Genomic DNA, 72,089 nt, shown 5'->3' with positions numbered 1-72,089 from the left:
CAGCGGCCGACATGTGTATGCTGCAGTGAGTGATCCTCATGATGGCCAGGAGGAGAGCACTAATAATGAATATATGAGCTATAGTCATATAGTATGAATTACACCTTATTAACCCGGCCGGGAAGGGAGTTTATTTATATTGAACTGCTTGTGACTTATGGAGTTATAACAGCCTGAATGCAGGCATTATTTTGTGTAAATCTCAAAAGGTAATTGCAAAAGAAGTTGGATGTTCTCAAAGTGCTGTATCAAAGCACATTAATAGAAAGTTAAGTGGAAGGGAAAAGTGTGGAAGAAAAAGGTGCACAAGCAGCAGGGATGACCGTAGCCTGGAGAGGATTGTCAGGAAAAGGCCATTCAAATGTGTGGGGGAGCTTCACAAGGAGTGGACTGAGGCTGGAGTTACTGCATCAAGAGCCACCACACACAGACGGGTCCTGGACATGGGCTTCAAATGTCAAACGTCTTACCTGGGCTAAAGAAAAAAAGAACTGGTCTGTTGCTCAGTGGTCCAAAGTCCTCTTTTCTGATGAGAGCAAATTTTGCATCTCATTTGGAAACCAAGGTCCCAGAGTCTGGAGGAAGAATGGAGAGACACACAATCCAAGATGCTTGAAGTCCAGTATGAAGTTTACAGTCTGTGTTGGTTTGGGGAGCCATATCATCGGCTGGTGTTGGTCCACTGTGCTTTATTAAGTCCAGAGTCAACGCAGCCGTCTACCGGGACATTTTAGAGTACTTCATGCTTCCTTCAGCAGACAAGCTTTATGGAGATGCTGACTTCATTTTCTAGCAGGACTTGGCACCTGCCCACACTGCCAAAAGTACCAAAACCTGGTTCAATGACCATGGTATTACTGTGCTTGATTGGCCAGCAAACTCGCTTGACCTGAACCCCATAGAGAATTTATGGGGCATTGCCAAGAGAAAGATGAGAGACATGAGACCAAACAATGCAGAAGAGCTGAAGGCTGCTATTGAAGCATCTTGGTCTTCCATAACACCTCAGCAGTGCCACAGGCTGATAGCATCCATGCCATGCCGCATTGAGGCAGTAATTAATGCAAAAGGGGCCCAAACCAAGTACTGAGTACATATGCATGATTATACTTTTCAGAGGGCTGACATTTCTGTATTTAAAATCCTTTTTTTTTATTGATTTCATGTAATATTCTAATTTTCTGAGATTCTGAATTTGGGGTTTTCATAAGCTGTAAGCCATAATCATCAAAATTATATCAAATAAAGGCTTGAAATATCTTACTTTGCTTGTAATGAGTCTATATAATATATTAGTTTCACTTTTTAAGTTGAATTACTGAAATTAATGAACTTTTGCACGATATTCTAATTTTTCGAGTTTCACCTGTATATAAATATGGCCAATGAATAGCAAGTGCTCCAAACCTGAGAACTTGTGAAGAAAGAAATGTTACGTCTAGGTTGTAAAACCTTGAGGATGTGTTTTGCGAGGACCATCCTGCAGCAAAACATGTGTCTTGTAAGAACACACCATTCGCCCACGAGGAGGCCATGCCTCTAGTTGAGTGTGCTTTAACACCAATTGGGCAAATCTGACCCTGCGATTCAAAAGCGAGGGTAATTGCATCGGCAATCCAGTGAGAAAGTCTTTGCTTGGAGATGGACATTCCTTTTGAGCGTCCTCCATAGCATATAAAAAGCTGATCAGACAGTCTGAGCTGGCAAGTATGCTCAACATATGTATGCAGCACCTGCACAGGGCATAAAAAATGCAATGATTTTTCCTCATCTGAATTAAATGGAGGAGGGAAGAAGGCCTGAAGATGAACCACCTGCGCTTTGAAGGGTGTGGTCAGGACCTTGGATAAATAGGCTTTTCTGGGTTTATAAGTGACTCTTGAAAGACCGGAGCCAAACTCCAGACATTAAATGTCGACTGATAATGCATGTAGGTCACCGACCCGTTTTTTTCTGGGGCCAAAGGCTCGAAGCGGGGCCCTGCGAGAGCCTTTAGGACTAAAGTTAAGTCCCAAGTCAGGACTGTAGCCTGCCGAGGTGGGTTTAATCGTCTTGGGTTCAATATATGCACTTCCTGTAAATTGAGGGGCTCGTGGGGTGTGTTCCAGCACGAAATCCATTTCAAATTCTTTCTGCTCAACCTCGCGGCCCCGCCTTGCCCCCTCGTGTGAACCCTCGGGTATCACAGAAGAGGTGGGTGGGAGGGCACGAGAGGTTGAATCGTCCCTCAGAACGAGAACGATTCGTGAGCGAAGCGACTTGAGACTCATGTCCTTACAGTGAGAACAGTCTGTCTCCATGAGAGCTGACTCTGCGTGGCTGTGGCCCAGACAGAAAACGCAGCTCTCATGCTTTTCTGATGGCGGGATGTGTCTCGCACAAGGAACACTTATGGAATGACATTTTGAAAAAGATGCAAACATGTAAGTGGCTCTTCTAGATATATAAAAATAAATGTAGATTTATTTTTCTATAACTTATAATTGTAACACCCAAGTACAATGCTTTAAAAGGATACTCTACTCCTGCTGACGCGCTGCGGAGAATCAGGATGCTGAGGTCCGTTCACCAGTGAAGCGTCAAGTGGCGAGGCAGAGTAACGTTCGCCGGAGCACTGCAGGGGAGCGGAGAGTCTTCTCACTGCCATGAAGATTCCGTACACTGACTGGTGTATATTGACGGCAAAGGAAATTGTGTCTGTGCACCTGTTTTATAGCAGTCAGTTCACGCCGAAACAAGTGGTCAGTTTCGTGCCAAAACAGGCGGGGCTCAAACACCATAGCCAATATTAGAATATTGGCATTATTGTAGAGATGTTTCAAATAGGTTGTGTATGAAAGCACTCCCCATATGCATTAGTAAACACAAGTCGTAAGGGAACGGGGAATACCCAGTTGATTCAGTTGATTATCTGTGGTTGTTTATCTTTCCACGTTGTTTACTCTTTCTCAGCCAATGTTCGGAGCATTTGAAGGAGGGTCCGATTGAATCTCTCAGCCAGTTTCGCTTGAGGGTGATAAGGGGATGTTCTTGAATGGTGCACTCCAGCCAGTTGTCTGAGATTTCGGAAAAGCTCATTCTCGAACTTCCAACCCTGGTCATGATGCAGCTTCCCCGGGCAGAGGGATGTAGTCATTGAACAATCACTCAGCCGCAGTTCGTCCAGACTTGTTTCTTGAGGGGTAAGCTTGGGCAAATCTTGTAAAATTGTAAAGGACCACCAGTATGTACTCATACCCTCCCTGGCTTGGTTCCAAGTGGAGGTAGTCGATACAGATAAGTTCCATTGGCGAGTTGGATGTTATACTCCCCATGGGCGCTCGCTGCCTTTTTGATATATGGGCAGTATAATCTTTCCCTTATTTAGTGAATTACTCGTACTGGGCCAACATGTCCCATCCTGTCGTGTAGGTCCTCAAGGGCGGGTTGTCTGTACTTAGCAGGTAAGACAAGCTGTTTTCTCTCAGCTGTGTGTCTATATAGATGTCCATCTTCCAAAGATAGCTTGCTCCATTCCCCTGTTTTTCCTGGCTACTCCTGTCACTGATTTCCTTTTGTTATCATTCAGCTTCTCTTTGGCCTCTTTCATATCGATTATCTTGGAGATCACTGGATCCTCCCATTGGGGTTTGGGTAGTTCAGCCTTACTTATTGTCGGTAACAATGAAGAAGGAAATTGCGGGTCCACGTCTTTGTGAGACATGCTGAGTGATGCTATCCATGCCACATCGTTCTTCCTGGCTGCATTAGTTCCATCCCAGACTGCTCGTACCACCTCTGGTGACAGATCCTCAGCGCACTCTGTGACATACTTCTCTATGTCTTGTAACACCTCCTTTCTTTTAAAGATATTACTCTGAGGGGGTTCAACAGATTTTGGACATGTACTGATAAATAAATCTCTTCAGAAAACCAATTAATATTTAAACCTATTTTATTTTCCCCACCAGTGCTTAAAACATAAAGGAGTTTCAATTCCACCAAGCTATTTGAGTGTGATGCAATGATTGTAATCCTATAGTCCACAATGTGAGAAAAGATCACAGTCAACAGTGTTCAGTGAAATGTTGTCCTCAGTGCCATGTTGCTGGCCATGTGCAAGGCCATGTGCAAGGCCATGTGCAAGGCCATGTGCTGTAGCCTTGTTGCCAGCGTGGATTGCACTTGGATTCACTGTCTCTAGTATCGCATCATTGCTCACAAAAGAACATGTGTAAATTAAAAGTCCTTTCTAGAAAGAAAGTAAATAGCTAACATCAATGATCTTATGAAACAAAGACAACATCAAGTATATAAGTCAATCCATACTCACAGTTGAGCAGAAACTCAAAGAGTTCTCAACAAAGGACTTTAGAGGAGCAAGAAGGTAGTCAAAATTTGACACATGGCACATTTTTAAGTTTTGGGTATGGTAACTGTCAATCTGGGTAGGATCAGACAACATTGTCACCTTGTAATTTACTGGCCCTAGCCTTTTGACTACTTTAGCTGGCCCTCGCCATTTTGGGGCGATTTTAGCCATGAAACCATCATCTGCACGAGATAAAGGATGAGTACGCACCTAAACTAGATCACCCTCCTGGAAGTCCTGGGTTCTTCCCTTGAGGTTGTAATACTTTCTCTGTTTAGTTTGAGCTTTCTCAACATTTTCTCTTACAGCTTCATACAGTAGTTTCTGGCGATCAATGGTACTGTAGCTTGGTTGATCTGGATCTGGCGGATTCTGTAGAGCTCTTTGTAGTGGTCCTTTCAATTGATGTCCCAGGGTCACTTCAGCAGGTGAAAATCCTGTGCTTTCATGCCATGCTGTATTCAAAGCAAATCTAAGCTCGCAGATCCATTGATCCCAAGTACGGTGATTATTGTCAACATATGATGCAATCATAGTTTTTAGATTCTGGTTAATGCGTTCAGTCAGGTTTGATTGTGGATGATAAGCAGTTGCGAGTTTTTGGGTTACCTGCCACTGCTTGCACAACTGATCCAGGAGGTTTGAGGTGAATTGAGTGCCTCTATCAGAAACAATGAAGGCTGGTGTTCCCCACCTTGTAAATATCTCTTCAATGAGAATACGAACGATGATGTTAGATTTGGCAGATCTCATGGGGAAGACCTCTGCCCATTTAGAGAAGTAGTCTACTACCACTAGAAGATATTCATTTTGACGGGTACTCCATGGGAACGGTCCCATAACATCCATTCCGAGCATGTATCCGGGCTCAACAATGAGCACACTTTGGAGACCTCCTGCTGGCTTCAAGTTTGTAGACTTATGCTGTTGACATTTTTCACACTGTTTGCAGTGTTGCCATATGTCAGTATGCATGGAAGGCCAATAAGCAAATTCTAGAAGTCTCATTAGAGTTTTAAATTTGCCTAAATGTCCACTGAGGGGGCTGTCATGGGCATAAGTTAAAAACCCTTCCTTCAAACTAGCAGGTACCATAATCTGGAATCTTTGACCTCCTTTGGAGACTGGGACACTCCTGAATAAAATATCATTTCTCAAGACATAGTGAGTTCTCATAAGATCAGTGGTATTTTGGTTAATGGCTCTTACCATGATTTCTTGGCATTCTGAGTCTTTCTTCTGCTCAGCAGCAATCTGAGACAAGTCCATTGGCAGCTCACAAGTGATAGGATTAAGAACATATTTTGCTGGTGTGTGCATCAGGATGGCCGTTGGTTCAGCTGCATATCTCCTTGACAAAACATCAGGTACCACATTACATTGTCCTTTTCTATAACATAATATGAAGTGATAGCCTTGAAGTCTGATAGTCCATCTTTACAACCTAGACGAAGGTTTTGGGTGCTGGAAAAGCCAAACCAAGGAAGCATGGTCAGTGATTACTTCAAATGCTCTGCCCTCAAGAAAATGATGCCACTTTTCCACAGCCCAAATTACTGCTAGGCATTCTTTCTCTGATGCCGAATATGATCTCTCAGCACCTCTCAGCAATCTAGATGCATAAGCAATCACTTTCTCTTGTCCATCACATTCCTGTGTCAGCACTGCTCCCAAACCAATGTTGCTTGCGTCTGTTTGCACTTTAAAAGAAGAATCAAAATTGGGTGTGTTTCACACAGGGGCTTTAGTCAGGTCATCTTTGAGGAGTTCAAACGATCTCTGGCACTCGTCTGTCCACATCCATTTAGCTCCTTTTTCCTTAGTGCATGTAAGGGTGCTGCTTTAGTGGAGAAATCTGAAAAGAAACGGTGATACCAAGCCGCAAGACCTAGGAACCGTTGTAATTCTTTTAGGGAAGTTGGTGTAGGGAATGATTTGATCGCATCTACCTTGCCAGAATTCCCTTTGACTCCGTCAGCAGTGATTGTGTGACCCAAGTAGTCCAAGGATGAACAGATGAATTTGCACTTCCTGAGATTGAGAGTGAGACCGGCAGTGTGCAGACTGTTGAATACTTGTTTAAAATGTTGCAGATGTGTTTGAATGTCTGGTGAGTAAACAATGATGTCATCTATGTATACCATACAACACCTGTTTTTGTGCTATCTGAAAACTTGTTCCATTAAACGTTGGAAAGAGGCAGCTGCATTTTTAAGGCCAAAGGGAAGACACAAAAATTCATATAACCCTGGAGCGGTTGTAAATGCAGTCTCCTCCACACTTGCAGCATTCATCTCTACTTGCCAGTAGCCACTCTTCAAGTCCAAAGTACTAAATACCTTGGCTCCTTGCAAAGAATCCAGTATATCTGTAATTTGGGGCATTGGATATGCATCAAGGTGAGTTTTAGAATTAAGATCACGATAGTCAATGCATAACCGAGATCCACCATCCTTCTTATCTACTACCACAACAGGTGAGGCCCATGGTGACGTAGAAGGTCTAATGATTTTCTGTTGCAGAAGTTCCTTGATTTGTTCTTCAATAAAATCATTCTTGACTCTTGAGACTCGGTAAGGTCTCTTTCTCAGGGGAAGTTCATCAATTGTTTTTATTTCATGTTTGATGCAGTTTGTACGTCCTAGCTTGTGAGTGCAAACTGATAACCAATCACACATGAGAGATTTCAACTGATTCTTTACCTTGAGGGAGGCATGAGAATTTTCCACTCCTTGATCAATGAGCTTCAAGTCTTCCTTTTTTGAGATCAATTCAACATCATCTTGTGCAGCATAAAACTGGATGGCAGCGTTCTCATGAAGTTCATTAAAACAAATGGGGTGACTGGCGTTGGAATCAGGCAAGTAAACACATGAAGAATTAAAATCAATGGTTACTTTTGCTTCCCTTAGGAAATCCAGTCCCAGGATGACAGGAACAGCCAAGTCTTCATCATTGATCATGTAGAATGTTACAGCAAGTTTCACTCCATATATTTCACATTCCCAGAGAAACTTTCCCTGAGTTATCTTACTCTGTCCATTAGCAAGCATAAAAGATTGAGTACTTTTGGTCAGATGCTCATCATTTCTTCTCAATCTCTGCCAAACTTTCTGCTGCATCAAAGAGAAGGTGCTTCCAGTGTCAATAACAGCATTAAAGTAAGAGTGATTTAAAATTATTGGAGTTTGCAGCACATTATTATATTGAGAGTTGAGAGTTGGATCAACGAGCATGAGGTGATTTTGTTGCCCTCTTCCCCCAGAAGATTTCTTCCTCTGTTCCTCTTCTTTTCCTTGATTCCATCTCTTTTTACTCTCAACCCAATCCTTCTCTATCTGAGTACCTAGTCGGACCAGATCATCATCAACTGTCTTCACTGTTCCCCTAAACAACGAAGCCAATCGAGGGTTGCAGTTTCTTAAAGTCGCTGTCATTAGAGAATTATTCTTCAGGCACAGTGCTCTGTAATTGAAAACAAAATCTCTAATATTCTCATTAACCCCTTGATGATAGTTTGCTAATTTTTGGGCAGCAACTTCTTTATGATCTTCATTTAAAAAGGAAAAAAAAATATTTTCTTTGAAAGACGACCAGTCTCTTATTTTTTGTTTCTCCGCTCTCCACCAGCTCTTAGCAGTACCTTTCAGAATCACAGATAATGATGCTCACAGCTCCTCAGAATACAGAGGTCGGAGCTCATTATATTCTTCAAATCGATCAATAAACTCAATTGGGTCTTCTGAATCAAGATTACTGAAGGAAGGCAGTTCAAGTTTAACTGGAGGATTAGGAGATGAGGAAAAATATGTTACTTGCTTTGAGCTGTTTTGTGTAACTGGGTCAATCTTGGATGGGGATTGAGACATCCTATGAGTAGTAGAAGTACTGGTGTGCATGGGAGTAGAAATAAGAGGTTTGAAGGTTTTAAATTGTTGCTCTAATTGTCGGTCTCGTCGCTTTAAGCAGTCCACAATACTTTGGCTCATATCGTCGATTTTTGAAAGGAACAGCTGCTTAACGCAATCCAACTCTCTTTGCAAACAATAGTTAATTTTGTCTTCACATGCTTGCAACTTTGCATTCATAGTTTCAGTGGTAACCAGTCCACTGACACGATGTTCGAGATCAGCAAGATGCTCCTCAATGCTACACATGCGCTGGGCAACTTCTTCATTGTCGAATTGCAGTCGGTCTTCATGAAAATCAAGTGGAGGAGGTAATGGCAAGTCATCGGGATTAGCTCTCAGATCAGTGCCTATATCTCTAGATTATCTCTCTTCCTCAGTCTAAATATAACTCACTTAAGGTATCAATGAGATTAACTACAGGGTCTCGGTAATGAACAAAAGCTTCATCTGAGAAATCTGTGACGGTTGTGCTCTCTGCCATTGCAGATGATGGTTTATATTATTTGTTTGTGAAGATTAATCAGTACAGTCCAAATGTTTATTTTTAATAAAAAGGACTCCATGAAGTTCAAATTCAAGTCCCTGTTCGGGTGCCAATCTGTAACACCTCCTTTCTTTTAAAGATATTACTCTGAGGGGGTTCAACAGATTTTGGACATGTACTGATAAATAAATCTCTTCAGAAAACAAATTAATATTTAAACCTATTTTATTTTCCCCACCTGTGCTTAATACATAAAGGAGTTTCAATTCCACCAAGCTATTTGAGTGTGATGCAATGATTGTAATCCTATAGTCCGCAATGAGAGAAAAGATCACAGTCAACGGTGTTCAGTGAAATGTTGTCCTCAGTGCCATGTTGCTGGCCATGTGCAAGGCCATGTGCTGTAGCCTTGTTGCCAGCATGGATTGCACTTGGATTCACTGTTTCTAGTATCCCATCATTGCTCACAAAAGAACATGTGTAAATTAAAATTCCTTTCTAGAAAGAAAGTAAATAGCTAACATCAATGATCTTATGAAACAAAGAAAACATCAAGTATATAAGTCAATCCATACTCACAGTTGAGCAGAAACTCAAAGAGTTCTCAACAAAGGACTTTAGAGGAGCAAGAAGGTAGCATGAGTTCAACCATTTGATTTCCCTCTACCAAATGAACTGACTTACTCTATGGTAGGTGAGTTTATATATCCGGTCACCTCCAGGCAATAGCGCCCTCAAGCAACTCCTGTTGTTACTATACTCAATTCCAAATACATAACACCAAGGCATCAACAACAGTAAATTGGCTAAAATGCAATAATAAATCAAGTAACGTTTATTTCCATTACAGTCTAGAGGAAAGCGTGACAGGGTATCAGCATCGATGTTTGCTTTCCCAGGTCAATGTTTGATGTTGAAACGGAAGTCGGACAATTCTCCCACCCAACGATGGCCTACAGCATTCAATTTGGCAGTGCTCATGACGTATGTCAGGGGATTGTTGTCCATATATATGGTAAAGTGTCGGGCGTAAAACAAGTAGTACCTGAACTTCTCACATACCGTCCACTTCAATGCCAGAAACTCCAGCTTGCCACTATGCAGTTGGTAGTATCTTTCGGCTGGAGAAAGGGTCCTGGAGCCATAACGATGACTCTCAAATTCCCATCCTGACGCTGGTAGAGTATGGCCCCAAGGCCTATTTCTGATGCATCAGTGTGAAGTACAATTGGTAGGTTGAAGTCAGTGTAAGCCAAGACAGGGGGTTTTACAAGTATGTCAATCAAACATTCGAGTGTTTTCTGGTGTTCACTTGTCCACTCCACTGGTGTTCGGGAGGGCATTTGTGGACCTTTGGTCCTTCTCTGACTGTATTGAGCTGTTTTTACCCCTGGCTATGTATGGCGCATTTCATAGATAGGTTTGGCCACACATGAAAAACCTTGTATGAAGGAACGATAGTAGCCCATGAATCTCATGGGGTTTTTAACTCTTGAGCACCAATACTGCTTTCAGATCACCGGGATCTATCCGTACTCCTTCAGCTGACACTAGGCGCCCCACGTATCGGACTTCGTGGCGGAAGAGTTCAAACTTCTCAGGCCTGAGCTTGACACGTTGTGTCTGAGAGTCTGAAGGACTTTACTGATCCCCTCTACATGTTCCTCAAAAGACTGGGCATAACACAGTACATCATCAAGCTAGGATGCACACCATTCGTCTCTGAGGGCGTGCAGCATTTCTTCCATGCTCCGCTGGAATGCTGCATGTGCATTCCACAGACTAGAATAGGGGGACTTGGACTTCAGAATCAATCCTTTCGCCAGAAGGTCTTGAATGTAGTCTTTAACTTCTTTAAACAAAGGCTTGGGCACTGAAGAGTAGGCACGTTGCACCGGCATGTCATCTTTGAGTTTGATTGACATCTGCAAACTTGGGATACAGCCAACATAATTTCCATCGTGAGCAAAGGATGAAGACTCTACATAAAGCATTTCCCTGATCACTGCCTGCTGCTCTTCACTGAGATGGCTGAGATCCACGGGTGGGTGCCACAATGATGAGTTTTCACCTGCTGCCGACGCAGCCACACCCTGGATCTTCACTCTGGACTTTATACCTTTCAATCCCTCAGCTTCCAACACTGTTTCAATCAGCTGGATGTAACCTAGGATTGTTTTATGAGGTATAGTAATGTCACATGTGGAGTGGTTGCCGATGGGAACAGCAACGTATAGACCTCCTGGGCGCTGGACTTCAGGGAGACCTTCACCTATATCAAGCTGTTCTAGCTGCACATCGTTCTCCTCTGGCTCAAACAGTGCCACTGAGTCAGACTGGTTCATGTTGGGTGGTAACCCGCACTTCACCCATGTGATTCTGCCTGCGGGGATGATAATGCCGTCCCGTTTTATTCTTATGTCATGTTCAGAGAGGTCCTTTTCTGGTACTGAACCGATGCTCTTTGCGATTTGGAACAGTTCGCCAGCAGATAGTTAAGTAAGCTCTTCCTAATATTCCACACTAGGCTCTTGCGTACCCGATCAGCCATGACGATCCCTTTTCCACACGGCCAGGGTGTGATAGGCCAATGAAATGGCATCCATGACCCAGTGGGAAAGCCTCTGTTTGGAGACAGCGTTCCCTTTCTGCTGTCTGCCAAAGCAGACAAAGAGCTGCTCAGAACGTCTAAAGCTCTGCATGCGGTCCAGATAGGTATGCAAAGCATTTACCGGACACAGCAACAAAAGGGCTGGGTCTGCCTCCTCCCGGGGCAGCGCTTGCAGGTTCACTACCTAATCTCTAAAGGGTGTGGTAGGAACCTTGGGCACGTAGCCCGGTCACGGTCTTAGGTTCACATATGTGTCTGCCGGTCCGAACTCCAGGCAAGTGTAGCTGACAGAGAACGGTTGCAGGTCCCAGACCCTCTTGATGGAGGCGAGCGCAATCAGTAGGGCAGTCTTAAGAGAGAGGGCCCTGAGTCCAACTGATTCTAGAACCTCGAAGGGAGGTCTCTGGAGGCCCGCAAGGACCACCGAGAGGTCCCAGGAGGGGAACAGGCTTGGCCGGGAGGGATTTAACCTCCGGGCACCTCTTAGGAACTTGATGATTAAGTTGTGCTTACCCAAAGTCTTGCCGTCTACTGCGTATAGCAGCGACATACACCTTTAGGGTGGAATGGGACAGCCTCCCCTCAAGCCTCTCTTTCAGAAATAAGAGCACTAACCTAACTGCGCAACTCTTCGGCCCAGGAAGAACACCAATTTGCGAACAAGCGCTACTTCAGGGCGTAAAGATGCCTGGTAGAAGAGGCTCTGGCTTCGTTGATCGTGTCTACGACGGTAGGTGGTAGACCAGCAAGATCTTCCGCGTCCCGTCCAGGGGCCAGACATGGAGGTTCCAAAGGTCTGGGTGCGGATGCCAGAGCATGCCCTGCCCCTGAGAAAGAAGGTCTTTCCTCAGGGGAATTTGCCAGGGATGGGATGTCGCGAGGGGTATGAGGTCCGAGAACCAGGCCCGGTTTGGCCAATAGGGAGCCACTAGTGTGACTTGTTCCTCGTCCTCCCTGACCTTGCACAGCACCTGTGCAAGAAGGCTCACTGGGGGAAATGCGTACTTGCGCAGGCCAGCTGTGTGCCAGTGCGTCTGCCCCAAGGGAAGCCTCTGTTCGGGCATACCAGAGCAGGCAGTGGGAGGTCTCTCGGGAGGCAAACAGGTCTACCTGGGCCTTGCTGAACCGTTCCCAAATCAGCTGGATCGACTGGGGGTGAAGCCTCCACTCACACAGCGCATCCACTATCACATTGAGGTTGCAGAGGATGTGAGTGGCACGCAGCAACCTGAGTCACCGCCTTTCTTGGGTACAATGAAGTAAGGGCTGTAGAATCCCTTCTTCATTTCGGTCGGAGGGACAGGCTCTATCGCATCTTTGAGTAAAAGAGTAGCGATTTCCATGTGCGGGGATTTGGCACGTTCGCTGTGTACTGCAGTAAAGCGGATGCCTGCGAAGCGGGGGCCTGGCAAACTGAATTGCGTAACCGAGTCGGATGGTCCAGGACATCCAGAAAGACGGGTTGGGAAGTGAAAGCCACGCATCCAGACTCCGTGCTAGGGGCACCAAAGGGACAAGTATTTTTTATGTACCTTGCGGGGCGGAGCAGCGGGGCGGAGCAGGTAGTACGGCGTCTGGAGGCAAGGGTGCGTCCCGAGACTCTGGTGCTGAGAAAAAATTCAAAGCACTTACTTTGCTCCACACACCCGGCAGGGGGTGGGTTAATGAATGAGGAGGAGGTCCTGTAGCGGAATCCTCTGGATTCATCAGAACCGACCGGCCAGGGAACAGTCGTGGGGCTGAGGGCGGAGGTTCCACGTCCAGCGTGCCGGGACTGTTGAACTGTGGCGGCAGAGTGTGCCGTGAGAATGGCATTTGTGGGCCAGGTGACCCAGAGACAAAGGAAATAGCTCTGTTATTGAGAATTTGGGTACTGCAGCCCCGTGTAGGGGGGACAGCAAATGAAATGAATTCAACAAAAGATTCTCTCCACCGTAAAGTGTATCGAGAGCGGATGAGCGAGTGGCTTTGTGACGGGTGGAGAGGGGTGCTCTCCACGATGACGTCAGCTCATCATGCACCTCCAGGAAAACCGGGACTGGGGGGGAGGGTGTTGGGGGTGAGGGTGTGAGTGGCACCCGGACCCCAGGAACCAGTCATCCAACCGCAATGGCTGTGGGGAGGATGGAGGGTTACAATCCAGCCCCGGGAAAGCATGTCGGTCATCTGCGCATCAGCCTCAGCGTGCTGACCCGAAGGCGGCAGCCCAGGGGAGTTGTCAGCGTCAGATGTCGCACTCTCCGATGCAGAGGCAAGCTCATCCACCTCGAGCTCCAATATACAAGACATTAACATTTACCTTTACCTTTACCTTTACATTTACCTTTACATTTACCTTTACATTTACCTTTACATTTACCTTTAAACATTTACATTCACATTTGACGACCGACAAAGACTGACCAAAAAACCAGGGTTTAAATACAGAGGGATAATGATGATCAAATTAACCACAGGTGAGAACAATGAAGTGCATAGGCAGTGATGAGGGCAGGGAATTATGGGAAGTGTAGTTTATAACAGGTGACAAGTGAAACACGGGGCAGACAACAGGGGATCGTGAAAATTTCAATGAGCAGTTCTGTTGTTCTATTTAATTTAGCACTTTGGTTCTTTCTCCTGTTGCAGGATTTTATTTAATATCTCCTTCCTTGCCTTATGCACCATGTTTTTAAAATGCTTCTGAACATCTTCGGGCAACGATTCGTTGGACCAACAAAACCAGTAACTCACCCTCTGTTATGGTTTTTATTATTTGCTCTAATTGTTACATTTGTTCACTAAAATTGTATCCTGTATTCCTCTAATACAGTATGGCTTGTAATCCTCTAGTATGCGGATGTGCTTTTTTTTTTTTTTTTTTTTTAGGGAAAACTGTTGTGTGCCCACTGTCTTTTGAAGTTTTCTTACAATGCAATGTGACTTCTACTGTCTTACTAAAAACAACTTTTATTATGCATCGAGTTGTATCTGGCATTTTTAGTTAGTAATACTAATTGTTGATGTAAATATTATGCCACTTAATAGCAATAGCAAGTAGCAAATCATATTTATGGTTGTAACGTAAACTAATGTCTATTTGCTATTTAGAAAAAAGGAACACCTTCCATATGTGCCACCCCAACTTTAATAGGAAATATGTCAACACTGGAAAGAAAACTACATTAATCAAGCCAGTCCAACACATCTCACCAGTGCTGATTATGAAAAAAAAACAACAACTACATACAGTAGGTGGCCACAGCTAGGTGTCCCACAAATGTCTCACAAATCTCACTCAGAAAGAGTAACTGTAACATAAAGTTAAACCTACTTATATTCAGTATGGAAATGCTTTCATGTTGAGTTAGTTGTGGAGTGATTTGTCTAAAATTGTTTAATAGATAAAAATGTATTTTGCTAAAATTAATGTGGTGATTAATGAAGATAACACAGAGAATAGCTCTGTGATTGCTGAGAGTGCATGCAGGGATCTCAAGGGAATGCGTCTAGAGCTCATGCTTTTAAAAGAAAAGAATTGCACCAGTGTGGAATTCAGTCTAGCGTTTAAACATTATCTCTCGGTAAGTCAGTGATTACAGAGCCCAGATGTGGCTTGAAAACATTCACATGCTCTGTGCTTCTCTGGGAGGCCAGACAATATCACTCCTTGACCAGATGCTTTGAGACAAAAGCCTTTCTATCATAAAGGCAAACTACACAGTTAACACCCTGCAACTTTGTAAATTTGTATGCTTCTCTTTAATGCAATGCAAAACACTTTTGATATGTGCTGCTAGATTTCACAATTTTCATCATTTAGTTGTAATGTAGGTATATGCATCCACAACTGAGTCCACTTCCTTACATCCTGTCTACACGTCCATTGACGTCCATTGACATCCATTGACGCGATGCAACACAATGGCTTGACTCTGTCTACACTGGGAGTTACATATCAGTATGGAGCTAAGTGGTTGAATGTGAAGGATTAAAAAAAAGGATTGGGGATAACAGCTGAGAAGGAAAGATGGAGGAGCACATTTTAATAAGAGGGCATTTATTTCTTTAAAAATAAAGCACACAGAGGTATCGTTCACAATAAGACTAGGAATGTATTTTTTTATTTAATAATTTTTTATTTATATAAGTAAATATGGTAAATTCTGATTTCATGGTGACTTTAATATTGGCGATATAAGATTTCATGGTGACTTTAATATTGGTAGCATAAGTATGATCTAGGTAGACAGAGAGGTTTTTCATCTTCATATATTTTAAGTATATATATATATATATATATATACATATTCAACAATTGGTTCCGGTCCTCGAATCTGATTGGATGAGATATGTTTCAAGACTGTGTAACCCTGTCAATTTGTCAATTTTGCCCCAATAAAGTCCTGAAATGACCTTTAATGCGAACACTTAAAACTAGAGTAAAGTGCAATATCTAGTTCGCCACTAGGTGGCAGTGCACAACGAACCGTTCTTCTTCTGCTGTTTTTTGGCATTCGCTTTGTCTAAAAAAACCTAGAAAAACGTGAGCCAGAGCAGAAGTAAATATTAAGACTGAAATTGATTTAGAAAATGAAATATATCCCCGAGGTTGAACTACATTGAATATTAGATGACACCTGTTGTAAAACAAAGTTATCTCGGTGAGTGAAAACTATCATTTTGTGTTGATTATCTTGAAGCTAAAATGGTGACATGACTAAAACGGTTTACATTTCAACGTTACAGTGGATTACAGTGGCTTAAAAAAAACAGTCTGGCTATGTACAATAGCAGTGGATGTTACTCCACAGGTACATTTTTGTTGTATATTCTAATTTTGGTACAATGAAAAATGCATTCTGAAAGGAAATAATTTTGTATTGAGTCAAATATGTCAATTTTGAGTTACTATGCTGTACTGTACTTCTGTTTGTCCAATTCCATTTTATTGATTTTTATTTTAAGTTGTATTATTGAACATATGGACTTTTAAATGATGGAAAGATGGAAAAAAGGACATTTAGTTGAACATTAGTTAATTTCTGCACATTTTTGTGTAGACTGTTTTTTTTTTTGGCTTCTTCTAGTCCCGGATCCCTGGTGTTCTTTCCACCGAAGCTGGATTCCTCTCTGTTCGCCCTGGTTCCTGGTTCCCTGGTCCACTGCCTCAACTAACAGCGCTGCAACGGTTCCATTGAGTTGTTGATATGTACGCTAAGTATTGAAGGGGTGGTTGGACAGTTAAAATATTTGAGTGCACTCAAGGGTAACTAATTTTTCTTTGAAAGATTTTCCCTTTTGTTTTTTGTTTCATGAGATCTCAAAAGTTGTGGCTGATTTGTTAACGTCAATGGTACTAATGCTGTGTGAACTGAGCTGAATATTGAATTTTTGAATAGGGAAATAAGAAAAATTATTTCAATAAGAACTACATTTAAACTTTGATCTATTGTTCTGTACTTCCTTTGGAGTGGAATCTATGAGTCTTTTGACCATATGATTAGTACATAACCAACCTCCTCATCGAATCTAGATTTAGATAACTCCGACAATAGGTTCTTAGCCTGCCTATAAACAGAACTACCACTGGAGTGTTACAACTGCAGATTGCTTAAACCATCAGCACTGGGACGCTTTACTGTTTGTATCATTCTGCTTGTGTTCATTGTATTCCAAACTAAAGTGTAAGAGAAGCGCAGATGTGTAAAAGTAGCTAGAAGTGTATCTTTTTATTTGACTCTGTGGCATTAAAGATTTTAGCAAGCAGGTGGTGACAAAAGACAATTTTTATGTGGTAATATCCAGTTGAGTTAACATTTGTTGAGTCAGTACTGTCAGTCAGTGAGCAGGTGTCTTTGAATCGATTCTCCCCAATCAGTGATGCACCCACTGAGAATCATGTTGAAAGAGCCCTTGTTGTTGGTGATTCTATTGTAAGGAACATGGAAATAGAGACTCCAGCCACTATTGTTAATTGCATTTTGGGTGCCAGAGCGTCTGACTTCAAATCAAATTTACAAGTGCCGGCTAATGCTAAACGTAGATTTTCTAAAATTGTTATCCTTGTCGGCACTAATGATGTCCGGCTTCGCCGGTCTTAAGATCATTAAATATAATGTTAAAGAGGTGTGTGAATTTGCAAAAACTATGTAATTTGTAACTATGTAACAAAAACAAGGAGTCCCCTCCCTGCTCATTGTGGTGACGAGGTTTATAGTAGATTAGTGTCACTGAATGGCTGGATCTCTGAGTGGTGTAGTCATTTGGCTCATAGTCTTAATAATGATAATATTTGACTAAATGCCAGGAGCCCAGGTCAGGAAGCAGACAAACCGGTTAAAAAAGTATTACAAAAAGTATTTTGAAGTATGTCTTCTGCAAACAATTAACTGGAATAAGAGTGAAGCCATATTAGTTTGGAGTGGGTGAGAATCCCCCCAGACTTGCTAGATGGAGTACATTGGAAAAGAGGGGCCTTTAAATACCTGGTAGTGTATTTGGGAGATGAAAATTCTGTACAGAAAACTGGGACAGGTGTTTTGAAAAGATCAAGGGTTGTTTGAGTAAATGGAAATGGTTTGTGTTACAAGGGGTTCATTCTTATTATTAACATCCTGGCAGTGTCATCTTTATGGCATAAGTTGGCTTTCATTGATCCTCTGCCAAATCTGGTGTCAAAGATCCAGGCAGAACTGACAGATTTTTTACAGAAATACTGAAACCAGCCTATCTGGCACCAAAAATCATCCATGCGATCATCCTCAGGATGACTTGAGAGTAACCCGGACCGAACTCCAGGCACAGTTCCCTGATAGAGAATGCCTGCAGGTCTCCTACCCTCTTGATGGAGGTGAGCACCGTCAGGAAGGCAGTCATCAAGGAGAGCATGTTTAACTCAGATGACTCTAGGTGCTCAAATGGAGCTCCCCGTAGGCCCCGAAGGACCACGGAGAGGTCCCACGAGGGAACAAGGTGCGGGTCTGGGGGGGGTTTAACCTCCTCGTGCCTCTCAGGAACCTGACGATTAAGTCTTTCTTCCCTAAATACTTACCATCTGCTGCATTGTGATGTGCCGATATAGCAGCAACATACACTTTCAAGGTGGAGGGTGACAGCCGCCCAATCCAGCCTTTCCTGCAGAAAGCAAAGCACTAATCTGAAGCATCTCTGGGGGTCTTCGCATCGGGAAGAACACCACTTAGCGACCAGACGCCACTTCAGGTCATACAGATGCCTCGTCGAGGGTGCCCTGGCCTGAGTGAACGTTTCTACCACTGCAGGTGGTAGGACACTTAGGTCTTCTGCGTCCCATCCGAGGGCCAGATGTGGCGATTCCAGAGGTCTGGTCGCGGGTGCCAGATGGTGCCCCATCCCTAAGAAAGAAGGTCCTTCCTCAGGGGAATTCGCTAGGCAGGGGACCAGTCACAAGGAGCATGAGGTTCAAGAACCAAGTCCGGGTGGGCCAATAAGGAGTCACTAGGATGACCTGCTCCTCGTCCTCCCTGACCTTGCACAACGTCTGTGCAAGTAGTCTCACTGGGGAAAACGCGTATTTGCGCAGCCCCAGGTGCCAGCTGTGTGCCAATCTGTGCCGAGGGGAGCCTCGGTCAGAGAATACCAGAGCGTGCAGTGGGAGGATTCCCGGGATGTGAACAGGTCTACCTGTGCTTGACCGAATTAACTCCAAATCAGCTGTACCACCTGAGGGTGGAGTCAGCGTGTCCGCTGTGCTGTTGAGTGAGATCGCAATGACTTGAGTCGCTGCTGACTCCAGAGGAGGATACGGCGGGTGAGTTGCGATTTTCGTCGAGAGTGTAAGCTACCTTGGCGGTTGATGTATGCAATCTTCGCTTTGTTTTCCATCCGGACCAACACATGCTTGCCCCGGATCAACGGCAATAGCCTCCGCTGGGAAGCACTACTGGCAGCAACTTGAGTCAGTTGATATGCCAACGCAGTCATGGGCCAGTGCTGATGTGGTCTCATATGCATCAACCCGAGCTGTGTGACAGCCGCTGAAGATGCCATATGCTCTACCAGAAAGAAACGGTGCCCAGCAGTCATGATTACGATGCCCGTGGACACAGAAAATAGGACCCAGAAAGTGAGGAAACTGCTCTTGAGAAAGTGGGTACCGCAGCCCGTTGGGCATGCGGCGAAATCAAAATAAAAGGGAAATAAGGATTCTCCACCCGGCCCTCAACCAGGGGAAGGAGTGGTCTTCTTACCATTTCCTGAAGTGCAGATTCTGGACATCCTGGGCAGCCCATTTCAGGAGCGCTTCAAAGCCTTTCTCAGGTTCTTGGTGGCCGGCTATGAGACTGGTGGTGAGTGGCCTTGAGTGGAACTCCAGGAACCAATCGTCGAGCCACGAGGGTTCAGGGGGAGCGGAGGGTTCCAATCCAGGCTCGCGGCTTCCCGGGCAAGCATGGCCACCAGCTCCACGTCAGCCTGCGACTGCCACCGCACCCTAGGGTAGGAATCCAGTCGAGTCAACCGCGTCAGACATGATCAACCCGCTCTGCGATGCTGCCATCGACAACTCATCCTCTTCGCGAACCCCAAATTAAACCGCAAACATGCCCTGGGACGGACCTGCGGTCTCTTCCAAGAACTCGACCGAAGCAGAGAGCTGCTGGGGTCGCTTTCCCTCTGATGAAGAAAAGCCATGACTGCAACGTAGCCATGGTTATACTCTCACAATGAGGGCATGAACCATCCACGAATGCCGTATCCATGTGGGTAACAACCAAGCACGTGAGACAGCGATTGTGGCCTTCAGAAGCAGAGAGATAGCGACCAGGAATAACACCCAAACAAAAAGGCATCTTGAAAATTTGTTGAGAAAATACACTCTTTTTTGCTTTTTAGAAAATTTACTCTTTCGCTGTTGAAGCGCCCAGGGGTGTTTCTCTGCACAACACCAGTGCGAGAGGGGGAGAACCACTGCAATGCACCATAGAAACCAACAGCTCTTAAAAGCGAGAGATGAATGGCTGGCAGAGTAATTCAGCTCAGTGAAATACAAATGCTCGGCTCCAAAGAAGAAGTCTGAATGAGTGTTTGCATTCCAGCTCCTTATATACCCGTATGTCCAGGGGAAAATTCCACTAAACAATTTTTATTGGCTTTTTCTCAAAGATCAGAGATGTCTGGGTATCCCAGGAGCGACCCCTAGTGTCACTACATCGACACAACATCGAGTGAGTAACAGAAGGGGAACTGGAGTTGAGCAGGTAGAATTCAATGAAGCTGTCAGCTGAGGAAATGCGAGAGGTCTATTTCTCAAATTAGAGAATTAGTTGTACTTATCCTCTTGTTTAGTTGTACATCTGATCTTCCACATTTCTTTCTGTCCTTGTTAGAACCAGTTGTCATTTGTCTTTGAAGACTGTAGTGTGTACACCTTTGTATGAAATCTTCAGTTTTTTGGCAATTTCAAGCATTGAAATCCTTCATTCCTCAATACAATGATTGACTGACGAGTTTCTATATTAAGCTGTTTCTTTTTGGCCATCTTTTACCTAATATTCACCTTAAGACATGCCAGTCTATTGCATACTGTGGTAACTCAAAAACAAATACAAAGACAATGTTAAGCTTCATTTAACGAACCAAATAGCTTTCAAATTCCAAATTCCAAATTGCCAGTCTATTGCACACTGTGGTAACTCAAAAACAAATACAAAGACAATGTTAAGCTTCATTTAATGAACCAAATAGCTTTCAACTGTATTTGATATAATGGCAAGTGATTTTGTAGTACCAAATTAGCAATTTAGGATGATTACTCAAGGATAAGGTGTTGGAGTGATGGCTGCTGGAAATGGGGCCTAGATTTCATAAACAATTACTTTTTTCAAATAGTGATGGTGCATTTTTTCATCAGTAATGTCCTGACTATACTTTGTGATCAGTTGAATGCCACTTTGGTGAATTAAAGTACTAATTTCCTTCTGAAAAATCAAAATCTGTACTTTTGAATATATATATATATATATATATATATAAATGCAGCATACCTGCTCCCTTGTAGATGTAGAGTGAATTGAAGTCAATTGTGCCATTTTGGACAGATGATTGTAAAAAAAAAGTGGTTAATTTGTCTTTATCCTACTGTATATTCTTGCAGATACAAACAATGTATTATTTTTTTTATGAAAGTCTCAAAACAAATAGGGCTTTCTCGAAAACACTGTTTTAATTATATGGGGTGCAAATAAAGTAACACTGATCTCCATACAATACAGTTTCCTCTGCAATGTCTGGGCTATTCAGAATAGATACATTTATCTGATGTGTCATTGAAGTGCAGAGAGAAAGACACATGTCCAACAACACAGATATGACTGACAAGTTAGTGTTATTTTGTACAATTAAATATGCAAAAAACATAAAGCTACAATACGATGACATCTTTTTTTGGACTCGTATGTAACATTATGAATGCACTAAAATAAATAAAGGAAGCTATATTAATCCAGAGCTTGCTAATAATGGCAAACACAACCAGTGTCCAGGTAATGCCTCTGGTGTGCTCTGACCAATGAATCGCTTCAAATGAGTGATACTTTGTTTCAACAGTCTCTCCTAAGATTCCTAAGATAAGAAAATGAAAGATGTGTGTATACAATTTTTATGACCAGCTTCATTAGTTAGCTCCCATCTGTAGCAAATTAATGCGATTACCTAAAAATTGTAATTCTGTCATAATTGACTTATCTTCACGTTGTTCTAAATTCATATGACTTTCTTTTTTATACAGAATACAAAAGGAAACGTTTGAATCAGTTTCACAGCCATATCAACAATACAATGGTAGTGGATTGTGCATCTTACTCCAAGTCGTCTGTGTGTTCACGTGGGAACTTTGTTTAGCACAAAAAACTGAAGCTCTTGAATGAACATACGTGCCAAGATTTTCTCGTCAAGATTTTCTCAAAATTACTAACATTACTAACATTTTACGTTGTTTTTGCGAAGATCGTGTGTCTTCAGAAGACTTGAAATATGATGCACAAGGTGCCTGGACTACTTTTATGATACTTTTGGGTCCTTTTTTAAGATTAAAACCATTGTACTATTGTACTTAAAAGATGGGCTGTGATATAATCTCCTTTTGAATCTACTTAAAATGTCATATGATTTTGGAACAACATGAGGGCAGGTTATGACAGAATTTGTATTATTGGGTTAACTATACCTTTACCAAACACTGCATTAAGAGAACCTAAAATCAGACTATAGTTCACACTATTTGTGGGTCTGAATGCAAAATAAGAGGCATAAGCATTGTTATACTTTTAAATCAAAGTACTTAGGATCTATGAAATTATTAAAGATCTTTAAAATCATGATTCCCTCTGAGAGCCTAGACAGATCCAAATTCCACCTACCTTAAATTGCCTTATGTAAAATGGGCAGAAAATTCCTAAACCCTTAATTTACTTTTGAGCACAGCACTGAGGATTAGGAGGCAGAGATAGAAGTTGAATTCAGAATGGATTGCAAATGTGGCTTGGACAGAGGATGACAATTTGGTTGGATTACTGTAAGGCTGTGGGAAGGATATGTATTTGAAAAGGGCTGTAAGCTGTCGGAATGTTGTTGTAGGTTCAAATGGGTTTTTAAGGTGTGCTTAGGTACATTGAAGTGCTGTGGTGAAGATGAGGACGGTCCCAAGCACAGAAACTGTGTGAAAGACCCATGAAGATCCGTTCCAACACCTGAGCAACAAATTTCCAGTCCTGAACCACCTGAGAAACAAACAGACCCAAATACATTTATTAAATACAGGAAGCAAGCATACTGAATTTGTCAAAACATTGCTTTTTACCTTAATGATAACAAATTAACTCAATTTGAATTGCCCCGATAAGGCAAATAAGGATATTTTTTACTGTTGTGATGCATCTTTCGGTCTCCTGCCATGAGCACTATATTTAAAGTCACCATGTCAAGTTTAAAGTAGACCAACTAAAAATTGTTCACCCAAAAAAGAACATTCTGTCATCATTTACAAAGCCTTATGTTGTTCCAAACCTGTAGGACTTTCTTCTTCTGTAGAACAGAAAAGGAGAATATTAAGGACTGACAGCCTTAGTCACCATTCACATTCATTGTGTCTTTCTTCCATATAATGAAATTAAATGGTGACTTAAACTGGAAATTTTGCCCAGCATCTATAATACCCAGCAAAATAATACAGATTTGGAACAACATGAGTGAGTAAATGATGACCAATGATTTCCTCTCTGTTCTGTTCCATTCCGCTGTGTTGCATCTAGCTGTTTTTGAACAAAAGCATACTTCCTATGTGAACGACCCTTTTCTCAGCCAGTTAATGCTGTGGAAAAATGTATGCCTGCACACCTCTCTGATGAAGTGTTCCTTCTTGATGTGTCTGGAAATGTAGTGCACTGAATTAGTGGCTTTCTCCAACAGGGCAATCCAGGCCTGGTTCTCATCTTCCTTTATTCCCCCTCTTCCTCCTCCAGCACTCTTCTTTTGCCCTCGTTTTAGTTCTGGGCTTTGCAGCTCAATGTAGGGGGGTTGATTACAATCTGTGTGCCCCCTCATACAGAGTAGTCTGGGTAACCTCTGGAGAAAAAGGCTCTTAACCCAAGGTGCCATGGGATGGTATGTGGCAGAGGAACAGTGATAGACATTGATGAAAAAAACAGTAACAATGATTGAGAATGTGACGAATATCATGATGAAAAGTAGATACTCTCCTATCAGAGGGATGACTTTAGAGGAAGACGGGATGATCTCTTCAATTACAAGAGGAAACACAGTGAGAGACAAAAGGACAGAGGTGGAAAGCGAAAGCTTTTTTCCTTCATCTGACGGAAGGTAGAAGACCAGCACGGTGAGAAACGATAGGCCGAGACATGGAATAATGAGAAAGAGTGTGTAAAAGAGTGGGAGATGTTTCAGTATGAAAGAATATGTGACAAAAGGATAGGAGTAGATGCCGTCATGACGACTGCCCCTCTGTCCAGTGGCGTTGAGTCTTTCCCATTCGCCATTGTCAAAGAAACCTTTACGGTCTACGTATGGGTCAACATGTGTCAGATCCACCATAGTGCCATCGTATGTCCAGGATCCAAACTTCATTGAGCATTTCTGCCTATAGAAGGGGAAAAAGGTGATATCCATGGTACAGGAGGATTTATAGCTGGCTGGAGGTGTCCACATGATGGTACCGTTAAATCTTACAATGCTTTGGTCATTAGAGAACCCTCAAATCGGTCATCAGCACTAAGAGAGCGAGTTTAAAATGGAGACACAGTATGTGTGTATTGTAATGCAGTTGCTATGGTGTTCTGAGTGGTTGCTATGGTGATGCTAGGTGGATGTTAGGGTGTTCTGGGTGGGTTAGTCAGCACCCAGTAATAAGATCTTACAGATTTGATGTCTGACAGAGCCATTAAGAAGAAAACTGATTCACAAATTTGAAAATAAGCATTACAGTTACTAAATATTTCCTTGGTCATGTCTAAAGCTTGAATTGATATTTGATGTGGATCTTAAGATGTGACGTTTACTTACTTCTCGTAGAGGACAATGTCTGGTAGCCAGATAGTTTCTGAGCGCACTCTAATAAATGTGATTCCACCATAATCTTCCGGGTTCCACCGAAGTTTACAGTCTGTCCACTCCTGCAACAAAACAATAAACCACCAATAAGGAAGTGGTAAATGTAGCTATTTTTGGTTGCACTTCAACATTAAACCAAATGACTTTGGGTTACCTGCCACAATTAGACATTAGTGGTCATTAGCTGATTCTTTTCATCCTGAAACGAGAAAATGCACAACCATGAAAAGCGCTAAATATCTCCACTACCCAGATTGTACACATCTGCGAGATGTCTGTTTTAGATCTTTTCATCTGGAAAGCATCACAATCGAATTAACATCTGCTAAATGTCTTAAAAAAAAATCTGATTTACAAACATTCTAAATCATAAACATCTCAAAGACTTCTGCTGAATGCCTCATTGACACCAGAGACATACTTAATGACATACTGTATGTACAGCAGATGAGAAAATGTAAAAAATAAAAGTCTTCTAGATATAAACACGCATCAAATATGGTGATGTATGTCTGGTGATGTATGTGTGCTATCAAAGTACTTGGATTTGAATATACTTTAAAATACGCTCGCACCATACAATGTAAAACAAAATAAAAAAGGAATACATTTTCATGAAGACAATATGCAACATTTATCTCAATTTAAAAAAAGGTATGTATTCATAATCTCTGTCTTCGTCTCTCACCATTGACCTACTTATGTATGCAGATCATTGATATAATTGTCCTGTTTATTTATGCAGCTCAAAAGAACAACAATACTATATGTCCTTTGTTTCAAATCAATTGAAATTCAGACCTTGAATAGGAACTGATATGCTGAGACACATCTGTTAAATCAGAGTGGTATAAAAATCACTTGCTCCCACAGTGTTCAGTGTTTCACTGGCAAGAAAATTCACAAAAATGTAAGACAAGCTGAATTGTATGCAATGCTAATTACAGGACCTGACCATAAGGTGGCTCTGTAGTACTACAACCTTTAGAGTCCCCAGCATTTCTATTATGTGAAAGGTCTTGTGTGAAAAAGGAGTAGATCTCAACTGGTGAGTCTTGACCCCAGAAATGGGTTGCTGGTCTGTTCTGATAGGGCAGTGCACAGCAGGAAAAAAATATTTGCTTAATGCAAATAAGAAAATGCAATTATGTGTATAATAATGCACAGTTAGGATTTTAAAAGGGAGGAGAAAACACTTCCCATATCTTTTGTTGTTGATGTCAAAGGTTGTGTTTCTACAATATTTTGGTGCAAACTCACCTGTCACAAAAATGTACAGTATGGCTAATAATAATACAATTTTGACCCAATGTTTGTTTAAATGTATTTCGCTGGAAAACCTCACCTCTTCTGTTAATTAATTTAAGAAAAGTGCCCATTTTCCTTCTCAGTCCATGGCTCAGGCTTTGTTTGGCCTATGCAGTTTTAATGGTAAATTAAATAAATATCGTATTTGTTTTACATATTTAACTTTTTACATGGTTTACTTCCATATGATAAAATTTTTAGTGCTGTGTTTGAACACCACTTTATGTAAAATCTGGTCAAATCTAACATAAAATCTTAAAGTAATAATTCAACCAAAAATTCATATTTTACTAATGCTCACGTTGTTTCAAACTAGTATGATTTTGTATAATTCACTAATCACAGAAGAATTAGCAGAATAAACAGGCTGATTGTGGCAGCGGGGGCGTGGTCAAGCGCCCGTCCGGGAGAGAGAAGCGGTAAGGGCGCTCACACCTGGGCCAAATTATGTCTAACACCTGTCTCTAATTGCAGTAGAGTGAGGAGAGCGGTTAAAATGCCAGCAGCCACAGAGGAGGAGAGAGTGACCGACAAGCAGACCCAGTGTTTTGCCATTTATACGTAGTGTCTGTAAAGTAGTGTGAAAAGAAAGTAATTAAAAGTTTACCGTATCCTGGAGACCTGTTTCCTGTTGTCCTTGCAGAGAGAGAGTTTTACACTGGTGCCGAAACCTGGGATCTTTGATTATTAGGAACACCTGTCTTCCAAGGATGGAACAGAATCGCCCCGTAGAGTCCTCCCAGCTGGCGGAAGTCCTCCAGTCCCTCGCTACACTCCATCAGAGCCACCAACAATCCCTGCTTGAGCTCCGGCAAGACCAGGATCGTCGCTTCTTTGAAATCATGCGGGCTCAAGCAGAGGACCGGCACGCCATCCGGAGCCTCCTCAGCCAGGAGGCCGCTCCAGCCGCAGCCGCGACCCCGGACACCAGCGCCACATTGCCCCCACCAGCGTTACAGAAGATGGGGCCGGCGGACTGACCCAGAGGCGTTCATAGACCTCTTCGAGAGAACGGCGGAAATTTGGGGTGGCCCCAAGACCAGTGGGCGGCCCGTTTAGTCCCTCTCCTGTCCGGGGAAGCACAGCTCGCGGCACAACAACTGCCGGCAACAAGCCTCCTGGCCTACCACGACCTGAGAAAAGCCATCCTGCAGCGGGTTGGTCGGAGCCCGGAGGAAAGTCGCCAGCTCTTCCGGGCCCTGAAGCTCGAAAAGTCCGACCGCCCGTTTGCGTTCAGCTCAGCGGCTCCGTGATGCCTGTCGGAGGTGGCTGCTCTCGAGGGACCGCGGCGTCGAGGAACTAATCGACCAGGTGGTACTGGAGCAGTTTGTTCAACGTCTGCCCCGGAAGACGGCCGAGTGGGTCCAGTGCCACCGCCCGGCGTCGCTGGAGGAAGCCGTCCAACTCGCTGGAGGACCACATGGCGGCGATTCCTAGGGCGGATGAGCCCTCTCTGTCTGTCTCCCCTTCCCCTGTGTCTTCCCCTGTTTTTTTTCCTCCCTCTTCCCTCTCACTCTGCTCTCTCCCCAGGGTCCGTTCCTGCCCCCGCAGGCGCTGAGCGTTCTGCGCCCAGCTCCCGGCCTTGGGAACACCCGCCAAGCCCTTCCCCATCCTTCAGCCGCTCTCCTCCTCAGGTGGGGGCACCCGCCAGCACGGGTGCGGCCGCAGCGCCTGGGCCGGTCTGCTGGAGGTGCGGAGACCCGGACCACTTCCGGGATCAGTGTCCGCTGATGGAAATAGGGGCAGTGGTACGGGTCTCTGATGTTCCACAGACTGCCCCGATCGGGCTGGAGCGTACCGGATTCGGTAAGAATCCAGGGGTACATACCAAGCTTTGTTGGATACCGGCTGTAACCAGACCACCATCCACCAACGCTTGGTTCAACCCGGGCTTTGGGCTCAGCTAAACTGGTGAGGGTAAGGTGTGTGCACGGGATATTCACAAATATCCCGTGGTGACTCTGGCGATCAAATTCAGGGGAGAAAAACATAGTATAGAGGCAGCGGTTAGTCCTCGCCTCACCCATCCGCTAATTTTGGGTACGGATTGGCCGAATTTTAGAAAATTATTGGAGGGAGTTTGTGCGGATGGGTCCTGCGTGAAAGTGAAGGGGTGTGTGATGTGCGATGCTTTGGCGGGGGAGGCGGAGCCGGGGCCGTCCTCTGCTGCTCCGAGTGACGTGGGAAGGGGCGAGGTGGACGCCCCTCCTCTCCGGGAATTCCCGGAGGGGGACTTTCCCTTGGAGCAGTCGCGGGATGATACCCTTAAGCACGCCTTTGACCAAGTGAGAGTAATCGATGGTCAACAACTCCGGCCGGGTGTCGCCGTCTCATATCCGTATTTTTCGCTGATCAATGATCGCTTATACAGGGTGACGCAGGACGCCCAAACAAAGGAGGAAGTAACACAATTATTGATTCCACGGAGCCGTCGGGAAATGGTTTTCCAGGCGGCTCACTATAATCCTATGGCCGGTCACCTAGGGGAACGGAAAACACTTCTCCGTCTAATAGCCCGTTTCTATTGGCCGGGCATTGGCGGTGACGTCCGCAGGTGGTGTGCGGCGTGCCGTGAATGTCAGCTGGTAAACCCACCGGCCACCCCGAAAGCGCCATTGCGCCCTCTACCATTAATCGAGGTCCCCTTCGAAAGAATTGGGATGGACCTCGTCGGGCCATTAGAACGGTCAGCACGCGGACATCGCTCGTGTTAGTCCTAGTGGATTACGCGACGCGGTATCCGGAAGCAGTGCCTCTGAGCAACATCTCCGCGACGCAGTGTTGCAGGGGCACTCTTCAAGATAATCTCCGGGTGGGGATTCCGAAAGAAATCCTCACCGATCAAGGCACAACTTTTATGTCACGAACACTTCGCGAACTTTACGAGCTCTTGGGCATCAAATCGATTCAGCACTAGCGTTTACCATCCTCAGACAGATGGCCTAGTGGAACGCTTTTAATAAAACGCTCAAGAGCATGATTCAGTAAATTCGTACACGATGACGCTAGAAATTGGGATAAGTGGCTAGACCCCCTGTTGTTTGCGGTACGAGAGGTCCCGCAAGCCTCCACCGGGTTCTCCCCGTTTGAGCTGCTGTACGGGCGACGCCTCGCGGTGTCCTTGACGTCATCCGCGAAGCATGGGAGGAGGGACCTTCTAACAGTAAAAATGAAATTCAATTCGTTCTTGATCTTAGAGCAAAACTCCACACACTGGGGCGACTAACACAGGAGAATTTGCTCCAAGCTCAAGAACGCCAGTGCCGGCTGTATGACAGGGGTGCTAGGCTACGGAATTTGCACCGGGAGACAAGGTACTCGTATTACTCCCAACATCGAGCTCTAAATTACTCGCTAAGTGGCAAGGACCCTTTGAGGTCACACGACGAGTGGGGGATCTCGATTATGAGGTTGTACGTACCGATAGAGGGGCGCGCGTCAAATTTATCACCTCAACCTCCTGAAATTATGGAGGGAGGAGGCGGCCTCTGTGACGTTGGCCACGGTAGTTCCGGAGAGGGTGGAGCTCGGACCGGAGATAAACAAAGACTACAATCTCAACACTCCGGTCACTTGTGGAGACCAACTCTCACCGCGGCAGCTCACAGAGGTTTCTGAGTTACAAAAAGAGTTTGCGGACGTGTTTTCCCTCTCCGGGCCGTACAAACCTCATACAGCACCACATCGAGACCGAGCCGGGCGCGGTGGTGCGTTGCCGCCTCTATCGCTTACCCGAACATAGAAAGAAAATCGTTCGGGAAGAATTAGATGCAATGCTTGATATGGGCGTAATAGAGGAATCCCACAGTGATTGGTCCAGCCCGGTTGTTCTTGTTCCCAAGAGTGATGGGTCGGTTCGGTTCTGTGTGGATTACAGAAAAGTCAACGCGGTGTCTAAATTTGACGCGTACCCAATGCCCCGTGTTGATGAACTGCTCGATCGGTTAGGTACTGCTCGATTTTACTCGACCCTGGATTTAACAAAGGGTTATTGGCAGATCCCCTTGACACCAATGTCCCGCGAGAAAACAGCCTTCACCACGCCGTTTGGATTACACCAATTTGTGACGCTTCCTTTCGGTTTGTTTGGGGCACCAGCCACGTTCCAGCGACTCATGGATCGGATCCTCAGACCGCATACCGCGTACGCCGCTGCCTATTTAGATGACATTATCATCTATAGCAATGATTGGCAGCGGCACATGCAACATCTGAGGGCCGTCCTGAGATCGCTGCGGCGGGCGGGCTCACAGCAAACCCTAAGAAGTGCGCGGTTGGGCGTGTGGAGGTACGGTATCTGGGGTTCCACTTGGGTCATGGCCAGGTGCGTCCCCAAATTGATAAGACCGCGGCGATTGCGACTTGCCCTAGACCTAAGACCAAAAAGGGGGTGAGGCAGTTCCTGGGGCTGGCTGGCTATTACAGAAGATTTGTGCCTAATTATTCGGACGTCACCAGCCCGCTGACTGACCTCACTAAAAAGGGGGCTCCAGATCCGGTCCAATGGTCGGAGCAGTGCCAACAGGCGTTCACGCAGATTAAAGCTGCACTTTGTGGGGGCCGCTTTTGCATGCACCTGACTTTTCTCTCCCTTTTCTATTGCAGACGGACGCTTCAGACAGAGGGCTGGGGGCCGTACTCTCGCAGGTGGTGGAGGGGAGGCGCCCGGTGCTGTACATTAGTCGGAAGCTCTCCTTAAGGGAGACTAAGTACAGCACCGTGGAAAAGGAGTGTCTGGCCATCAAGTGGGCGGTCCTCACCCTCCGATACTACCTGCTGGGGCGGGCCTTCACCCTCTGTTCGGATCATGCCCCACTCCAGTGGCTCCACCGCATGAAGGATACTAACGCCCGGATCACCCGTTGGTATCTGGCTCTCCAGCCTTTTAAGTTCAAGGTGGTCCACAGACCGGGGTGCAGATGGCTGCCGCCGACTTCCTCTCCAGAAATGGGGGAGTGGTAGGCAGGCCGGATGACGCCCGGCCTGAGTCGGGCGGTGGGGGTATGTGGCAGCGGGGCGTGGTCAAGCGCCCGTCCGGGAGAGAGAAGCGGTAAGGGCTCACACCTGGGCCAAATTATGTCTAACACCTGTCTCTAATTGCAGTAGAGTGAGGAGAGCGGTTAAAATGCCAGCAGCCACAGAGGAGGAGAGAGTGACCGACAAGCAGACCCAGTGTTTTGCCATTTATACGTAGTGTCTGTAAAGTAGTGTGAAAAGAAAGTAATTAAAAGTTTACCGTATCCTGGAGACCTGTTTCCTGTTGTCCTTGCAGAGAGAGAGTTTTACACTGATCTTTTCCAATCAATAAAAAATCTGAAACAACATAAAGGGGGAGCAAGTGATTACAGAACTCTTCCTTTAAAGGGGTCACATCATTTAAATGTATTCTTTTGTTTTTCATGCCATCTTGGGAAACAACATTTTTCTTGATTTCTAGAAATTAGAGTGTTCAATGATTTTATACAAGTTTATATGTAAAGATACTGTAACTTTCAGAATGCAAAATCATCTTGCACATCCAAAAAGTCCATCTTAACAAAATAATAATAATAAAAAATCATTCAGAAATCCTTGGAAACATTCACCCCATATGACCAAATTTATACATCAGCAATGGCTATTCAGTGGACTCAAGAGAAAAAAATATGAAAATTGTATTATATGATCCCTTTGTAATGTAGGTGTCACGATTGAGCAGCAAGGCAGACGAGGAGATGCGGATCTAAACGCAGTTACACTTTATTAAATAAACAAGCAAGACAAAACACAAAGGAAAACCCTCAATGGGGAAATAAACAAAACTAGAAAACACAGGCAGGGAACACACACCAGGCTAACAACATTCAACGAACGACAAGGAGTGAACAAAAAGCAGGGATTAAATACACCGTGAGTGATGACAGAATGAGACACAGGTGAAAACAATGAACAAAATGGCAGTGATGATGGCAGGTGGATTCTGGGAAGTGTAGTTCTAAACAATGACAAGTGAGACAGTGGAGCTAAACAAGGGACAAAAGTGAAAACTATGGAATGCAAAGGTGACAAAAATGGCAGACAGAGGGCAACAGTGAAACAAGACAAGGAATTCCTAACATAGTCCCCCTCAAGGATCGGATTCCAGACGATCAAAGTAACATAAAACAAAACAAAAAATGTCCATGACTGGGGGGGAGCTTGAGGTGGGCAGACAGACCAAGGGGGCAACGAGGGGCAGAGAGACAGTCCAGGGGGCAACGAGGGGCAGACAACGAGCAAGGACAGGTTTGGGGAACCTGGGAGGAGGCCACTGGACAGGGACTGGGTCAGGGGGCCTGGGAGGAGGCCACAGGACAAGGACTGGGTCAGGAAACCTGGGAGGAGGCCACTGGACAGGGACTGGGTCAGGGGGCCTGGGCAGAGGCCACAGGACAGGGACCGAGTCAGGAGGCCTGGGAGGAGGCCACAGGACACGGACTGGGTCAGGAAACCTGGGAGGAGGCCACTGGACAGGGACTGGGTCAGGGGGCCTGGGCAGAGGCCACAGGACAGGGACCGGGTCAGGAGGCCTGGGAGGAGGCCACAGGACAGGGACCGGGTCAGGAGGCCTGGGGGAAGGCCACAGGACAGGGTCAGGAGGCCTGGGAGGAGGCCACAGGACAGGGACTGGGTCAGGAGGCCTGGGAGGAGGCCACAGGACAGGGACTGGGTCAGGAGGCCTGGGAGGAGGCCACAGGACAGGGACTGGGTCAGGAGGCCTGGGAGGAGGCCACAGGACGGGAACAGGGTCAGGAGGCCTGGGAGGAGGCCACAGGACAGGGACCGGGTCAGGAGACCTGGGAGGAGGCCAGAGGACTGGAACAGGGTCAGGTGGCCTGGGAGGCGGCCACAGGACTGGGTCAGGAGGCCTGGGAGGAGGCCACAGGACGGGAACAGGGTCAGAAGGTCTGGGAGGAGGCCACAGGTCAGGGACAGGGTCAGGACCCCTGGGAGGAGGCCCTAAAGGCGGTGACCTGGAAGGCTCTGGAGGCGGAGCCGCAGGAGGCTCGGGAGGCAGAGCCGCAGGAGGCTCGGGAGGCTCTGAGGGCGGAGCCGTAGGAAGCTCTGGAGGCGGAGCCGTAGGAGGCTCTGGAGGCGGAGCCGAGGGAGGCTCAGCTGAGGGAGGCTCTGGAGGCGGAGCTGAGGGAGGCTCTGGAGGCTCAGAGGCCTCAGGGGGCGGAGCCGAGGGAGGAGGAACCATGGAAGGCTCGGGAGGCTCAGCTGAGGGAGGCTCTGGAGGCGGAGCCGCAGGAGGCTCGGGAGGCTCAGCTGAGGGAGGCTCTGGAGGCGGAGCTGAGGGAGGCTCTGGAGGCGGAGCTGAGGGAGGCTCTGGAGGCGGAGCTGAGGGAGGCTCTGGAGGCTCAGAGGCCTCAGGGGGCAGAGCCGTGGGAGGCTCAGGAGGCAGAGCCGAGGGAGGAGGAACCATGGAAAGCTCGGGAGGCTCAGGGGGCAGAGCCGTGGGAGGCTCAGGAGGCAGAGCAGAGGGAGGCTCGAGAGGCGGCGCCCTGGCAGACTCGAGAGACTTGAGAGATGGAGCCCTGGGAGGCGGAGCCCTAGGAGGCTTGGGAGGAGGATCCCTGGGTGGCTCGGGAGACTTGAGAGGCGGAGCCCTGGAAGGCTCAAGAGGAGCCCTGGAAGACTCGAGAGGCAGAGCCTTGGGAGGCTTGAGAGGCGGAGCTCTGGAAAGCTCGGGAGGCAGAGCTCTGGAAAGCTCGGGAGGCAGAGCTCTGGAAAGCTCGGGAGGCTTGGGAGGCGGAGCCCTGGAAGGCTCGGGAGGCGGAGTCCTGGGAGGCTCGAGAGGCTTGAGAGGCGGAGCCCTGGGAGGCTTGAGAGGTGAAGCTCTGGAAAGCTCGGGAGGCTCAGAAGGCGGAGCTCTGGGAAGCTCGGGAGGCGGAGCTCTGGGAAGCTCGGGAGGCTCGAGGGGCGCAGGATCTAGGACGGGCATGACCATCGGCGCTGGCTTTTGGTCAGTCCTGGCTATTGGCGTTGGCCCGGGAACGGTCGAGGCTACAGGCGCTGGCTCAGGGACGGTCGAGGCTACAGGCGCTGGCTCAGGGACGGTCGAGGCTACAGGCGCTGGCTCAGGGACGGTCGAGGCTACAGGCGCTGGCTCAGGGACGGTCGAGGCTACAGGCGCTGGCTCAGGGACGGTCGAGGCTACAGGCGCTGGCTCACTGACCTCTGAGGCGACAGGCACTTGCTCACTGACCTCTGAGGCGACAGGCTCTGGCTGGGTGACCGTGGTATGCGCTGGCTTGGGTTCGCTGACCGTAGCTGACGAGGGCTCTGGCTCGCAGACCGGGGCAGTCGAGGGCTCTGGCTCGCTGACCGTAGCTGACGAGGGTTCTGGCTCGCAGACCGGGGCAGGCGTGGGCTCTGGCTCGCTGGCCGTGGCAGGCGTGGGCTCTGGCTCGCTGGCCGTGGCAGGCGTGGGCTCTGGCTCGCTGGCCGTGGCAGGCACGGAAAGCCCAGTGGCGGAAACCGGGATCGAGAGAGGTGGTACTCCCAAGACTAGATCCACATATTCCCTCCACGTGAGGTCTCCGGAGTTCGGCAATCCCCTCAGCTGGTACGTTGGTAGCCCGAGCTGGTAGATGGTTTTCAGGGATGTGTCGTCGAAGCCGGTGTGGATGGCAACAGCGGAAAAGAAGTGGGAGTACTCGCGGATGGTCAACTCCGCCTGGGTCAGTTCCATCAGGTAAGCTGCTAGATCCATATTGGGTCGTTCGTTTTGTCACGATTGAGCAGCAAGGCAGGCGAGGAGATGCGGATCTAAACGCAGTTACACTTTATTAAATAAACAAGCAAGAAAAAACACAAAGGAAAACCCTCAATGGGGAAATAAACATAAAACTAGAAAACACAGGCAGGGAACACACACCAGGCTAACAACATTCAACGAACGACAAGGAGTGAACAAAAAGCAGGGCTTAAATACACCGTGAGTGATGACAGAATGAGACACAGGTGAAAACAATGAACAAAATGGCAGTGATGATGGCAGGTGGATTCTGGGAAGTGTAGTTCTAAACAATGACAAGTGAGACAGTGGAGCTAAACAAGGGACAAAAGTGAAAACTATGGAATGCAAAGGTGACAAAAATGGCAGACAGAGGGCAACAGTGAAACAAGACAAGGAATTCCTAACAGTAGGTTCTGTAAACATAAAATAAATAAATAAATAAAGAGTCATTGTATGAGTGTAATTGAGTGTAATTGCAAAATTGTTATTACTGTATTACTTTATATAAATAAGATATAATCACATGTAATTATATTTACAAACTCACAGTGATTTTATTTGTTATTTTATTTTGATGTTTCTGTGAAGTATGCAAAGGAAATTAATATTCCATAGGTTTAAGATTAAACATTTACACATCATGTAGTGTATCAACCTTCCACGGTTGAATGGAGACAGTCTTATTGCATACTAAGCCAGAAGTTACAAAGGGAGGCGTCATATGCAAGTATGTTAATAAATTAAGACATAATTACTCACACACTTCCTGTACAGTGCAATACTGCATGATTTATGGACTGTTGTGGGCCTGACTCAGACTGTGATTTCATTTAATCTGGATGTGCCTTCATTTAATCTGGATGTGCCATCTTAAAGGTATAGTTCATCAAATAGTTCACATTTACTCACTCTTATGTTTTTCCAACCCCTTATCACTTCCGTGGAAAACAAAATGAAATTTTTGACAGCCTTTTAAAAAAAGTCACCATTTACTGTCATTGTACTGTATGTATATTAATTGTAATATGCAATAAAACTGAATTGCAACTGAGTATACCATTCTGCCTGACATCTCCTTTTGTGTTCCACAGAATAATGTCATAAGGGTTTGGAACTACATGAGAGTTAGTAAATGATGACAGAATTTTCATTTTTCTGTGAACTTTAAAGTTTCCACTTTAGGATTTACAAAGCTTCACAAGATTTTTTGAACTGCAAAGAAAATAAAATGTTAAGTATAACTGTAATTCCATGACATTTTAATTGATACCTGAGTATACAAAATCTCTAGGTTACTGTCGTAACGTCCCTGAGGGAACGAGACGTTGTGTTGATGTAGTGACACTAGGGGTCTCTCTTGAGAGCCTCGGTTACCTCTTATCTTTGAGAAAAAGCCAATGAGAATTGGCGAACAGAATTTGCATGCCCCTCCCACGGACATATAGGTATAAAAGGAGGGAAGCTTGCATCTGTTCAGACAGGTTTTGAGCTGAGGAGCCGAGAGTAAGTTCTCGGCCATTTCAGTGGCTAGTACAGTGTTGTGGCAAGAGGGACACAACATCTCATTCCCTCCATCGGGGAACGGAGGTTACGACAGTAACCGAGAGGTTCCCCTTCTGTCATTCACTCGACGTTGTGTCGATGTAGTGACACTAGGGGTCCCTATCTAAAAATGCCAAAATACTTAACCGTGTTAAGTGGACTGCTGATGCAGGTAACTACACATAACCTTCCCCTATGCCCCAAAAGATGTCATATAGTTCCCCACATGCCTGAGGGAAGGAAGCAACATAACTAGCATGGGAGCAGGCCACGCCAGCCATAGTCTTTTCTCTCTCTATGTTTTCTCTCCAGAGAGTTTTAGATGCATCTGAGGCCATCTAACGCTATAACACGCATCGGGGAAGGCGTTCATTTCCAATCCTATTCTTTCAGGGGGGAAAAGACCACATCCTGCCCATCAGGGGAGGTTAACATGTGGCAAATACGTCACATGAGCTTACCAGCCACATATGGAAGTGGCACGGGGGTAGGTCCTGCCTCGACAGGGATGAGCTCAACAAACAAAGCGACCGGGGGACAGAGGGAACTCTGCCCAACGGAGATGCGGGTCCGCCGACAGGGGGACCGTTCTGCAGAAACACATGGGATATTGGAATAAACAGAACATGTGGAGCAACTGTTCCAGTACAGGCAAGTCAGTGCCTCCGGTGGGTCTGGCTATGAACTTCCTCTGCTGAATTCGGAGCAAGAGGGCTAGGGAGGAAGGACACCCAGGGTCCATGACTTGTGGACTTGACTGGGGGAGTAGACCGCACGTCTTCATCTCAGGGGAGGGGAAAGGCGCAATGTGCAAGCGACACACCTGACCATCTGCACCGCTATTACCGAATTTTACGAGTTCGGACCTGTCAAAACACAAGACGAGACCGGATCAACCGGGAGATTGTAAAATCTCACGAAGGTATTGGGTGTTGCCCAGCCCACCGCTCTGCAGATGTCTGCTAGAGAGGTGCCATTGGCCAGTGCCCACGATGATGCCACACTCCTTGCAGAGTGTGCTCAAACCCGGAAGGGGGCGGGCACGGCATGGGTCTGGTAGGCCAATGCAATGGCGTCCACGATCCAGTGGGAAAGCCTCTGTTTGGAGACAGAGTTCCCTTTCCACTGTCCACCAAAGGAGACAAAGAGCTGCTCAGAGTGTCTAAAGCTCTGTGTGCGATCCAAATAGGTGCACAAAGCATGCACCGGACACAGCAATGCTAAGGCTGGGTCTGCCTCCTCCCGAGGCAGCGCTTGTAGGTTCACTACCTGATTCCTGAAAGGGGTCATAGGAACCATGGGCATGTAGCCCGGCTGGGGTCTCAGGATGACATGAGAGTCTGCCGGACCGAACTCCAAGCAAGTGTCACTGACAAAACGCTTGCAGGTCCCCAAATCTCTTGATGGAAGTGATTGCGATCAGTAGGGCCATCCTCAAGGAGAGGGCCTTTAGTTCGACTGATTCTAGCGGCTCAATTGGGCTCCCCGAAGGCCTGACAGGACAACAGAGAGATCCCATGAGGGGAACAGGCATGGCCTAGGAGGGTTCAGCCTCTGGACGCTTCTAAGTAACCTGATGATCAGGTCATGCTTCCCTAACAACTTACCATCCACTGCATTATGGTGAGCCACTATGGCGGCTACATAAACCTTCAAGGTGGAGGTGGACATCCGCCCCTCCAGTCTCTCCTGTAGGAAAGAGAGCACTGACCCGACTGCACACCTCTGTGGGTCTTCAGATTGAGAAGAACAACAATTTGCAAATAAGCACCACTTTAGGGCATAAAGCTGCCTGGTAGAGGGAGCTCTGGCTTGAGTGATGATGTCTATGACAGCTGGCGATAGACCGTTTAGATCTTCTGCATCCCATCCAAGGGCCAGACATGGAGGTTCCAGAGGACTGGGTGTGGATGCCAGAGGGTGTCCGTCACTAAGAAAGATGGTCCTTCCTCAGGGGAATTTGCCAGGGAGGTGCTGTCGCAAGGAGCGTGAGATCAGAGAACCAAGTCTAAGTGGGCCAGTAGGGGGCCACGAGAATGACTTGTTCCTCATCCTCCCTGACATTGCACAGGACTTTTGCAAGTAGGCTCACTGGGGGAAATGCATATTTGCACAGCCCACGGGGCCAGCTGTGTGCCAGCGCGTCTGTGCCTAGGGGGGCTTCTATCAGAGAGTACCAGAGCGGGCAGTGGTTGGAATCTCGGGAGGCAAACAAATCTACCTGTGCTCTACAGAACTGAGCCAAATCAGCTGGACAACCTGAGGGTGGAGTCTTTCCAAAGGCTGAATAAGTGACGGCAGGAAGGGGTGAGGGTCTCACGGTATGTGCCATGGCACCATACCCATCTCGGGACTCGAGTCTGAAGCCAGTGCTTAGGTGGTCTCATATGCATCAACCCGAGCAGCGTGACCCTCACTGAAGATGCCATATATCCCATGAGCCTCTGAAATTGTATCAGTGGAACCGCTGTGCCCGGTCTGAACATACTCAGGCAGTTTATCACCTTTCTCGCTTGTACACGCTGTCATTAAGACTGAGTCTAACTCCATGCCGAGAAAAGAGATACTCTGAACCGGGGAGAGCTTGCTCTTTTCCCAGTTGACCCAAAGCCCTAAATGGCTGAGGTCCGTGAGCACCAGGTCCCTGTGTGCACAGAACAACTGTCGAGAGTGCGCTAAGATTAGCCAATCGTCAAGGTAGTTGAGTATACGAATGCCCACATCCCTTAACAGGATTTAATGTCAGAATATGTTTCTGCGTCAGCATTTTGAACGGGAGTCTGTGTAAGGTCCAGTTCAGAACTCGGAGGTCCAAGATTGGCCGCAACCCACCTCCTTTCTTGGTTACGAGGAAGTATGGGCTTTAGAATACCTTCTCCATCTCTACTGGAGGGACTGCAATCTCCGAACGCAAGGTGGAGGCGTTTTCGGCCTGCACCGAGGTAAAGACGAGCGAGGAAGTTGGTTTCAGGCAGTGAAAGGTGCCCTCCATGACTTTGTCAGCTCATCATGCACCTCCAGAAAGAAAGGAACCGGGGGTGGGCGTGGATGTGAGCGGCTTCCCAAACCCAGGAACCAATCGTCTAGCCGCAAGGGCTGAGGGGAGGACAGAGGGTTCCAGAGTCGTCAGCGATGGAGTCTGCCAAGACACTCTCCGATGCAGCAGCGAAACTCTCATCCAGCTTGGAGGCTCTGAAAGAGCCACAGACACTCCTATAAAGCCAATTCAATTCAATATTCTGTCATTAGGTGCCAATTTATTGCTTTAGTAAAAGTAACTGGTTATTGTGTTACATTTCTCATTCTATGATAAAATATGTTTTTAAAACTAAGCTATATCTCAGTAACTTTGGTTTCAAACACCTTGTTCAAAACTGTCTTAAATCATAATATTGTGTGTTAATTTTATGCTCCAAAAAAAAAAAAGAAGAGCTGTTAAAGAAGTGAACACAATAAAACCTTTGAAATATTGAAGAAAATCCTATAAGCTGTTTAATGACAGGTTTATACTGTGACAGCTGTGTATAAATGTGTATAAAAAATATGTATACAAAAAAAAAAAAAATATATATATATATATATGTGTATTATTATTTTTTTAAATTACTGCTGTGTTGGGATTGTGATTACCAGTGGTTCTCAACTGGTTTTGCTTAGGGACCCATATTTTACATTGGAAATCAAGTGGCGACTCACCATTGTTAAAACATAACCTGTTTTTAATGTATCCTGGGTCGCATTTCCTTTTATCTTGCATTGTATCGTTCATGGTTTTCAAGTATAAGAGCATGCATCAATTACATTAATTTTGTTGTTCACAAAAGCTACAGGAAGTTTTCTTCTCCCACTTTTAAAAAATAAAGAGCATATTTATTTAAATGAGCCTATTATTATGCAATTATTATTTAAAAAACATTCAAACAGAACATACATATTACACAGGAGGAAAGACTCCTCATTACCATGGTTAGGTCAATGTTGCTAGTCTATAATAATATATATTAATAATAAATTATAGTGTTTTTGAACTACCACTGCCAATGTTTATATAAAAAAATATGTGAAATAAATTCTACCTATAGATTTATTTCATATGAAGCTATAACATTTTGTAAAAACATATCAGTAACTTTTACTCATGTCAAATCATAGAACAATTTTGTAAATATGATGTTTAATGAAAAAAGAAATGTAGTGCATAGCACAGTGTTGCTTTTTCCTCCTCAGTGATGTTTGGCATGTCCGGGCTGCCTACTGATTGAGAGGTTTGACTTGAGTTTCTCCGTAACGCTTTAAACTTGAAAAGTGTCACTATAATTTAAATTGATCTCATACGTTTTGAGGTCTGTGCACCGCAATATTGAGAGAAGTAGAGTTGTTGCGCCAGTGCCAGAGAGCAGAGCAGATCATAAGTGTGAGCTGGTTCCAATACACTCACACGAAATCTATAAATCGCACCTTGAAAATATTGCAGAGCAGATGAAAAGTTTGGTCTAATATTATCTGCGAGATTATCATTACATTTTTCTCAGCAGTCCTAAATAAGCTATCACTTGGGCAGCCGCCGAAAAATCTTCAAGGGAGATCCATGGCATTTTTCTTTCCCTGCTGTCCGAGACCCAGTCCGAATAGACCTGCGACCCACTTTTGGGTCACGACCCACCAGTTGAGAAACACTGGTGATTACCATACAGAGTACTCTGTTGATAACCTAGATTGGATTTGCTTGGAAATATTTACAGTACAAAGTAGTCATAATCTTTTGGTTTTGGCCTGATGGGAGAAGAGGCCAGGACAGGATCGACAAATTACGCAAGCCAGTGTAATTTTAGGCTTGTCTTGTACGTTTTTTTAGTTCAAATGTGCATAAGACATCAGGATAATAATGTGAAACTTTCATTCCAGACTGTCTCCTTTGTTCAAGACTGTCTACTTGTTTCTTTTAAATACTGTTTCTTTACAAATTAATGATAATCTTTACATTGATATGGCATTTTTAGATCTATTCTGTTGCTGTGCAACATGATTAAAGTGCATCAAGTACTTCTAATAACACACACACACACACACTTGAATTCTCAGCACTGGCAAGATCAATACAATGGGTCACAAACAAAAAAGAGAATAGAACAGAAAGACAAAGAGACAGAATGATTTAGAGAGAGAGAGAGAAAGAGAGAGGGAGTATAGAAAGGGCAAAGGGTCTTACTATCGTTAAGATTTGTTCTGCATTTCAGGAATGTTTGTGTAAATTAATTTGTGATATATTCGGATGTATCCGAGATATACAAAATGTATGATAAAAAAATACTTTTTGAGCGGGAAACGAGTCTTCACAGACAAAGTCTCATCAATCACATTCAGAAGGAGGGACAGAAATGACCATGTGACCCCGCAGAAGACATTACTGATTGCTCAAGACACCTTTGGGTTGCGGCCAACCTCAACAGTACAAAGCCTTACCACCAAGGAAGCTCTGTTCTCTTATCTCTTCAGCTCTCTTCATCCTCTGCACTCTTGCCCTCATGGCTCTTAGCCCTAGCTCCGGCACCCATCTGTACTCGCACATTGTAGAGTTCGGGAAGCTCGCAATGCAAAAATCTGAAAGGAGTTCTCACTCTCTGCTCTACGACTCACACACGGGAAGGGAGTCTCCCTCGTGGAAGGCACCTCATCATTCCAGCAACAAACTGTCCACGATCTTAACAGAGGTACAAAACATAGACGGAACAACCAGAACTTTCTACTGACACAGCCAAAGAACCAAAGCAATGCAAGGAAGCGCAACGACTTGTGAGAACATCTCCCAACTTTTGCTGAAAGTGCTGGTGTCTCTTTAATATCATTTGATGAATCCAATTGCAAATCAAGTTAGACTCAAAAAAATATTGAATGGTTCTCAAGGCATTGTCTACATGACTCATAAAATTCAGTTCCCCTTCTGTCACTCACTCGACATTGTGTTGAATGAAGTGACACAAGGGGTCTTCTTGGGACGCCAAACGTACCTCTGAACCAGAGAAAAGGCCAATGTCAAGTTGACAGACAGAATTTGCATGCCCCGCCCCGGACATACAGGTATAAAGGGAAGCGGGGCAGCGTCTGTCAGTCCAAAATTTTCTGCTAGGTCGATCCGACTCAGTTTGCCCGGCTCCCGCCTCGTTTTTGTGGTATTCGCTCCACCTCTGTACGCAGAGAAAAAGCCAGCGTCTTATGTGCAGAGAACATGACTCTGCTTCTCAAGGATGCAATACAGCCTGTCCCTCCAGCCGAGTTGAAGCGTTTCTACAGCCCTTACTTCATCGTACCCAAAAAATCTTGGACCTGCGAGTTCTCAAGGTAAGAAACAGATTCTTACCTGCGTCCGACAGCTAGATTGGTTTGTGGCGGTAGACCTGAAGGACATATACTTCCATGTCTCCATCTTGCCTCGACTTCGACCCTTCCTTTGGTTTGCGTTCGATGGCCAGGCGTATCAGTACAATGTACTCCACTTCGGCCCGTCCCTGTCCACTCGCATCTTCATGACTCAGGTCGCTGCGCACCACTCACATCCCTGGCAACCGTAACACGATGGCGGACACGCTGTCGTGGTAGGTTTCGCACAGCGGAGAGCGGAAGCTCCACCCCCAGGCAGTCCAGCTGAATTGGGACTGATTTGGCACAGCACAGATAGATCTCTTTGCCTCCCAGGACAACTGCCTGCACTGGTACTCCCTGACAGAAGCTCCTCTCAGGACAGATGTGCTGGCACACTGCTGGCCCCGGGGGCTGCACTGGCACTGTACAAGATCAGGGAGGACGAGGAACAGGTCACCTTGGTGGCTCCTTACTGACCCACCTGGACCTGGTTCTCGGATCTTACGCTCCTCGCAACAGCACCTCCCTGGAAAGTTCCCCTGAGGAAGGACCTTCTTTCTCAGGGACAGGGCACCCTCTGGCACCCGGGCCCAGACCTCTGGACCTCCACGTCTGGCCCCTGGACGGGACAGGGAAGGTCTAGTGGATCTACCACCTGCAGTTGTAGACACGATCAACCAAGCCAGAGCTCCCTCCACCAGGCAACTTTACACCCTAAAGTGGCGCTTGTTCGCAAATTGGTGTTCTTCCCGAGCCGAAAACCTGCAGAGGTGCGCAGTTCGGTCAGTGCTTTCATTCCTGCAGAAGAGGCTGGAGGGGAGGCTGTCCTCCTCCACCTTGACGGTGTATGCAGCTGCTATCGCACCCCACCACAACGTAGATTTCAAGTCCCTAGGTAAGCACAACTTGATTATCAGGTTCCTGAAAGGCGCCCGGAGACTGAACCCTCCCCGGCCTAGCCTGTTCCCCTCCTGGGATCTCTCAGTGGTCCTCATGGGCCTTCAGAGTCCCCCCTTTGAGCAGCTTGATTCAAATGAGCTCAAGGCCCTCTCCCTGAAGACGGCCCTCCTGACTGTGTTAGCCTCCATCAAGAGGGTTGGGGACCTGCAAGCGTTCTCTGTCAGCGACACCTGCCTGGAGTTCGGTCCAGCAGATACTCTACATTCGACAAAATGTCTTATTCCCTCCATCAGGGAATGGAGGTTACAGCAGAAACCATGACATTTCTCTGTACAGCTATTTCATTCACTTTCTGTTACAATTTACTCACCAACCTGTTTGTCATGTTTGTCTATGTGTTTAGATTAGCAATGAAGTCTTGTTTGTATTCAAAGTTATTTTGACTGTGGTATATTTTGATAAATAATCTCTTCAATTGATTTTTCAAAGATCTGCACTCTGAAGCTCGAACATAACTAAACATATTTTGATATTATTTTCAATAATTTATGAGAATAGTATTACTCCAATAAGTGAATTAATCATAATTCCCCTATTAAATCTAATTCATACAATAGAAATTGTGAGTGGATACAACGAGCCGTTGCAGGCCTTGCAAAATTTCAAAATCTCTGGTAGCCCTTCGGGCAGGCACTCTTCGGATTTTAGTTGCCTGAAATGAATTTTATTAGCAAATTTTATTACCAAATAAAAACAATTTAAAAATTTAATATAGAAAATTGGTTAGGTGTCAAATCTTGACTGGCTGACATTTGATCATATATGTGACCGATCACGGAAAGTAGGGACACAAGTCGGTTTTGGGGCATTTTGAGTTATTCACAGATTCTGAAAGTGTAGTCTCCAAGCTTTCCAACGATTTGTAACACATGGAAATCTGACAATATTTGGAGAAGTTGTGGCCATTTGAAGGTAGGCACTCAAAAAAGCTAAAAGGGGAGAAAACGGCCTCAAAAGATTGTGCAGTTCTCACCTCTCTCTGCTGCTGGGAGTGACAATAGGGCTCATTTACATCTCATTTAGATAAGCCATACCCCTGTAAAGCTCCCCCTGTAAAGCTGTAAAGCACAGGGGGAGCAAAAGGTCAGGAAAATGTGCCATCAAAGAAAAAAAAAGTTTGCAAACAGGTAATAAATAAATGTCTCTTAGCATCTACCGATAAAACTGTATAGGCAACTCTTATGTACACTGAGTGCTTTTCATACAAGAATGTAAAACTAAATTCAGGTGGTTGGTTGATAAAGTGACATTGCAGGTGTTGTAAACAAGAAAAAAGGTCTTTGTGACACAGTCCAATGAAATTACATTCGCATCCTCTTCTGTGGACTCTTCTGTGGACTCTTCTGTGTTGTGACCCTTGGCGCTGGGCATGTGATGTCTCTTGCCTCGTCAGCACAGAATGGCCTGATTTTTTCATATAGATAGGTCTGCCTGTCAATTTTCAGTCCAGGTGGGGCCAGGACAGGAAGACCGTCGACAGGGGGCAGATCTGCTCCGTCGCGCAGTAGCTGATATTCGACAGGTTGTGCATCACGGTGACTTTTTGCAAGCACCACACCTGGTCTCTTGGCTTCAAAGCTGTGACAGAAAAAGCACATAAGACATTTTAAACATGGCAAAGTATTTTCTTATAAAAAACTGTCATGTGTATGTTGTTGCTATGTTATATTGTATGTACACAATGTGAAAGTTTCAATTACCTGAAGTGCTGATAACTCTTGATCTGTGGGAGTCTACGGAAGTGGCGAGTCAGATGCTGCTGCCAGTCGAAGGTCTGGACTAAAACTTTGCCCTCTGCCGTTCCAACAAGCTGTGGGATATTGAGGTGACTCACAGGAGAGCTGTTTTCCACAACCTGATGACAAAAAAGAGAGAGAGGAAGAAAAAAAGATCTTCAGTTAAATGTTTCATTGAAGCAGAACAGAAAACAGCACTGAAGTCATTAAAGCAAAGTAAAGTTAAAGTACCTCAGCGATGTCTGCCAAAGTGTTGACTCTTGTCTTCATGTAGGCTTGCTTGATGAGTCCAAAGCCACAGTCAGGGGAAAACTTGGTGTGGCCAGCAATAAGGAAGTGGATTTCAATTTTATCGTGAAGCTTGTGTCCAACCCGCCAGGCAAGGTACCAGAGCATGAAGTTGTTCTTGTTCTGCCCACTGCAGTTGTCACAATGAAGATCCACCTCTGTTTCTCCAACTCCAAAGTTGCCGAAGAAATGATGCATGTAGCTGATGACTTCATTGCTTCCCTTAGTAGATGACATGCCTTCATCAATCAGGTAATTCACCTGTTTCTGCAGCCCTTCACATGAAACACCAAATAGGCCACATTTCCGTGGGGTCAGGAAGTACATTGGTCCTGGCTGGAGAGGGTTTGAGGGAAAGTGTAACTGTAGGAGACAGAGGGAGAGAGGGAACTTGGATTAGATTAAATTAAATTTGCATCTATTCATAATTGTCTAATAAAGATAAAACTTACTATATTGATGCTATTCTGCATTTGCACTATTTATTCTCATGCACCAAATCGCCCTTTAAGGGACATTAATAAAGTAAAGTGAAGTAAATGTGTGTGAAATATTACCTGCTGAGCAAAATCAAAACTGTAATGCATCCTAATCTTCTTGCTTGCTGGTAGGGATGGTCCAAAAGACAGGTTGGAGCCAGAGCAAATCTTTCTGCAGGCAGCAGTCATGTCGTTGTACACAGCCCTCTCTTTCTGCACAAGGGAAAGATGATCTTGTTGCTTCTTTACTGCTTCAGACTTTCTATCATCTGGGAGGTTTGCACTTCGTATCAGCTGCTCGTTATTGCTTTGGCACTGCCAGCAGAGATCTGTGCGTGGCCGGCAACTTTTGATGTGTGGGAGAAGTCGGTTCCACAGTGCTTTGAAGCTGGTTTTACAAACTGCACGCTCACCTGAAAAACAGATATTGCTTATGGTTAATTGTATTGTAATTGCTAATAGTGCTCCGCATTATTTCACTTTATAAGCACTCAATTTTAAATCAATGTTTACACATACCAAGCTCCTTAGCAGACTTCACGTAGAGACGCCACACTGAGGCCTTGGACACATGAGTTGGCAGCAACTTCACATGCCAATCCTTATGCCCAGGCTGTCGGCCAGGCAGCATGATGGCATTGTCTTCTGCATAGTGTTTTATGAAGTCCACAACTCTGTTGATATCCTCAGGGCTGATGAACCTGGCTGGTGGACGTGGCAATGAGTGCTTCTTCCTCAAACGTGGTCTTGCCCCATTCTCCTCATAGTGTTTGACTATATCAGCCAGGGTGTCTCTGCCAATGCTGAAAAAAGGGGAAATAAGAAAAAACGTTTAACATCATGGTCTTGCTAACAGGCATCTTGTCACCTATATCAAAATGTATTGTACAAATTATAGGTACTTTTACTTTACTGAAGTAAATTTTATGATGAATACTTTTTACTTTTACTTACTTTAGAGCTTGTATCTGTACTTCCTGGTTTAGTCTTGTTTTAGTCCTGGTTTAGACCTCAGTTAGTGGTTAGACCTGGTTCGAGTCAAAGGATTAAAAAATCCTAAATTAAGTCATTAACACCAGTCAATTCAAGCAATTGAAGCATTATTCAAATTAATAGCAGAAGCTCACATTACCATCTTAAAGCTCATTATAGTAATGGGGGTTTTGGCAAGTGATATGATGCTAACGATTAGCAGCTAACGTTACAATTAAAACGACAGTCCTGAGCTAGCTAAAAACAATAGGTAGGTATTGGAAGGTCTAAACATGGACTAAACATGAGATAACGTGATGCGTGTTCTTAGAATGAACAAAAAGCGACAAACTTTGATGTTTATGGAAACTCACCCCATAAGAAACAGAAAAGTATTCTTGCAGATCTCGTTGCCTCCAATGAAATAAGTCGTTCGGGCACACTTTCTCTTTGTCGGGGTCTTCTTTGTGGATGTAACCATCTCCGAAGTTTGCACTGTGCGTCTGTTTGCCTCTAAATGTCCAATAATTCGCATGTCCTGCCACTCTTTTTCCGCAGCTAAAGAATCCAGCCGTATGTTGTACATAATGTCTGGAGAAAGCTTCTGGCTACAAGACTGTCTCCCATGCAGAGAGTTCTCTTTTCTCCTCGTGTAACATTTACAGTCAAAGTTACGGATTTTCCCCATTTCTCTATCTATATCCCCATCAAATGTTACTATCGATATAGCCTCTGATATCTTACGGTCCAACTCGTCTGACGCCAGTCCGATACATTCTTCCTCGTCTTCATCTTCGCTCAGTTGTAGATTAGGGATATTATTCAGTCTTATCATGCCACTTTCATCGTCGCTCAGATCGTCTTCAGAATCAGTGAACGCTTGTTCATAAGCATCCGGCTTGTCGAAGAAGTACTTCAAAACATTTTCGTTGTAACGGCCACGGTTCAGCTCGTCTGCGACATTCTTTGCGGCGTCCATCTTCATTGAATTTTGATATCAGATAGAGCCGGCTAGAGTGCTGCATAATAAGTAGCCACGCTGTTGGGGGGCGGGGGCAAAAGCGCCGGCGGCTATTCAGTACGGAAATACACACAGACAATGACACGCCCCTACTGCATGCTAGAATCTCCGAAAAACAAGCCGATTTCAACCTCAAAATGTACGCTTTTAAATATACCAATACTGTTATCTCAAACATGGAGAGGCTTCTTCATGATCTCAACTAACAGATTCTGCAAAAAAGCGGAAATCACCAATTTTGGAAAAAAACACTTGTTTCTCATTTTGCTCACAAGTTGTGCTGCCGACTTGTGTCACTGGTTTCCGTGACGGGTCACATATGTTGATATGTCACCATTATACCTCACTCACATACCTGACTTGAAACAACTCCTGTTCTATGATACCAGTGTCTGTACTGCCATCTGCAAGAATTGATTAGAGCTTGCTTTCTTGAATTTCCTTTTCAATCTGGTCTCTTGAGGTTTGCGCTATTGCTCCAATAAACACTCTGCAAGCATGGTCATTGTGGTAAGTGGAACCAAGGTCTAGGCCATTTGCTGTTTGACGTTTACAAAGACTGCTAAATTTTTCCAATGGTAATTCATTTTTTGCAACATTGTATGCTGTTCTGAAAAGTTTTTTCAAGACATCCTTTTGTGCTTGGTTCATTTTTAGGATGTTTTTTGCTATTGGTGTTCGTTTTGGTAAAGACGCTGCAGACTGGACACCAATGCATTTTTTGTGATGCAGGGATTTGTCATTGGTTCTGATGGGGTTTTTCCTAAAATTACTGGTTCCAGTGAGAAAAACACTAGTTTAGTCAGAAATAGTGGGGAATTGACGACTCACTTCATAGAGCATTGTGTCATTTACCTTGTCATGTTCCAGCCACAGAAATTCTTTAGTCCATGACACCAAAAAGATGCGCTCTCTTTTTGTCTCATAGTCAGATTTTTCGGATCTCTTCCACTTTGTGGCTGTCTGATTTTCTTTGTCTGTCCCTTCTTCATCCTAACCTGTTTTTTTGGGCTGAGTAGAACTGAAATACTGCCGTAAATCCATGCTCCTCTTAGCATTGTCACACACGCACACACAAAAGTGTCAGCGATTTTCGCAATGTTCTCCACTGTGCACGCAATCTCTATCACTTAGCAACAGTAAATTAACTGAGAACGACACAGCTTTACAGGGGGTGGAAGCCCCAATTGGCTTTCCCAAATGTCAGAACTTGCAGTTGGATGCAGGAGGGATGGAGAAATAATGACTCTTAAAGCTTTGATGCTTTTCTTTGATTGTTCCAGTAAAGCCACGGGACGTCGGGTTTAGCGATTTTGCGAGCCCTGCGTTGTATTTCGGCAGAGGTGGGGACAAGTCACACATGGTCAAGTCCAAGCAAGTCTCAAGTCTTAACCATCAAGTCTCGAGTCAAGTCTCAAGTCGCAGTTCAGATAAATCAAGCAAGTCAAGTCAAGTCAAGGGTTCACCCTAAGCAAGTTAAGTCAAGTCCTGATAAGTTTCAAGTAAAGTCAAGTCACACTACTAAAATAAATAGAGGTATATTTTTTCGATACATATTTATTTTTGCACAGAAAAGATGAACTTGTATACATATATTATGTATCTTATTTATTATACATTTGCTACATATTAATCATATGCATATCTGTGCTACATTAATATCTGAAAATAAAATAAAATTGTGTTGTTTACAGAAAACGTTCAGACATTAACATTACCTGTAAACATTAAAACAAATTTATTTTCGTATGCACAAACATTCTTTACATTTTTAAAAATAATGTAATTTAAGGAAAATCAATTTGCAAAACCACATTTATCAATCAAATCAAATCAAATCACTTTATTGTCACACTACCATGTACACAAGTGCAACAGTAGGTGAAATTCTTGTGTGCAGTTCCGAGCAACATAGCAGTCATGACAGTGACGAGACATATACCAATTACAGTAAACAACATATTTACACAACAACAATTTATATATCAAATGGACACATACTTACACAACAAAATAATAATATACAATGTACAGTAAACAATACACACAATATACAATACACAATATACAATAAGTGGGAGTATATGAAATATATATATATATATATATATATATATATATATATATATATATATATATATATATATATATATATGAAGTAGTATATTGAGGAGAATATGTTGACAGTCCAGTGTGAAATTATAGATGAATAAAGTGCAGTGCTAATTATTGATCGTGATAGATCAAGTGCTCAACAGTCTGACTGCTTGGGGAAAAGAAGCTGTCATGTAGTCGGCTGGTGCGGGTCCTTTATGTGACCAAGTGTAAATGGAATCGCTTTTGATAAATCAGAATCAGCTATCCGATCTGAGAAAACGCATGAAGTGGCCAGGTGTAACGTTAAACATAGGGTTGCCAACCACAACAGTTTTCTGTAGCCTTGTGTGAACTTATTCAATAGAATTAGACTTCTAGAATGTTCTTTCAAGTGCAAAAAATATATTTTTTAATTTAGTAGTTTTTCTTATCATAGCCAACAAATGTCTTCGGAAACTCCTTTTCCTCGATTTACTGAAGCCTATATGTAAAACGCATTTGCAGCTGCACAGCCGTGTATATATCTATGCCGTAATTGGGAAAAGATTTGGTCCTTACCACAAAAATATTTTTTAACGAATAAAGTAAAAGAAGTATCCTTCAAAATAATAAATAAATTTTACCCTGCTAAATATTTTATGATTAAATATAAAAGTAATATTGACACAAGATGCTCATTTTGCCAAGTTCACACTGAAACTGTTTATCATTTATTTTGGTCCTGTTTCTATACTAAACGACTATGGGAGAATATTGAAACTTTTATTAAAGACAATACTCAGCAAGATATATCAGTAACTTTTAAATACATTATTTTTGGATACTTTGATTCTGATCCCGTTAAAAAAAAACCTGCTTTGTAACTAATTTAATTTTTTTTATTGTCAAATTTTTTATCCATAAATGTAAATTCACCAACAACAAACCAATCTTTATTGTTTTTTTGAAAGAGTTTGAAATGTACCTTAACACCATCTCGTCCTCAGTAAATAAGAAGGCGTTAAAAACATTTTTAATTTGTAATGACCTTAATTTATTTAGGCCTGCTCTAAGTGATGTATAACATATCTCACCCTCTTGACTATTTTTTTTTTTTTTTGTTGTTGTATCTTCTATTTTTCATTTATTGTTATTTTCTTCTTTGTTTTAGATGACACTGTACATATTGTTGTTATATTTGTACAGTTTTAATTACAATTTTGTTACAGAAGTGTATATTATGATTGTTATCTTTGTATTGTTTGTATGCATAAATAAAAAATAAAAATAAATAAATATATATATATATATATATATATATATATATATATCTATGCCATCTGGCTCAGCTCATAGGCTGTGCTGCGGCAACTGCACAGCCAATGGCGTGGCTGAGTCAGAGCCCGCCAAGCGGGCTCAAGTCCCCGAATTTTGCATTAAAGCAGGTCTTCGTTCATTCATAGTCTGTCTGACATATATATTAGAATAGAAGCTATGTGTCTGTCATGGATTTGCACTGGATTGATCCTCAAAAATACGGAACAAAGTGCGTTCCGTATCAGTTCAATACTGGAACAAGACTTTTATGTGTCAAATAAGGAACGATTCCGTATTATCACGGAACGGTTGGCAACCCTAGTTAAACAGCCCCTTAGAAATGTTTAGGGCGTGCTAGTGATCACATCGGCGCCTCGTTAGCCTGTCATGCAGTAACGTTATGCGCAATGCTTTATAGTTTCCACACCACACGCAGTCCACAAACTTGAAAATGCGCACATTTAATACATACATTATAACCTACATGTAATATTGAGCTGCCCGCTCATTTTAAGATGCCAATCAACATTAAAAAATTCAGGCTATGCCACTGTTATAATCAAATTCCCCAATAAGTTACATCTATTTAGACGTAACAGTATAATGATAATGCCATGGTCACATTTCTAATAAGAAAAAAACATAATATGCCATCAAGGCCAAATTATGACAAACAGAAAAGATTAATTCATAGTAATCGTTATAACGTAGATCTTAGTGAAACTGACTATAAAGAGATTACTTTCTTACCTTTCGTTGTGGTTCTTCTTGATATGTCGAACGAAATTTGACGCTGTGGTTGTCGTAGTCGGATATTCGTGCCTTGCATATTTTGCAACTGGCAAATCTTTTTTATAGGCACGGTCCAGTTCAAAGTCTGTATAGCCAAACGAGACAATTTGTGGAGCTCGACTACTGTCTGCCATGTTTGGCGCGGTTTGAATTGAGCAGCGTTAAAGGCACAGATGCCGATAGTGATGCTGACGTCACAATATATATATTTTTTAATTAATTGTATTGCTGTTTGTTTATTATAAGTTCAAGTCATTGTCGAGTCTTCCACTTCAAGTCAAGTCAAGTCTCAAGTAACTTGTTCTCAAGTCAAAGTCAAGTCAAGTCATTTTCGTACTTTAATCAAGCAAGTCACAAGTCCTGAAAATTGTGACTCGAGTCAGACTCGAGTCAAGTCATGTGACTCGAGTCCCCCACCTCTGTATTTCGGTTTTAAGGGTGTAGAATTTTATTCAGATAAATAATCAAATTATTTGTAATTTATCCTTCTTATAATGGTGGTCGAACATGCCTAATTCCATTATAAAATTCCTTATAAATTATGGTGAAGGCACACGGAAGCTTTAATCCATACCGTGTGCATTTATACTACAAAAATTCCTTCACTGCTGTCTGGAGATGTGTTTATAAAAGTTCCAAACACTGCACTCATTGTACAAGGTGCAGAAAAAGCAGCAAGACACATGTGCAAAAACACATTCTGTGACAATGTGTAATGAGGACTCAGGCTGGTTTGGATCCATATGCAGTTTTATTGAAAAGGCAAGCTCAGATCGTACAGGCAATGGTCTGGGACAGGCAAACGGAGTTAGGCGGAGAGGCTGAAGAGTAGTCAGGGACAGGCTAAAGATCGGGGCGGGCAGCAGACAAACGTAGTAGGCGGACTAGAGTACAAGGGCAGGCGGCGAACTAACAGGAACGGAGAGAAACTAGGTCGGTACACGGGTAAGCCAGAGAGAGATAACTGAATAATGCTCGGAAATGTCGCCGGGGGCTAAACAAGACTTCGCAAGGAGAGAACAAACTGGCGTGGTTAAATAGAGTGAGGTGATGAGCAACAGCTGATGTGAGTAATTAGTATTCAGGTGAATGCGATCTCCGGAGGCTCGAGGAGGAGGCGCCTTCACCCGTGTTCGTGACAGAGCCCCCCTCCTGTGAGCGGCTCCTGACGCCGAAGGTGCGATCCTCGCCGAGGTCTCCCCGAGGTCGAGGGGCCGGTCTCTCGGGTTGGACTGATGGTACTCTGTTATGAGGTTTGGGTCGAGGATGTCGTTGGTGCTGACCCAGGACCTTTCTTCGGGCCGTACCCTCCCAGTCAACCAGGTACTGCATCTGGCCTCGGTGGCGCCTGAGTCGAGCAGCCTTCGCGACCAGGAAGGCCTCCTCACCGGCCCACGATCAGGGAGGGGGTCTGAGAGTGGCCTCCTCTTCGGCCCCGGTCGTCGGCCGGTTTCAATAGGGAGACATGAAAAGAGGGAGAGATACGGTAATTAGTGGGGAGATCGAGACGGAAGGTAACAGGGTTGATTTTTCTTTGGATTCTAAAGGGACCAACATACCTAGGCCCGAAGTTTTCTGCAGGGCTGGCGGAGGCGGAGGTCTCGGTGGAGAGCCAAACCCATTGGCCTGGGGCGTAGTCAAGTCCGGGACGGCGGTGGCGGTCGGCTTGTGACTTAGTGCGGTCCACGGCCCGCTGTAAGTGGACGTGGGCCTGGTCCCAAACTGCTTCGCTACGCTGTAGCCAGTCGTTAACGGCGGGGACCTCCGAAGGTTCTCCGGACCAAGGGAAGAGAGGGGGCTGGTACCCCAGGATGCACTGGAAGGGGGTTAGTTTGGTGGATGGTTTAATCAGGGAGTTCTGGGCATACTCGGCCCATGGAAGGAATCTACTCCAGTCCCGCTGGTTGTTGTGACAGTAGGTGCGCAGGAACCTGACAATTTCTTGGTTGAGTCTTTCTGTCTGACCATTGGACTGGGGGTGGTAACCGGAGGTGAGGCAGAGGTTGATATTTAGGAGTCGGCAGAAAGCCTTCCAGACCCTGGAGGTGAACTGGGTTCCCCGGTCTGAGACGATTTCTTCGGGCAGACCGTAAAAGCGGAACACGAACTGGAATAGGTGTTCGGCGGTCTCGAGGGCAGTGGGGAGCTTGGGTAGGGGTATCAAGCGGCAGGCCTTGCTGAAGCGATCTACTACCGTGAGGATGGTGGTATGCCCCTGGGAGTTGGGTAGGTCGGTTACGAAGTCTACGGCGATATGTGACCAAGGACGATGCGGGATGGGGAGAGGTTGTAGCAGGCCGGCCGGAGGTTGTTTAGAGGGTTTAGCTTGGTTGCAGGCTGGACACCTCTTGATGAAGTCTGCGGTATCCTCGGGTAGGGTCCCCCACCAGAAGCGGTTACTCAGGAGGCGGGTGGTAGCGGTGATTCCGGGGTGGCCGGAACAAGGGGAGTCGTGCACCCAGCTGAGTACCCTCTCCCGGAGGCTGGGGGGTACGAAGGTCCGACCCGCAGGGCATTCGGGAGGAGGTGGTACTGAGGTTTGAGCCTGGGAAATATCAGACATAAGATCCCACTGGACGGGGGCAAGGAAGAGCTCGGGCGGTACGATGGGTTCGGCGGTTTGGCTTTGGGCTGTGGTCTCGTGCTGACGTGAAAGGGAGTCGGCCTTGATGTTCTTGGAACCCGGGAGATAGGAGATGTTGAAGTCGAAGCGAGTGAAGAAGAGAGCCCATCGGGCCTGTCTGGGGTTGAGCCTTTTGGCGGAGCGGAGGTACTCAAGATTTCGGTGATCCGTCAAGACCTGGAATGGTTGCCTGGCCCCTTCCAGCCAGTGACGCCATTCCTCCAGGGCTGCTTTTATGGCCAGAAGCTCCCGGTTGCCGACATCGTAATTTTGCTCAGCAGAAGTGAGTTTGCGGGAGTAGTAGGCGCAGGGAAACAGCTTCGGTGGGTTTCCTTGGCGTTGGGAGAGGACGGCGCCAATTCCAGTGTTCGAGGCGTCCACCTCTACCACGAAGGGGAGATCAGGATTGGGATGGTGCAGGATGGGTGCAGTGGTGAAGCGTGTCTTGAGTTGGGTGAAGGCCTGGAGGGCTTCAGCTGGCCAGTGAAGTTTGTTTCCTCCTTTCTTCAACATGGCGGTAAGAGGGAAGCGACCCTGCTGAAGTTCGGATGAACCGGCGTAGAAGTTCGTGAACCCCAGGAAGCGTTGGAGCTCCCTGACTGTGGCGGGCTGAGGCCATTCCAGGATAGCTCGAACTTTGCGGTCATCCATGGCCACTCCTTCTGGGCTGATGATATACCCCAGGAAGGCTACCGACTTCAGGTGGAATTCGCGACTTCTCTGCCTTAGCGTACAACTGGTGCTGAATGAGGCGTTTGAGGACGGTTCGGACATGTATTATGTGTTCCTCGAGGGAGTTAGAGTAGATTAGTATGTCGTCGATGTAAACGATGAGGTAACGGTTGAGCAGGTCTCTGAACACGTCATTGACAAAGGACTGGAACACCGAAGGACTGTTAGACAAACCGAATGGCATCACCAGGTATTCATAATGGCCAGAGGTGGTGGAGAAGGCAGTCTTCCACTCGTCTCCCTCCCGGATACGCACTAGGTTGTAGGCGGAGCGTAGGTCCAGCTTGGTGTAGATCTTAGCGTTTCTTAGTTGCTCCAAAGCAGCGGGCACGAGTGGCAGGGGGTATCTGAATTTTATGGTGACGTCATTGAGGCCGCGGTAGTCGATGCACGGGTGAAGGGAGCCGTCCTTCTTGCCTACGAAGAAGAATCCGGCAGCTGCCGGGACGTGAGGGCCGGATGAACCCCTTGGCCAGTTCCTCCTCGATGTAAGACCTCATGGCCAAGGATTCGGGTTCAGACAGGGGAAAGATCCGGCCTTGGGGTGGAGTGGCTCCCCGGTTTGAGATCGATGGCACAATCGCTAGGTCGGTGAGGAGGGAGTTGGGAGGCCTTGGCCTTGCTGAAGGCCTCGCTCAGGTCAGCGTACATGGGGGGTATCTGAGCGGAGTCATCAGGAGCCTTTTGGACGTGGGTGGATCCCACGGTTAAGGGGTGGATCTTTTTTCAGGCACCTCGCCGAGCAGTCGGTTCCCCACTGCGTGATTTGATTGTTCCGCCAGGAGATCTGAGGGTCATGGAGTCGGAGCCAGGGGAGGCCAAGGATTACCGGGTAGTGAGGGGAGGTGACGAGGTGCAAACGGATGGTCTCGGTGTGCAGCACTCCTACCTGCAGGCGGATGTCAGTGGTGGTGTTGCACACTCTACCGGTACCCAGGGGTCGTCCGTCTAGTGCCGCCACTGCCAAGGGAGGTTCACACACAGTCAAGGGAATACCATGTTTCTTGCAAAAGCCCTCGTCAATGAAATTACCAGCCGCACCAGAATCGATCATAGCGTGTATATTTATGCTAAATGATTGGGTGCGGAGTGAAATGGGAACTTTCAGGCTGGAACTGGGTAGAGTGGAGGAAAGTAATAAACTCACCCCTGGTTGTCGACGCTCAGGCGGGCGCAGAGGGCAGGTGGAGAGGACATGACCGGCCTGGCCACAGTAGAGACAAAGGTGGTTGGATAGGCGGCGTTCTCTCTCCTCCGGAGTGAGGTGGGCGCGGTCTACTTGCATGGGTTCTGGTGCCGCTTGGTGCTGGGGTGTCGGAGCGGACTGCGGAAGCCACCTGGCTGGTCGTCGGGAGCGGATAAGGTTGTCGACTCGGATAGCCAGCGAGATGAACTGCTCCAAGGTGGTCCCCTCATCGCGACAGGCCAGCTCGGATTGCAGGTCTATGTTCAATCCCTGACGGAAGAGAAGTTTCAAGGTGCACTCAAGCCAACCGGTTTGTGTTGCGAGGGTGCGGAAGGTGAGTGCGTAATCCGCCGCAGTGCGATTTCCCTGGCGAAGAGCCAGAAGTTGCTCACCCGCGCTCTTGCCACTTTCTGGGTGATCGAAGACATCGATCAGGCTTCGCATGAACGAATCGAAGGAGAATTGAGTGAAGCCCTGATTGTGCCAAACCGCGGTCGCCCAGTCGAGAGCGCAGCCCGTGAGAACAGAGCTGACAAAGAGAATTTTGCTCTGATCTGTCGGGTAAACAGCTGGTTGTTGTGTTAAAAAGATGGTGCACTGCATAACGAAGCCCTTGCATTTCGAGGGCGTGCCGTCGAACTTTTCTGGGAAGGCGAGTCGTGGAGCGGTAGTTTGGGGAAGCGAATCGCCGACTGACACCGGGCTTGCTGCTTGAGGAGCCGCGGGTGCGGCCGCGGAAGCCGGCGCGGGTTGGAGTGCTGCCTGTACGGTGCGCATTATCTCCTCGATCGCTGAAGCGAGGCGTCCGAGCTGGAGCTGTTGCGCGGAGAGCTGGTTCGCCTGCGCAGAGAGTTCCTCCGATAGGCGGGTGATTACCGCTGGATCGTGGGGCGCGAGTCTTCTGTAATGAGGACTCAGGCTGGTTTGGATCCATATGCAGTTTTATTGAAAAGGCAAGCTCAGATCGTACAGGCAATGGTCTGGGACAGGCAAACGGAGTTAGGCGGAGAGGCTGAAGAGTAGTCAGGGACAGGCTAAAGATCGGGGCGGGCAGCAGACAAACGTAGTAGGCGGACTAGAGTACAAGGGCAGGCGGCGAACTAACAGGAACGGAGAGAAACTAGGTCGGTACACGGGTAAGCCAGAGAGAGATAACTGAATAATGCTCGGAAATGTCGCCGGGGGCTAAACAAGACTTCGCAAGGGGTGATGAGCAACAGCTGATGTGAGTAATTAGTATTCAGGTGAATGCGATCTCCGGAGGCTCGAGGAGGAGGCGCCTTCACCCGTGTTCGTGACACAATGGTCCCTTATATTCGATATGTGCGTGTTTCTCACCACATCCATCAGCTGTGAGATTTTCAGACCAAAGTGAACAGTGATCGTGTCATTGGCATGGATAACAGGTCTCACCCACATCTGATAACCCAGAAAAAGATTTCTCAACAAAGTATCCTCCATCTCAGCCAATGAGACAAATTCCTCAGGAGCTAGAGAGAGGGAGCAAAAAAGAAAGAGTGGATCAGTAGAATTTTAGAGGAAATTAAAATTATAAGTAACAATCTCATGAGGCACTTGGTGATCAGGTATAGTTAGAAGATATGGACCATTTGAATATATATGAATGGGTGAAATTGTAAAGCTAAATATGACATCTGTAGTCACACTTTACAGTTAAAAGAGCCAATTGTTTTTTGAAAGAGGCTGCATATGCTCAATATAAAAGAATGAAAATCTCCAAACTTATATATAAAAGACCCAATTGCTTGTTTGTTTACATTAGAACATGCATGCTCATTGGCTGGACCCAGGGCTGGACTGGTAATCTGGCATATCGGGAATTTTCCTAGTGGGCCGGTGCACTTTGGGGCCAATCAGGGGCGGACTAGCCATCGAGGGGACAGAGCGGCCCGGTGGGTCGGCCGCGAAACGTGTCAAATGGGCCGCAATAAGCAAAAATGAGCCGCCACGATATGCACAAAAGGACTGTGATCTAAAAAGATTTAAATCTGCTTCTGTGGAGAGAGACTGGCTATGTGCTTGTCATTATATACAGGTCACACAAACTGCTGCTCAAACATCTAAAATGTCTACTGAATAGGTTACCTTTGTTATAAATTGTGAAGCTGAAGAGTAAAATGTTGTGTTCGTTAGGCTGAAAAGCCCAAAGACTGTTTGTTAAACTGAAACGCAATTAAAGGTTGACTTACCTGGACTGCCACCACGCTTCCTGCTTTCTTCCTTATTACTGGAACCTTTACACACTGTTATTTTTCTTTCCTTTTTAACATTGTGCAAACAGTAGGCCTACATGGTAATTCTATGACTAGCAAGTCATATCATGTAAGTTATAACTACCTACATAAACATCTGGACTTTTGGATAATTTGGATAATTGTGTATAATGGAGCATCTCCTTATGGTTCTGCATGCGTCTACAAATAACACAGAATGGCAGTGACATCAAGCTAGCCAGCGTGCCCGCATCCACTTTTATTAATTTCTGGCTACTAGACGTTAGTTAGCCACTGTCGGCCAGGGACCTTTGTAGATCAGTGATTAGATGGACCAATCAAATGTCGGCATTTTTTCACTTTTCTTTATGTAAAGGTCAAAATGACACATTTACCTATTTTAATAAAATGTCAGGTGTGAAAACTACATAGAATTACAGTCCTTTCTAGGTATATATTGTAACGTCTGTTGATGTTTCTGCTTGGGGACTTGCTACTGGCTGTTGTGATTACATAATAAATGAGGTAGGTCAGTGTAGGTTTTGGGGACTGTTTAGGGTTTTTATTAAATACAATTTAAAATTAAATGGGGATATAGTTATGTTTCGAGTTCAGCTTAAGGTTAAATATGTCATTTTATGTTATGAAAAGGGGTTATTTTTTTATTTACCCTGGGTGAGAATAGTGTTGCTATCAGACAGAGTTGATCCCGTGTGACCTTATAATAAATACATTTCAGTGTTGTCATTGTTAAACAGTAGTTGAAGACTCACAATGTTAGGTCCCCCAACTTACTTCCCAGTAATACCATGCAATATTAATACTATTGATGCAAGTGCCAGAAGTTCACATATTAAAGCCAGCTGAAATTCCTGTTGTGGTTCAGCAGAATATTTTCAGTATAACATTAACGCTTGTCCAGCACTCTTACAATGTAATGAAAATTGCAGTTCCCCTTCTGTCGCTCTCTCCACATTGTGTTGGAGAAGCGACACTAGGGGTCTCTCTTGAGTGCCGATATATGCCTCTGATCTATGAAAAAAAGGCCAATGAGAAGTTGTCAGACGGTATTTGCATACCCCGCCCCCGGACATACGTGTATTTAAGTGGACAAATACGGGAGTTCATTCAGAAAATTTCTTCGGAGCCGATGGTCCTGCATGCAGTCTGCTGCGAGTCACACACCAGTTCCTGTTTAATCCTCTGACAATCTGCATGCTGTTGGATTGGACTGCGCATAACAGCAGCTTTCTCCTTCCTTGCACGGCTGTGCATTGTTGCCCCTGGGCGCTTCGACAGCGCAAACAACTCGAAAGAGTTATTCTAAAAGAGTAATTTCCTCTAAAAAAGAGCAAAACACAGCGGCGTTGAACGTCCTCTTCAGGACACGTCTTTTTAAAGATGTTTTTTCCGCCCCTGTGTAGTTTCTGGATGCGGTTGATTTCTCCCCAACTCTGACGGTCATAAAAACTGCCTCGCATACCTGGGTTACGATCACACGCAGGCAGCGTTTTTATGAATGGTCTATGTTTTCAGTGTGAGAACATAGCCACAGCAGCGTTGCGATCTCTGCTTTCTCTTGCAGTGAGAGAAAGCCACTTCAGCCGCCCCCCACGCCTCGCCTCTTCCTACGGGATTGGGGTAGGTGCCGCGGGCGATGAAGATGATTTGGGGAGAATAATGGGACGTTTTTGCCGGGTAAATCCCCTCGAAACCTCCCGCCTCCCCGGCAGGCTTGCTTGCTTCCCCCGAGCTCGGGATGAGTGCGGTCCGCTTAACGGCTGGCCGTTTGGTCCCTTGAGCTCCCGGATATTGGATGACGACATCACCGCTGCATCGGAGAGCGTTACAGCAGCGTCTGAAATGGATAATTCGCCTGGGCCGCCACCTTCGGGTCTGCTCGCCCAGTCTGAGCCTGACGCACGGAGGTCCGCTATGCTTCTCCGGGCTTAATTGGTTCCGCGGGCATGTGCGCCGCTCACAGCTGCGCCCCCCCCCGGTTCCTTTCTTACCGGACGTGCATGACGAGCTGAGTAAGCCAAGCTTCCTCGCTCCTCTGCTCTCGCTACCCTCAGCGGTAGAACAGTCCCAGACCGCTCCCCACTGCACGCCATGGCCCCCTCCTGCAAGTCCACCGGGCCAAGGCACTTCAAAATTTGCACTTGGGTAGTCCTGTTCTTGACGTGCCGCAGGAACTGCAATCGAACAGGTGATGGCCACCCTCGTGGTCTGGAAACGTATCACATGGACTGGACCTGGTCGCGGTACAGGAGGTAGAAATCACGCTTTCTCAAACGCTCCCGTCTCCCAGCTCCGTCCATTCGGCGACACCACTTGACGACTCCGCCCAGCAGTCCTCAGCGGTGAACTACCTACATATGTATTTGACACATCTTGCCCTGCCACAAACCTGCCGCCACGGGCCATGCCCTGTCTGCTCGCCGAGGGCGTCCTCCTGCGGCTTTCAAGAAAGAAAGAAAGTGTTGCTCCGCCTCAACAAACAAGAGTGGGCCCAGCTCTCAGCCCCAGCATCGAGCTCCCCGCAGAAGTTGGACGGCCCTCGTCTCACGGACCCCCTTGAGGACCCGGAAGGCTCCCAGGCGCTCCTGAGATGACTGACCCAGAGACCGAGACGTTAGCTCCAGAGCTGGTAAGAGCACTCCGTTCCCCGGTGGGGGGCGGGAGGAGAATCTTTTGTTGAATTCATTTCATTGGCCGCAGCCCCGTACTCACATTCTCAATACTAGAGCTATTTCCTTTTGTCTCTGGGTCACCTGGCCCACAAATGCCGTTCTCACGGCACTCTGCTGCCAGATCTCAACAGTGCTGGCTCCCTGAAAGCGGTACCTCTGACCCCAGCCAGCCGGTTCTGACGAGTCTAGAGGACGCCTGCACTGGACGACCTCCTCAGTCACGAACCCGCCCCCTAGGTAAGTGCTATGAGTTTGTTCTGAGCACCAAAGCCTCGGGACGCACCCTGCCTCCCGACGCCACACTACCTGCTCCGCCCTGCCGTGTATGTCCAAAATACTCGTCCCCTTTGTGCCCCTAGCACGGAGTATAGAGGCAGGCTTTCACTGCCCAACCCGTCACGCTGGCGGCACCAGACCATTCGACTCGGTTACGCAATTCAGTTTGCCAGGCCCGCCCCCTTCACGAGCGTCCATTTTTCCACAGTAAACGGCGAACATGTCAATTCCCTGTGCACGGAAATCGCCACTCTTTTACTCAAAGATGCGATAGAGCCTGTCCCTCCAACTGAAATGAAGAAGGGTCTCTACAGCCCTTACTTTTGTACCCAAGAAAGGCGGCTTACTGACCCGATCTTGGACCTCGCGAAGTTTTCAACAGGGTTCTGCTCAAACTCGCATTCAAAATGCTCATGCAGAAACAGAGTCTTACTTGCGTCCGGCATCTAGATTGGTTCGCAGCTGTAGACCTGAAGGACGCGTACTTTCACGTCTCGATTCTGCCACGACACCCGACCCTTCCTACGGTTCGCGTTCGACGGCCAGGCATATCAGTACAAAGTCCTCCCTTCGGCCTATCTCTGTCCCTCGCGTCTTCACGAAGGTCGCAGAGGCAACCCTTGCCCCGCTCCGAGAAGCCGGTATCCACATACTCAACTACCTTGATGACTGGCTTATCCTGGCCCCCTTGCGAGAGTTACTATGCGCGCACAGAGACCAGGTGCTCAGGCACCTCAGCTGTTTGGGACTTCAGGTCAGTTGGGAAAAGAGCAAGCTCACCCCGGTTCAGAGCATCTCTTTTCTCGGTATGGAGAAAACCAACGGCGTGCACAGTCAGTGCTGAAATGCCTTGCTTCTTTCAAGCCAGGCACAATGGTCCCTTTATAACTTTTCCAAAGGCTCCTGGGGTATATAGCATCCTCCACTTCAGCACTGACTTCAGACTCGAGTAACGAGGCGAGCATGGCGCCGCGGCACGCACCGTGTGATGATCACCACCGCCTGCCGCCAGACACTCAAACCCTGGACAGACCTCTGCTTTCTGTGGGCAGGGGTACCCTTGCAGCAGGTGTCCCGATGTGTCCTGGTCACAACCGATACCTCCAGAACGCGGGCCATTGGAAAGGGCCCCGCTGCGCTGGCACATCAACTGCCTAGAGTTGCTGACTGTTTTCTTTGCCCTGAGGAAGTTTCTCCCCCTAGTTTGGGACAAACATGTCCTGTTCAGGTCAGACAGCACCGCAGTGGTGGCGTACATAAATCGCCAAGGCGGAGTGCGCTCCCACCACATGTCACGACTCACCCGTCGTCTCCTCCTTTGGAGCCAGCAGCAACTCAAGTCCACTCACATCCCGGCAACCTCAATGTGATAGCGGATGCACTGTCACGACAATGCTTGCCCAGTGGAGAGTGGAGGCTTCACCCCAGTCGGTCCAGCTGATTTGGGAGCGGTTCGGCAAGGCCCAGGTAGACCTGTGTGCCTCCCAAGAAACATCACATTGCCCGCTCTGGTATGCCCGAACAGAGGCTCCCCTCAGGGCAGACACATTGGCACACAGCTGGCCCACGGGGCTGCACAAGTATGCATTCCCCAGTGAGCATTCTTGCACAGGTGCTGTGCATGTTCAGGGAGGACGAGGAGCAAGTCACCTTAGTGGCCCCTATTGGCCCACTTGGACTTGGTTCTTGGATCTCACACTTCTCATGACAGCCCCTCCCTGGCGAATTCCCCTGAGGAAGGACCTTCTTTCTCAGGGATGGGGCACACTCTGGCATCCGCACCCAAAACTCTGGAACCTCCACGTCTGGCCCTTGGATGGGACGCGTAAGAGCTAGCCGGTCTACCATCAACGGTTGTAGACACAATCAACCAAGCCAGAGCCCCTGCTACCAGGCATCTTTACGCCCTAAAGTGGTGCCTGTTCGCATATTGGTGTTCTCCCCGAGCTGAAGACCCACAGAGGTGCGCAGTTAGGTCATAGCTTTTATTCCTACAGGAGAGGCTGGAGGGGAGGCTGTCCCCTTCCACCCCCAAGGTGTATGTCGCCGCCATCGCGGCTCACCACGATACAGTAGACGGCAAATCTCTGGGTAAGCACAAATTAATTATCAGGTTCCTAAGAGGTGCCCGGAGGCTAAACCCCTCCCGGCCAAACCTGTTCCCCTCCTGGGATCTCTCAGTGGTCCTCACGGGCCTCCAGAGACCCCCTTCGAGCCGCTAGACTCAGCTGGACCCATCAAGAGGGTCGGGGACCTGCAAGCGTTCTCTGTCAGCGACACTTGCCTGGAGTTCAGATCCTAAGACCGCGACCGGGCTACATGCCCAAGGTTCCCACCACGCCCTTCAGCAGATCAGGTAGTGAACCTGCAAGCGCTGCCCCGGGAGGAGGCATACCCAGCCCTTTCGTTGCTGTGTCTGGTACATGCTTTGCGTATCTATTTGGACCGCACACAGATCTCTAGACGTTCTGAGCAGCTCTTTGTCTGCTTCGGGGGACAGCAGAGAAGGAACGCTGTCTCCAAACAGAGGCTCGCCCACTGGGTTGTCAACACCATTTAATTGGCTTATCACACCCAGGCCATGCCCCCCCTTGCGGGTTCGAGTGCACTCAACCAGAAGTGTTGCGTCCTCGTGGGCACTGGCCAGGGGCACCTCCCTAGCAGACATATTCAGAGCAGCAGGGTGGGCAACACCTAATAACTTCGGAGATTTTACAATCTCCAGGTTGAGTCGGTATCGTCTCGTGTTCGAAATACTAAATACTGTTATATTGTCGGTACTTCTAGAGCACTCCATGCATGCACTCCTTTCGGCTTATATAAATCAATTTAAGGTAACAAGCTGTGTCTGAAATCACTCACTCATTCACAATTTTCTATTTAGTGGATGTTAGTTACACACTGTTATTTTTCTTTCCTTTTTAACATTGTGCAAACAGTAGGCCTACATGGTAATTCTATGACTAGCAAGTCATATCATGTAAGTTATAACTACCTACATAAACATCTGGACTTTTGGATAATTTGGATAATTGTGTATAATGGAGCATCTCCTTATGGTTCTGCATGCGTCTACAAATAACACAGAATGGCAGTGACATCAAGCTAGCCAGCGTGCCCAGCATCCACTTTTATTAATTTCTGGCTACTAGGCGTTAGTTAGCCACTGTCGACCAGGGACCTTTGTAGATCAGTGATTAGATGGACCAATCAAATGTCGGCATTTTTTCACTTTTCTTTATGTAAAGGTCAAAATGACACATTTACCTATTTTAATAAAATGTCAGGTGTGAAAACTACATAGAATTACAGTCCTTTCTAGGTATATATTGTAACGTCTGTTGATGTTTCTGCTTGGGGACTTGCTACTGGCTGTTGTGATTACATAATAAATGAGGTAGGTCAGTGTAGGTTTTGGGGACTGTTTAGGGTTTTTATTAAATACAATTTAAAATTAAATGGGGATATAGTTATGTTTCGAGTTCAGCTTAAGGTTAAATATGTCATTTTATGTTATGAAAAGGGGTTATTTTTTTATTTACCCTGGGTGAGAATAGTGTTGCTATCAGACAGAGTTGATCCCGTGTGACCTTATAATAAATACATTTCAGTGTTGTCATTGTTAAACAGTAGTTGAAGACTCACAATGTTAGGTCCCCAACTTACTTCCCAGTAATACCATGCAATATTAATACTATTGATGCAAGTGCCAGAAGTTCACATATTAAAGCCAGCTGAAATTCCTGTTGTGGTTCAGCAGAATATTTTCAGTATAACATTAACGCTTGTCCAGCACTCTTACAATGTAATGAAAATTGCAGTTCCCCTTCTGTCGCTCTCTCCACATTGTGTTGGAGAAGCGACACTAGGAGTCTCTCTTGAGTGCCGATATATGCCTCTGATCTATGAAAAAAGGCCAATGAGAAGTTGTCAGGCGGTATTTGCATACCCGCCCCGGACATACGTGTATTTAAGTGGACAAATACGGGAGTTCATTCAGAAAATTTCTTCGAGCCGATGGTCCTGCATGCAGTCTGCTGCGAGTCACACACCAGTTCCTGTTTAATCCTCTGACAATCTGCATGCTGTTGGATTGGACTGCGCATAACAGCAGCTTTCTCCTTCCTTGCACGGCTGTGCATTGTTGCCCTGGGCGCTCGACAGCGCAAACAACTTCGAAAGAGTTATTCTAAAAGAGTAATTTCCTCTAAAAAGAGCAAAACACAGCGGCGTTGAGCGTCCTCTTCAGGACACGTCTTTTTAAAGATGTTTTTCCGCCCCTGTGTAGTTTCTGGATGCGGTTGATTTCTCCCCAACTCTGACGGTCATAAAAACTGCCTCGCATACCTGGGTTACGATCACACGCAGGCAGCGTTTTTATGAATGGTCTATGTTTTCAGTGTGAGAACATAGCCACAGCAGCGTTGCGATCTCTGCTTTCTCTTGCAGTGAGAGAAAGCCACTTCAGCCGCCCCCCACGCCTCGCCTCTTCCTACGGGATTGGGGTAGGTGCCGCGGGCGATGAAGATGATTTGGGGAGAATAATGGGACGTTTTTGCCGGGTAAATCCCCTCGAAACCTCCCGCCTCCCCGGCAGGCTTGCTTGCTTCCCCCGAGCTCGGGATGAGTGCGGTCCGCTTAACGGCTGGCCGTTTGGTCCCTTGAGCTCCCGGATATTGGATGACGACATCACCGCTGCATTTCAGCGTTACAGCAGCGTCTGAAATGGATAATTCGCCTGGGCCGCCACCTTCGGGTCTGCTCGCCCAGTCTGAGCCTGACGCACGGAGGTCCGCTATGCTTCTCCGGGCTTAATTGGTTCCGCGGGCATGTGCGCCGCTCACAGCTGCGCCCCCCCCCGGTTCCTTTCTTACCGGACGTGCATGACGAGCTGAGTAAGCCAAGCTTCCTCGCTCCTCTGCTCTCGCTACCCTCAGCGGTAGAACAGTCCCAGACCGCTCCCCACTGCACGCCATGGCCCCCTCCTGCAAGTCCACCGGGCCAAGGCACTTCAAAATTTGCACTTGGGTAGTCCTGTTCTTGACGTGCCGCAGGAACTGCAATCGAACAGGTGATGGCCACCCTCGTGGTCTGGAAACGTATCACATGGACTGGACCTGGTCGCGGTACAGGAGGTAGAAATCACGCTTTCTCAAACGCTCCCGTCTCCTAGCTCCGTCCATTCGGCGACACCACTTGACGACTCCGCCCAGCAGTCCTCAGCGGTGAACTACCTACATATGTATTTGACACATCTTGCCCTGCCGCAAACCTGCCGCCACGGGCCATGCCCTGTCTGCTCGCCGAGGGCGTCCTCCTGCGGCTTTCAAGAAAGAAAGAAAGTGTTGCTCCGCCTCAACAAACAAGAGTGGGCCCAGCTCTCAGCCCCAGCATCGAGCTCCCCGCAGAAGTTGGACGGCCCTCGTCTCACGGACCCCCTTGAGGACCCGGAAGGCTCCCAGGTGCTCCTGAGATGACTGACCCAGAGACCGAGACGTTAGCTCCAGAGCTGGTAAGAGCACTCCGTTCCCCGGTGGGGGGCCGGGAGGAGAATCTTTTTGTTGAATTCATTTCATTGGCCGCAGCCCCCGTACTCACATTCTCAATACTAGAGCTATTTCCTTTTGTCTCTGGGTCACCTGGCCCACAAATGCCGTTCTCACGGCACTCTGCTGCCAGATCTCAACAGTGCTGGCTCCCTGAAAGCGGTACCTCTGACCCCAGCCAGCCGGTTCTGACGAGTCTAGAGGACGCCTGCACTGGACGACCTCCTCAGTCACGAACCCGCCCCCTAGGTAAGTGCTATGAGTTTGTTCTGAGCACCAAAGCCTCGGGACGCACCCTGCCTCCCGACGCCACACTACCTGCTCCGCCCTGCCGTGTATGTCCAAAATACTCGTCCCCTTTGTGCCCCTAGCACGGAGTATAGAGGCAGGCTTTCACTGCCCAACCCGTCACGCTGGCGGCACCAGACCATTCGACTCGGTTACGCAATTCAGTTTGCCAGGCCCCGCCCCCCCTTCGCGGGCGTCCATTTTTCCACAGTAAACGGCGAACATGTCAATTCCCTGTGCACGGAAATCGCCACTCTTTTACTCAAAGATGCGATAGAGCCTGTCCCTCCAACTGAAATGAAGAAGGGTCTCTACAGCCCTTACTTTTGTACCCAAGAAAGGCGGCGGCTTACGACCGATCTTGGACCTGCGAGTTTTCAACAGGGTTCTGCTCAAACTCGCATTCAAAATGCTCATGCAGAAACAGAGTCTTACTTGCGTCCGGCATCTAGATTGGTTCGCAGCTGTAGACCTGAAGGACGCGTACTTTCACGTCTCGATTCTGCCACGACACCGACCCTTCCTACGGTTCGCGTTCGACGGCCAGGCATATCAGTACAAAGTCCTCCCCTTCGGCCTATCTCTGTCCCCTCGCGTCTTCACGAAGGTCGCAGAGGCAACCCTTGCCCCGCTCCGAGAAGCCGGTATCCACATACTCAACTACCTTGATGACTGGCTTATCCTGGCCCCCTTGCGAGAGTTACTATGCGCGCACAGAGACCAGGTGCTCAGGCACCTCAGCTGTTTGGGACTTCAGGTCAGTTGGGAAAAGAGCAAGCTCACCCCGGTTCAGAGCATCTCTTTTCTCGGTATGGAGAAAACCAACGAGCGTGCACAGTCAGTGCTGAAATGCCTTGCTTCTTTCAAGCCAGGCACAATGGTCCCTTTATAACTTTTCCAAAGGCTCCTGGGGTATATAGCATCCTCCACTTCAGCACTGACTTCAGACTCGAGTAACGAGACGAGCATGGCGCCGCGGCACGCACCGTGTGATGATCACCACCGCCTGCCGCCAGACACTCAAACCCTGGACAGACCTCTGCTTTCTGTGGGCAGGGGTACCCTTGCAGCAGGTGTCCCGATGTGTCCTGGTCACAACCGATACCTCCAGAACGCGGGCCATTGGAAAGGGCCCCGCTGCGCTGGCACATCAACTGCCTAGAGTTGCTGACTGTTTTCTTTGCCCTGAGGAAGTTTCTCCCCCTAGTTTGGGACAAACATGTCCTGTTCAGGTCAGACAGCACCGCAGTGGTGGCGTACATAAATCGCCAAGGCGGAGTACGCTCCCACCACATGTCACGACTCACCCGTCGTCTCCTCCTTTGGAGCCAGCAGCAACTCAAGTCCACTCACATCCCCGGCAACCTCAATGTGATAGCGGATGCACTGTCACGACAATGCTTGCCCAGTGGAGAGTGGAGGCTTCACCCCCAGTCGGTCCAGCTGATTTGGGAACGGTTCGGCAAGGCCCAGGTAGACCTGTGTGCCTCCCAAGAAACATCACATTGCCCGCTCTGGTATGCCCGAACAGAGGCTCCCCTCAGGGCAGACACATTGGCACACAGCTGGCCCACGGGGCTGCACAAGTATGCATTCCCCCAGTGAGCATTCTTGCACAGGTGCTGTGCATGTTCAGGGAGGACGAGGAGCAAGTCACCTTAGTGGCCCCTATTGGCCCACTTGGACTTGGTTCTTGGATCTCACACTTCTCATGACAGCCCCTCCCTGGCGAATTCCCCTGAGGAAGGACCTTCTTTCTCAGGGATGGGGCACACTCTGGCATCCGCACCCAAAACTCTGGAACCTCCACGTCTGGCCCTTGGATGGGACGCGTAAGAGCTAGCCGGTCTACCATCAACGGTTGTAGACACAATCAACCAAGCCAGAGCCCCTGCTACCAGGCATCTTTACGCCCTAAAGTGGTGCCTGTTCGCATATTGGTGTTCTCCCGAGCTGAAGACCCACAGAGGTGCGCAGTTAGGTCATAGCTTTTATTCCTACAGGAGAGGCTGGAGGGGAGGCTGTCCCCTTCCACCCCCAAGGTGTATGTCGCCGCCATCGCGGCTCACCACGATACAGTAGACGGCAAATCTCTGGGTAAGCACAAATTAATTATCAGGTTCCTAAGAGGTGCCCGGAGGCTAAACCCCTCCCGGCCAAACCTGTTCCCCTCCTGGGATCTCTCAGTGGTCCTCACGGGCCTCCAGAGACCCCCCTTCGAGCCGCTAGACTCAGCTGGACCCATCAAGAGGGTCGGGGACCTGCAAGCGTTCTCTGTCAGCGACACTTGCCTGGAGTTCAGATCCTAAGACCGCGACCGGGCTACATGCCCAAGGTTCCCACCACGCCCTTCAGCAGATCAGGTAGTGAACCTGCAAGCGCTGCCCCGGGAGGAGGCATACCCAGCCCTTTCGTTGCTGTGTCTGGTACATGCTTTGCGTATCTATTTGGACCGCACACAGATCTCTAGACGTTCTGAGCAGCTCTTTGTCTGCTTCGGGGGACAGCAGAGAAGGAACGCTGTCTCCAAACAGAGGCTCGCCCACTGGGTTGTCAACACCATTTAATTGGCTTATCACACCCAGGCCATGCCCCCCCTTGCGGGTTCGAGTGCACTCAACCAGAAGTGTTGCGTCCTCGTGGGCACTGGCCAGGGGCACCTCCCTAGCAGACATATTCAGAGCAGCAGGGTGGGCAACACCTAATAACTTCGGAGATTTTACAATCTCCAGGTTGAGTCGGTATCGTCTCGTGTTCGAAATACTAAATACTGTTATATTGTCGGTACTTCTAGAGCACTCCATGCATGCACTCCTTTCGGCTTATATAAATCAATTTAAGGTAACAAGCTGTGTCTGAAATCACTCACTCATTCACAATTTTCTATTTAGTGGATGTTAGTGAGTGCACTATATGTACAGTATATCAGCAAGGAATGAACAAAATGAGTGAGTGATTTCGGACACTGACGTATATACCGAGCCTCGGAAAGAACGCTGGAGCAGAAACAACTTCGTCACATATGTACTTTCATCTTTCTTGTATCTTACTATAGATAATAATAATAGATATTTATTAAATGGTATATATAGGCCTACCATAAATCTCCATTCTGCGTATCATGTTTAGCATATATTTCAATTTTTTTTAAATTAAAATAATTATAAAAACCTGCCAAAAAGTATAAACACAGTTGAATAACTGTGTGTATTTGATTGATTTATAATTTTTTTTGTATCTTGAAACTCTCCTATCCAAGCTGGGAAATGTTTCTGAGCGCAGAGAAGATATGAATACAGTACTAAAGTTGTTAATACCATAACATACATTTATTAGTTGAATATGGTCTACATGCAATAACGGAATATTTGAATCATCCTGCTCATTATCATTTCCACAATATTACTTACTTGAATTAGTAAAGAAAGAAATCACTTAGCATTTATGGCAAAATAAATCTAAACAATAACCTCATCTTATATGTTTATATAATTAAACTTTAATAAAAATATTATCTATATGATTTTGGATCTTTGTATTTAGGGCCCAAGCCTTGAAAAGGCAAGGCCCTATTGTTTTCGTTAGGATTATTATTATTATTATTATTATTATTATTATTATTCTTACGACTATTGGGGCACTTTTGGGGCACTTTTGGGGATCTTAACGTGCTCGAAAACACTTGAAACTTTGCACACGGGTCAGAACCCGCGGCCATTAGGACCGGGCTGAAGCTGGTACCCAGGCGTGGCAGGGGGGCTCGACAGCGAGTCAAGTCAAGACATTGAGGATGAAAAATTGCCAGCGGATTTTTTATATCTCGAACGGTTTGGCCGTGGCGAGGAAACGAAATTATGGCGTGAAAAGAGAAACAGGAAGTGTGTTATAACTTCTGCATACATTAATTGATCTTGATGAAACCGCAGCAGTGTGTTCGCTGTAACAGGCCGATCGCATG

General features: G+C 46.4%; 2 protein-coding genes across 2 annotated transcripts; both read right to left on the bottom strand.

Moving 5' to 3' along the window:
* Positions 1-22,977: 22,977 nt before the first annotated feature.
* On the bottom strand, positions 22,978-58,576 carry chrnb3a (cholinergic receptor nicotinic beta 3 subunit a). Its single transcript, XM_052126325.1, is given in 7 exon segments — positions 22,978-23,047; positions 23,049-23,095; positions 23,712-24,565; positions 24,568-24,602; positions 24,894-25,003; positions 25,096-25,140; positions 58,433-58,576. Coding segments are annotated over 7 exon segments (1,284 nt in total). The 5' UTR covers positions 58,556-58,576.
* LOC127643703 (uncharacterized) lies at positions 45,174-48,351 on the bottom strand. The gene is made up of 7 exons (XM_052126524.1): positions 47,722-48,351; positions 47,330-47,403; positions 46,895-47,178; positions 46,454-46,788; positions 45,840-46,259; positions 45,573-45,727; positions 45,174-45,450 (listed from the first exon to the last, which is right to left on the bottom strand). Exons 3-7 carry the CDS (start codon positions 47,004-47,006, stop codon positions 45,174-45,176), a joined length of 1,299 nt encoding a protein of 432 aa, XP_051982484.1. The 5' UTR covers positions 47,007-47,178; positions 47,330-47,403; positions 47,722-48,351.
* Positions 58,577-72,089: the final 13,513 nt, after the last annotated feature.

The sequence above is a fragment of the Xyrauchen texanus genome, chromosome 5 (assembly GCF_025860055.1).
Source record: "Xyrauchen texanus isolate HMW12.3.18 chromosome 5, RBS_HiC_50CHRs, whole genome shotgun sequence".
Lineage (NCBI taxonomy): Eukaryota > Metazoa > Chordata > Actinopteri > Cypriniformes > Catostomidae > Xyrauchen > Xyrauchen texanus.
Note: the sequence above shows the minus strand (reverse complement) of the source record. Positions and strands in the feature narration are given on the sequence as shown.

Coding starts and splice junctions, on each gene's coding strand:
- LOC127643703 (XM_052126524.1), bottom strand. CDS start 47,006: ATGCTGCCTGGCCGACAGCCTGGGCATAAGGATTGGCATGTGAAGTTG. Junction 46,789..46,894: donor GAAGTCTGCTAAGGAGCTTG/GTATGTGTAAAC, acceptor TCTGTTTTTCAG/GTGAGCGTGCAGTTTGTAAA. Junction 45,728..45,839: donor CTTTGGCAGACATCGCTGAG/GTACTTTAACTT, acceptor TTTTGTCATCAG/GTTGTGGAAAACAGCTCTCC.